At 45.8% G+C, this 65,000-nt stretch overlaps 3 protein-coding genes and 1 long non-coding RNA gene across 6 annotated transcripts in view; 1 reads left to right on the forward strand and 3 right to left on the reverse strand.

Annotated features, from left to right (window-relative positions):
* Nucleotides 1–5,821, forward strand: part of si:ch211-225h24.2 — a 17,882-nt gene extending 12,061 nt beyond the window's left edge. The window contains exons 3-4 of the mRNA XM_042709923.1: nucleotides 1,162–1,265; nucleotides 3,805–5,821. Of these exons, the coding sequence (XP_042565857.1) occupies nucleotides 1,162–1,265; nucleotides 3,805–4,342 (642 nt within the window). The 3' untranslated portion in view covers nucleotides 4,343–5,821. The remainder of the gene's footprint in view (nucleotides 1–1,161; nucleotides 1,266–3,804) is intronic.
* A 1,225-nt stretch (nucleotides 5,822–7,046) lies between these two features.
* On the reverse strand, nucleotides 7,047–23,116 carry fbxo25 (F-box protein 25). 3 transcript variants are annotated; one of them, XM_012815759.3, is made up of 11 exons: nucleotides 23,010–23,116; nucleotides 22,401–22,538; nucleotides 14,324–14,427; nucleotides 13,999–14,048; nucleotides 13,469–13,561; nucleotides 13,039–13,132; nucleotides 11,140–11,324; nucleotides 10,721–10,903; nucleotides 9,695–9,838; nucleotides 8,709–8,735; nucleotides 7,047–8,059 (listed from the first exon to the last, which is right to left on the reverse strand). In XM_012815759.3, exons 2-11 carry the CDS (start codon nucleotides 22,529–22,531, stop codon nucleotides 7,970–7,972), a joined length of 1,101 nt encoding a protein of 366 aa, XP_012671213.1. In that variant the 5' UTR covers nucleotides 22,532–22,538; nucleotides 23,010–23,116; the 3' UTR covers nucleotides 7,047–7,969. The 3 variants fall into 3 exon arrangements, with proteins under 3 accessions (XP_012671213.1, XP_031436991.1, XP_012671214.1); XM_031581131.1 differs by lacking the exon at nucleotides 23,010–23,116 and adding an exon at nucleotides 22,750–22,774; XM_012815760.3 differs by lacking the exon at nucleotides 8,709–8,735.
* A 2,386-nt stretch (nucleotides 23,117–25,502) lies between these two features.
* On the reverse strand, nucleotides 25,503–45,019 carry rnf144ab (ring finger protein 144ab). Its single transcript, XM_012815732.3, has 8 exons — nucleotides 44,494–45,019; nucleotides 32,382–32,561; nucleotides 31,237–31,341; nucleotides 30,756–30,816; nucleotides 29,167–29,386; nucleotides 28,673–28,820; nucleotides 28,396–28,485; nucleotides 25,503–27,683 (listed from the first exon to the last, which is right to left on the reverse strand). The coding sequence occupies exons 2-8, from the start codon at nucleotides 32,544–32,546 to the stop codon at nucleotides 27,552–27,554; spliced, it is 921 nt and encodes a 306-aa protein (XP_012671186.1). The 5' UTR covers nucleotides 32,547–32,561; nucleotides 44,494–45,019; the 3' UTR covers nucleotides 25,503–27,551.
* A 6,283-nt stretch (nucleotides 45,020–51,302) lies between these two features.
* Nucleotides 51,303–52,768, reverse strand: LOC116223784. Its single transcript, XR_004165268.2, has 3 exons — nucleotides 52,584–52,768; nucleotides 52,442–52,505; nucleotides 51,303–52,361 (listed from the first exon to the last, which is right to left on the reverse strand). It is a non-coding gene; the product is annotated as an uncharacterized LOC116223784 (long non-coding RNA).
* Between the last annotated feature and the right edge of the window lie 12,232 nt (nucleotides 52,769–65,000).

Raw genomic sequence — 65,000 nt, forward strand, 5'->3', positions numbered from 1 at the left:
GAGAGCTAGAGAGAGAGAGAGAGAGAGAGCGCTAGAGAGAGAGGTAAAGAAAGAGAGAGAGAGAGAGCTAAAGAGAGAGAGAGAGAGAGAGAGAGAGAAAGAGAGACTCCTCACACTTGGCTGTCTGATGGGCATTCTAGGGAGGTTCCTCTGTGGAATGTTTTGCGCTGAACTGCCAGTGCCAATGAAGAACATGGTGCCAGTCTGTCCGCTGTTGTGTGTTGTGCCTCATGCCAACGTTGGTGCCCGACTAATCTTGGTAATCAGAATCAGATTCCCAGGTGTGTGTGTGTGTGTATGTGTGTGTGTGTGTGTGTGTGTGTGTGTGTCTTGAGTCCTGTGATCTGGGTGTGGACAGCTCTCTTAAAAAAGACCTGCAGTCTGAGCACTTACAGTTGATAAGTTCACCGAGCCTAAAATGGTTCTGTTTGGCACAAGGCTGTGGGTAGAACTGGGGGCCATGCAGAAAGCTGCATAGGCCACTGTGTTTCTTCCGTCATGGGCATCAAGGGCAGCTCCTAGAACCGTATGGTAAAAAGTTGTGAAATTTGGCACACTTACTGGGGGCAGTCCCCTGATTTTTTTTCATGTAATTTCATGTCTGCGTCTTGAGCGCTCTAGCGCCACCAATGGGTCATAGTTGGAGGCTCATTTACGTTCTGAACTTTTTAACCATATGCACAGTTTTCAAAAATGATTCCTTGGATCAAGCTGAGTTCAATCACCCTGTGGCATCAATTTCCGCCATATTCAATTTTATGGAAAAGTTTTTTCACAGGCCACAAATTTATTTCAATCTTCACCAGAATTGGCAAACACTATCTTCAGAAGCCTCGGAAGAAGCCTCACAAAAGTTATCATGGATTTTTTATTTTCAAAAGCGTTCATCCATCACAGTCAAAATCCGTGATGAATCCGCCAAACAGGAAGGGAGGTCATATCTCATGTATCAAAAACAAACTTGGTGTACGGACTTGGGACCCCTTCCTGAAAGCTCATTTGATCAGTGGGGCGCACTGTAATAAGCAAAAAACACATTTTTCCTATGACCCTTTGATGTGGGCCTTATACAAGTGGTTGTTATGTCTGGTGATTGTAGTGTCTGTTTGCTTGTTTGATATTCGTTGATAGTTTACTTATTTTTTATATTTTGACCAACAGGAAACGAAGGTGAAGAAGATCAAGTCAAAGAAAGAAAAGAAAGACAAGAAGCTGGACGATGAGCACTTTCTACTGACAGGAGCCACACTCCCAGATAAAAAAGGGTAAAAGCCAACTCTAACCCTGTGTATCTGTGTCTGTGTGTCTGTGTCTGTGTGTCTGTGTGTGTGTGTCTGTGTGTCTGTGTGTGTGTGTGTGTGTGTGTGTGTCTGTGTGTGTGTGTGTGTGTGTGTGTGTGTGTGTGTGTGTGTGTGTGTGTGTGTGTCTGTGTGTCTCTCTGTGTGTGTGTGTGTGTGTGTTTGAGGTGGGAATAGCAGGATATCATCTCACACATTCTCTGTCGGACACTAAGTGCATACTTCCACTGAAATGCTGCATACATTGCTATGTGTTTATTTGGGGAAATGTGCACAGTGCAATCCAGAAGTATTTTTATAGTGACACAGCTTTCTGTTGTTACTATGATTACTATAATTACTATGAGGTTAAACATGTAACCATTTTATTTTAGATTGTTCATATATACGTTGGGTTAACTGTGCAGGGTTTTTTATGCCCTTTTTAAACATCCCAGAAATGTGACATTGTCCTGGAATGCACCATATATGCACATTCCTGCAGACACACTCATTCTTGAAGACACTTACAGTACATACACACACACACACACCCACACACACACACATTCAGATATACACTTTCTTCTTAGGTACTCTGCTGTGATAAACAGTCTGTGTCCTGACTCACTTAACTAACGTCACGACGTTCGATGGCTAGGCATTTAGCGAGAAGAGCTGGCACTTGTTTGGCTGAGAGGTTTCGACTGGCCGACTGTGACTGAGAGACAGCAGTGGGATTAGGCAGCGGGCCTCGGACAAAGGGCCAAGATGACATAAGCCCAGGAACGCCGGCCTTTAAAACAACTCAGCTAAGGGGGAAGGAAGAAAACAGAGAAGTGACAGGTACAGTCAGACAGACAGACAGACAGAGAAGAGAGAAGTGACAGGTATAGTCAGACAGACAGACAGACAGAAAAGAGAGAAGTGACAGGTATAGTCAGACAGACAGACAGACAGACAGACAGACTGAAAAGAGGGCAGGTGATTGGAGGGTTCCTGTAGCACAATGGTTTGAGTAAGGTGGCAGGTGATTGGAGGGTTCCTGTAGCACAATGGTTTGAGTAAGGTGGCAGGTGATTGGAGGGTTCCTGTAGCACAATGGTTTGAGTAAGGTGGCAGGTGATTGGAGGGTTCCTGTAGCACAATGGTTTGAAGCAGGTAGAAGCATACTGACAAAAAAAGTATACTTTAACTGTACTGCACTTTACTTCACTTTGGATAAACGCTAAATGAAGAAATGAAGACAAAAGTAAGTGAGAAAGAGAGACACCAAAAAAGAATTGAGAGAGAAAGACACCAAGAAAGAATTGAGAGAGAGAAAGAGAAAGCAAGAGAGCGAGCATTGTATGCTTGTGTAAGGCTCAGTGTTTTCCTGTTTTTGATAGGCGGCTGGAACAAGCATGCCCACACACACACACACACACACACGCACGCACACACACACACACACACACACACACACACACACACACACACACACACACACACACACACACACACACACACACACACAAGCATCTCCAGCAACAGGAGCGGTGAAGGGTTTGTGTGTGTTAACCTCTTCCTGACAGCAACAATACATGTGTCATTAACCTGGACAGGGTGGATGGGATGGAAACCCCTACTTTCCTCTCCTACTCCCCCCCCCCCCCCCCCCCACATACACACACACACACACACACACTCACACACACACACTCACAAATACACACACACACACACACGCACACACAAATGCACAGTTCAGTAGTTCTTGACATGGTTCCCATTGTTAATTAACCCATATACAATGGCTGTGGTATTTTGTGTGATGTCAATATTTGTTTCGAGTTTCCCCTTTCCATGAAATGATCCTGTTTGTCCTTCATGCTGATTTGATGCATATGTTGTTATGTGACTGCCAGTAGGTAACCCAGGCTTTCTCCTATACTTATGACATGATTCAGTTATGACCTCTGGATGTATGACCTCTATTGTTTCTATGTACTTCATATGTCTGGGAATGATGAAGTCGTTGAGTTCTTACGTCTGTTGGGTCTGAGTTATAGTCTGGGTCTTCGTTAATGTTTACTAATGTTTGAGATCTGATTTTCCGCTAACGATATGGACACCTGATCTGTTTGACTGATGATGCCTGACATCTATGCATTCTGATAACTGTAAACTCTGATGTTCATTGGTTGAGATCTGACATTTCTTCCTTTTTTCCATCTATGATTTCTGGTGTCTTTGAGTTGTGACCCTTTAATGTGCCGGACTTGATGTACTGTATGTGTTTTGTTCTTATGTTCTGGACCTGATGTATGTGTTTTGTTCTTATGTTCTGGACTTGATGTATGTGTTTTGTTCTTATGTTCTGGACCTGATGTATGTGTTTTGTTCTTATATTCTGGACTTGATGTATGTGTTTTTGTTCTTATGTTCTGGACTTGATGTATGTGTTTTTGTTCTTATGTTCTGGACCTGATGTATGTGTTTTGTTCTTATGTTCTGGACTTGATGTATGTGTTTTTGTTCTGCGCAGGAAGAACAAGGAGGAGGAGCGTAGTGCCAAGCCACAGGACCGGGAGAAGGACAAACGCTTCTGGGATAGCATCACCATGACGATGCGGCAGATCACCCCGACCCGCAAAATGGACAAGATGGAGGGCTGGGAGCCGCCACGACTGCCCAGCGAACCGGGAGACGAGAACGAACCGCAGAAGGAGGAAATAAAGAAAGACGTCCCCACTTCTCCCTCCCCTCCCCTCCCTCTCTCTTCCCCTCTCTCTTCCCCTCTCTCCTCCTCTCCTCTCTCCTCCCCTCTCTCCTCTCCTCTCTCCTCTCCTCTTTCCTCCCCGCTGTCTCTCTCTCTGCCCTCCTGGAGAGCAGGGGTGACGCTGGAGGACTGGCGCTATGCCAGCCTGGCAGACTGCACTGCCCAGCGGGAGGGCTCTGGAGCCGGTCTGGGAGCGGGCAGCGCCATCCGGTGGGCCGCTCGTGCCAGGGGCAAGCTAGCGGCGGGCATCAGGAGGAGGAGCCACGGCAGCGTGTCAGAGAACATGTGGGAAGGGCTTAAATGAATGGACAGGACGCCCCCTACCACCCCCCCACCCACCCCTCCTGACACAGCAGCCCTCTGCTTGTTCTGTAGCAGGATATGTGTGTCTGAACTTGAAGTTGAAAAGGTTTGCCTCTGGCAGAGCAGACATCACAGAGGCTTACACAGACAGCTCCAGATCGTGGTGGGGCCCCTTTTGCACGGAGCTTTTTTGCCAAATACATTCCTGATGCCTTGGTGGTGGTGGTGAGAAGTGCCTTAGCTGAAGCAGCTCCACCAGTGTTGTCTGAGGCCAGAGGAGAGATTTAGTGGGACTCTTTGGAAAAGGGGCCTCCCAAGACCAGGACCCAAGTGTTGCTGGTTGTAGGAGTTTTAGGAGTTGAGACTGGGTGGGCGAGTGAGAGTGTGTGTGTGTGTGTGTGTGTGTGTGTGTGTGTGTGTGTGTGTGTGTGCATGTGTGTGTGTGTGTGTGCGTGTGCGTACGTGTGTGCATGGGGGTGGGGTTGGGGGGTATTATAAAACACTGAAGTAATCTTTACATATTCTTTTGTTATTCTACATAAATGACCTGAAGTAAACCTGCGTGTACACTGGACCCAATGTCATGGCCAAAGAAGAGGGGATGAACAATACAAATAAACAACCAAAACAAACAAACAAACAAACAACTCCCTACAGTCTATAAAACGACTTTCCTAAAGGAAATGTCTTTAACTGGCTCTGAAATCGCCATGGATTAGAACGACATAAGTAGCGAAAGAATGAATGTGAGAGTATTAGCTAAGCTAAATTTGTGTCATATATGCTATATTTCCAGATTATTTTAATGACATTCTTTAGCTCAATCTGACTGTTCGGGCAGGTACATTCTCCTGTTCTAGTCATTGTCTGCTTTATCAAGCTTGTGATGGTATTATTTAGAAGTGTTGGAGACTGATAGTGTTGGCCTTAAAGCAGTGTCTGGGCTGTGTTGGCCTGGCCATGGTCAGCAATTTTGTTAAATACTTATTTCTAAAAAATAATTAAGAAAGTACCTTTCAGCGACTTTAATGATCCTCACTGTTTTATGACAATAATGAAACTTAAATGTATGATGTGCATAGTGTTTGAGAATGAGCTATTTTATGATGCCTAAAATGTATGATAGAGAGAGGGAATAAACGTCACTGGATTGCTGGTGATGTGTAATATGAAATGAGAACAAAACAACTGTCAGTGCTTTCCGGTTGTTCTATGTCTGTAAAAGTCTTAAACTCTGACCCTCATTCCGAGGTTTTTTTCCCCCCAAACTGTTACACTTTATTTTCCTCTTTGGTTTGGTTTGCCTGTTCTGATTTTTTTCCTCCTTTCATTCAGTTTCTCTTGGCACTGGTTTTCTCGAGGGCTGTTTAGGAGCTTCAACTCCTCTGGCAAGTTGTGTCTTAGCAAGGCTACTGAGTTTTAAGTCTGAGAGTGTCTGTACGGCAAAATCAGGGTTGTCAAATAAAAGTCCAACTCTTTAGTCTTGCTCAATGTCATCCTTCACACCGTCAACCACACACTGCTAAAGCACAGCTTCACCTGTCCAGCCCTCAATCATCACCTGTCCCCTCACACACACATGTAGGGTGGCGACAACCTGCCTGAGCAGAGGTGAGGGTGCAGGTGAGATCGGAATCTGATCTAGAATCAGCTGTCTAGTCATCCACATCCTTGCCTGTAGCCTTGTGATCCTACAGGTGTACACACACACACACACACACACACACACACAGCAGTGTAGTAGTGTCATTGTGATCCTACAAGTGTACACACACACACACACACACACACAAACACACACACAGCAGTGTAGTAGTGTCATTGTGATCCTACAAGTGTACACACACACACACACACACACACACACACACACACACACAAACACACACACAGCCGTGTAGTAGTGTCATTGTGATCCTACAAGTGTACACACACACACACACACACACACACACACACACACACACACACACACACACACACACACACACACACACACACACACACACAGCAGTGTAGTAGTGTCATTGTGATCCTACACGTTGAACTGTCCAGGAGCCAGTGGGCACAGTGGAGGCTCTTAAACTAACTCGAGTTGGCAACCTGCGGAGGCCACTGCTGAGTTCCAGTAATTACACACAGGGGGGGGGGGGCATGAAATTATAGGCACTTCGTGCTAAGCAGTTGGCGAAGCTTGATGGGGCCATTTCCAGGTGTCAAGCTGGTAGCATGATTACATATTTCACGTGTGTTCAACCACCATTTTCATTCCATTTCATTCACCTATTCACCCTGCAGAAAACGTCCTGCCCAAACGTTTATGTCGTTGGTTGACTGGAAGTTGACAGGAGCGCTACGCCCCCTCGTGCTTACACTTCAGCTGAGCCTCTGACCTACAGCTTGAGAACATAGGACGAGTATGTCTCCAGACGTACCAGAAGTCAATGTAGAAAGTCCAACGAGCTTTGCTTACAAAATCAAGCGTGATATCAGGTAGATCACATTGTCATGTTTTCTACATTACTCCATTCACAAAACCCCACTGGATGGCACCCTTTGCTTTCGTATACAGTTCAGTTCAGGGGTGTCCACAACCAGACACCAACATCATTTTACAACAACAACAGGTTTGATTCCCTGGTGAAGGACCACTTTAGTTATGAAAGGGAATATCCACTTGTCTGTATCAATACAACTGAGTCTGCTCAGCAATCAGGTTTTTTATTACTATAGTAAACCATGTTCCTGCAAATGCATGACATTACCAACATTTTCCGTCATGTTTTTTTCCCCATACAGATAAGCATCAATATTTGGAATGATAATTACATTACAAAACCCAGAACAAGGATATAAAATACTCACTTTCATAAATAGTGCTGTTTCAGTTCGTTTTCTCTATCTTCACAACGGATATGAAAAAAAGTGTATGAAATTTTCAGCATTGTGGCTATTTTTATATGGCAAATGCACAAACCTTTTCAGTTTTGTTTTTAGTGTTGACGGCTTTTTGCACAGCACAGCTACAGAAGAACGAACGTAAACATAGACCTACCAGCTACCCTTTCACGTGCATCCAATAACTAATGGAAACACAAAAAATTGTCATAATAACAATAATTATAATAAGTAGAATAACAATTAAAATAGTCAATGTCAGCAAGGTGACACTGACGGTCAGGACCTCCTGCCGTACGAGATCATGAAAGAGTCATCTCTCCCAAATGAGACTCCTCATTATAAGTCCAGCTGTTGCCTTGGCGATATCCCTCCAGTCGTATTCATACTGAAGTCCTTCTCCTCTATTTTTTTGTCTCTCACATCCTTTCTTCCTTGCTCAATGTCAGGTTACATGATGTGGTGTGTAACAAACACAATCGAATCAATGATCCCAAATGACATCATTCTAGTAAGCCCTTAAAAGTTTGGGTGAAATAGAAATGCAAATTGCGCACACACACACACACACACACACCACGCACGGACACATACATTCTACACAGAGAAAGGCTTTTTCTCCCCTGTCCATGGACAAATGTAGCAAGAGGTGAGAGAAGGTTCCAGAAGGGAGATCAGAACAGTCCTAGGCAGTTTCTTTGTTTTCTTTTGGAGCGCATTCTGGACGCCTCTAGAACTTGAAGAGGTCTATGAAGTGCTGAGGTGACACCGGTATGAGGCAGTTGTCTGGGTCGTTGGCCGTGCAGGGATGTCCGGAGTCCTGGTGAAGAGAGACGCTTTGTTACATTCGCAAAATCTGTCTCTCTGTGTGTGTGTCTCTTCTCTGAGATCTTCCATTCATACATTGTGTGTGTGTGTGTGTGTGTGTGTGTGTGTGTGTGTGCGTGTGTGTGTAAACATATACCAAAAGTGTGCGTTATCTATCTATCCATTGAGTGTAATGATGATATTAATTATTATGGTGATGATATTGATTATTGAGTGGATAATTTATGAGCAAGTTCAGTGTACACATAGGGCACACCTGACCAGAGTAGGAGTTTGAGTGGGGGACAGAACAGATGCATCAGTGAAGGACAGGACGGATGAGCGATTAGGTGTCATACATGGAGGACAGGACGGATGAGCGATTAGGTGTCATACATGGAGGACAGGACGGATGAGCGATTAGGTGTTATATATCCATACAGTGGCTGAATGTTCTCATGTGGACCAAAGAGCCAAGATACTACATGCCTAATCAAACTATTGGATGGATTGACCTGATGAGACCTGGATGGGTAATCATGAAAATGAGGTCGCCGGTCTGAGAGAGAAAGGGTGAAGCGACATCGACGGAGAGGAAAAAAGCGATAGACAGACACAAAAATCCCCCCCCCAAAAAGGGAAAGAAAGGACTGAGAGAGTACCTTGAAAAGCAAAGCCAGGTTCCGGTCCTGATCGGACATCAGGGGAGGAACAGGAAGGAAGGAAGTAACATGGGTGGGAGAGTTCAAAGGTCAAAGGTTACAAAAAAAAAAAAAAAGGGAGGTAGGTCTTTCAGCAGGAGGGGAATTCAACAACAACAAAAAAAAAATCATGAACACAATGCATCAATATTCATAAGCCTGATTCATGAATGGACTGCTAATGTGTCAATAATGGCCAACCAGTGATTGATCAGCCTTTATTACTCATGTAATGTCTAAAATAAATCCTGTGTTTTGGTGGCAAAATGTGGCTCAGGCCATACTGTAGGCAGCACTTCCAGGCAGAATAATCACTATGAGGGACATGACCCATTGCCTTCTCTGGCTGGAGAGGGACAGAAGTAGAAAAAAAGAGAAGGAAAGTGTAAGAGAGAGAGAGAGAGAGAGAGATGGAAAGAGAAAGAGAGAGAGCGTGAGGGCTCTGATCTGCTAGTGTTTGCCCCTTCCCTTAATCCTTGGCTGGGCATGAGGAATTTCATTAAGGTTGTTAGAACACAATCATTAGCCGTAGCTTTAGCAGGTAATCCACCACGTGCGTCATGAGCGCTAGCCCACAGTCCTCCACACATAAGGAACGCATTGTGAAGAGACTTAGCTTGAGCGCTAACAAAGACATGGATATAAAAGGGGAGTGGTACAGGAGAGCCGAGCTGGAAGGAAGGAAACAAAGGGACTAAAGTGAGAGAGAAACTGGGGGGGGGGTAAGGGGAGTAGGAAGGAGAGGTGAGGAAGGAGGTAAGTGGGGAGCTGAGGAGGCCATAAGAGGGACCAGGAGAGGAGGAAAGGGGTAAGAAGAGAAAGAGAAAGAAGGGAGAGAGAGAGAGAGAGAGAGAGAGAGAGAGAGAGAGAGAGAGAGAGAGAGGGAGTAAAGTGAGACGGACAATGAGATAGATAATGAGAGGAGAGAAAACAAGAGGTGAGAGTACCTTCCAGAAGAGGATGCTGCAGTGTTTGCAGAAGTGGAGGGTGTCGCCGTACTGCTCTTTCTTGGGGTAATACTTCTGCAGTGTGAAGTACATGAGCTTCCAGTCCACGTGCCCCTTCTCAGACAGTACCAGGTGTCTGCAAAACTACACCACAACACAGGGTACTCCAGTCAACACAGTTGGCCTTAAGACAAAACACACCATGAGTAAATATTTCCTACTCAACCTCAATGACCAAGCTTTTTTCCAAGGAGGCTTGAACTAGTTCAATTAAGCCTAAATCTGTATAATCTAACTGGCCTAAATGCTCACGTCTGGGTCAGATCGCATTGTTTATCCCAGGGGGGGGAGGGGGGGGGGGATAAGGCTGAGGAAGGTGTGAGGAAACGAATCATACCAACTTAAAGGTATTACATGAAATTAATTAAATTCCTCAATCTTCGATGTTTCAAACAGAGCAACCACAGTACACAAAGTGGCCACAACCAGTCCTTCCCCCAAACAGGCATTCCGCTCCCTCTGCTTTCGGCCTATCAGGCTCGGGAGAGGCTTCAAACGGCTGATCACACTTCAACACCTCAGGCTGAAAATAAATCCTGTGTGCATGTAGAGCTCCCTGGTGGTCAAACTGAGTAGGACCATTTCTCTAGTAATGCCTGGAGGTCAGCCCGTGGTAGACATACAGGTTGCTGCACTGGTGAGTGTGGTGGTGCCGATACAAGACTTCTTAACTCACTATGGAGTTCAGCATGAAACAACATGCAACACAGACATGATCCACGCCACACCAGTATTTCTACAGAGAAACCACAAGTAACAAAAAGCCCTTGATCATCTTCTAGACTACATCCAGTGTGGATGTACACACATGCGCACGTTAGGCTGTTGTTCTGGGCAAGCAAATCCTATTTTGGACTTGTGAAACAGGCATATGTCTCCTTATAATGATAGATAATGATAGTGATAGTGAGCGCAAGGAGACTAAGACAAGCCTTGTCGAAGCTGATGGAGGCTGTAGATACCTACCTGTTTCTCAGCGAAGTGAAACTTGCACAGCTTTTTCCACAGATGCCGGTCCTCACTGAGCATGTGCAAAGTGGGTGTGGCCTGGCCCAGGTTGATGATGTCAGAGGCATCTGAGAACTTGTACAAAATGTTGTTCTGCATGTGCAGTGGTAAGTCACTGATGGTCATCCCACTTGTCAGTTGCTGAAAAACCAGAGAGAACGTGGTGATGTGGACACAGAGTTACTGATCACACCTAACAGTCAAAACACCAAGATTCATATAAGCATACATCAACATATAAATACATAAGTATGAAAATACGTGTGAAAAGAAGTGCGAAAATACCTACAAACGCAAGAAAATGGATAGATGGATGGACATTTAAATGTCGTTTGACAAACAGACAGATACTGTCGAGTAGATTAACCCGGTGTTACCTTTGGAATCTGCAGGTTGCTAAGCTGCTGTTGCCAGATGAGAATGGTCTCCAGGCGACAGACCCAGATGTTGATGTTCCCAACCAGCACTGATTTTCCAACCTCCCTGATGAGTGTGCACAGCGTGGAGCTGAGGTCCTGCAGCAGGTCCTTAATCAGCCGCGGGTTCTGCTGGTCGTCCAACACTGCGCCCGATCAGAAAACAAAACCTCCATTCAGCTTGCAATTTGAGTCATCTGAATTGTGCAGCAATTTTGCTGTCAAGCTATACGGTCTTAAAATAGTGCCATCATACAAAACCAGCAGTAAAGCTGATGTCTAGCTGTCCCTTTTGGCTTTCTACTGCATGAGCTCAAGTACCCAGGCAGAGTTAAGTGGGGAGTGCCATTACTGGTGGGTTTGAGTTTCATGGTTTTGGTGGTTTAAGTTTCCTGGCTTTAAGACTTTGAGTTGTTTAATGGTTTGTCTCATGTTTTAAAATGATACAGATGAATACATCTAGAGTCATGGCTGTATGAATCTAAAAAAATGTTTTTGTTTGATCAGTGAAGGTCAAATCGGAAGAAGAAAGGTCCAGATCAGAGGTAAGGCACGAATGAGACTGGCTGAGACGGGTTCGTCGCTTTGATCTGCCCAGTATTCAGAACCCAGTAATCACAGACAGCCCATAATGCTCTGGTCTGAAGCCTCTGCGGCCGGAGGGGTAAGGAGAGATCCAGTGACACTGTCAAGCATGACCCAAGAGCCTCGAATTTACACAATCACTTTTCTAGTCTGAGGTGAGGGAAAGAGGAAGGAAGATAAGACAGAAACAAAAACGGTAAAAGAAGACACAGAGAACCGGAAGGAAGGAAGGAAGGAAGGAAGGAACACCCACACCCTGCATGTTATTGCACGAGTAAACCTGCATGCAGTATGGGTTGACCTAAAGGCAGCACATAAAAAGACACAAGCACAGAGAGATAGAGAAGGAGAAACTGAGCGAGAGAGAGAGAGAGAGAGAGAACAGAGAAGAGTAGGAAGATGGAGGGAGCTTGAGTGGAATGGTGTGGGGCGACCGGCGGTGGAGCAGCATTAATCCTGAGGCACCTCTGGTCTGACGCCGTGCCCATAAGCCCCCGCCTCAATCATGGGCACGGCGTCAGACCAGAGGTGCCTCAGGATTAATGCTGCTCCACCGCCGGCCAACAACAACAACACTCACCCAGCTACAGTCCCCCAGCTACCATCATCTTCCTAATATTTATTTTTTCTCTCTCTCTCTCTCTCTCTCTCTCTCTCCCCAACTTTTTAATGCGAATTTTGACCATTCGAATAACAAATCTTGCCTGGAAAAGCTTAAAATTCACAATAAGAAATGTATTCGCTAGAGGAGGGTGGATTAACTCCTGATTCGCACAGGGTATAATGCGACAAGGTTGATGGAAATGGGTTTGTTCGCATCAAATTACATTTGTTGAGATTTTATTACATGCTTCTGTTAAAGTTGCCTCCTCCCTTGATTAGGATAGTATCCATTTTGAATTCGCAAAACACAGCAGATGGAAATGTACACAGACTCGCTTTTCCTAAAACACAAAATCAGTTGGATGGAAAGCTACTGACTTTCTTCCTGACCTTCTCTGGAAGGCTACTGCATTTGTCATCACCTGATTGGATCAGAGATATTTATTGCACATGTATTCTATCATCTACGTTTACTCTTATTATTATTGCTATTATTGCTATTATTATTATTATTATTATTATTATTATTAATAATAAAACAAAGCAGTAGTGTTAGCTGTGGTAAATCTCATGACATCAAACATATCCACAGTGCCAGACAGGCTAACCTTTCTTGATGATCTTCCCAGCACACACGCACACGCACAAGCACACGCACACACAGTCTCTTACCTTTCTTGATGATCTTTTCCAGCACGTTGAAGTAGTTCTTCTGGGCTGCGCCACTCAGGCACGTCAGCTGGGAACGAGCGATCAGCTGCAGGAGCTGAGACAGAGAGGAAGAGAGAAAAAGAGAGAGAGAGAGAGAGAGAAAGGAAGAAAGAATGAAAGGATGAAAGAAAGAGAGATAGAGATATTTGATGCTCCACTCTAATTAAAAACTCTTATGAAACAAACCTCTTATGTCAGCGTAGCAATTCAGATCATTTGGAGATCAAAGCACACATCTTAACAGCGTTTACATTTATGACAACTTGATAGAACGAGAGCTACAAAGGCCCTGCAGAGCGGATACTGGAAGGGGACCTAGACACTAAGAGGAAGCAGAAAGCCCACAGAGGAAGAGGAGGGAGGGTAATTGTGTGCGGGTGCGGGTACCTACCTTTACCACATAGTTGAAGCGTTGCACGTCCTGGATGGCGCTGGAGAAGTCTAAACGGTTGAAGGCCTCTCCCAACGTACAGTAGCCATGTCTCTGTGGGAACGGGAGGCAAAACAAACACAGCAATTACCCTTCAAGAAAGAGAAGTCCAGAGCACAACTAGGAGTGAGGAAATCAAATAGTGGGTGGTTATGGCGATCGTTCGAATCACGTCGGGGCTGAATTAAATGACCCTTTCTGAGAAATCATCCCGTTCGAATCACGTCGGGGCTGAATTAAATGACCCTTTCTGAGAAATCATCCTGTTCGAATCACGTCGGGGCTGAATTAAATGACCCTTTCTGAGAAATCATCCCTCTCCACCCAAACCAGAACTTCATAACAATACTCCTCTAACTGTCATGCAAATCCAGTGACCTTAACCAACTGCATTCTCAAGCGAAGACCATGTCAAACCTCTGCCCCACACACACACCCACACACACACACACACCCTAGTAATCATATGAACAGGATGTTCATCAACTCACCTCTCTCGTACTCTCCTTCTGCACGTAGATCCACTTCTCTTGGTAGAAGACTGAGAAGAGGAGAGAAAGAGAGAGAGAGGGGGAGAGAGAGAGAGAGAGAGAGAGAGAGGGAGGAGTAATGTGATCAATACGCTTCCAGACCACTAAAACACACACACACCACAAAAAATAACAGGCAGACCCAACTGGGACCCAACTGTGTGTTTGCTCTGGTGAAATTTCCAGGCCTTGAACCAAAGCCCCTGGCCCGAGGGAGAGGCCGTGGAAATCCCCTCCAAAGTACAGAGGCATGATGGGAAAGCAAGATGGCCGAAGGTGCACTCACACTGCGTCTTTGTGTTGTTGTTGACAAAGTCCTTCTTCCTCTTCTTGGCGGCCACTTCACAGACGTTTCCCACATACACGTTTTCTTTGTTTTCATCACACAGCCTGATGGAGAGAGAGAAAAGAGAGGGATGGAAAAAGGGGGATGGACAATGTTTTAAGAGTGATGCAGACCAAAAACAAAACACACACACACACACACACACACACACACACACCCACACCCACAGCCACACACACACACCACAAACACACTCACACAAATGAATCCATCATTTAGTCCCAACTCCGCTCAAGCACACAGCGGTCATCAGTCATCAGTGACAATCCATTACTAAGACATACACATATTCAGAGGTGTTTAAGTCTACTGGTAGAGTGCTACTGGCCTGTCCAGCATGAAAAGGTATGGATTACTCACAGCAGAATCAAATGACTTGTGTTGATTATAACTGCAGTCCGCACCACGCGACCAGTGACACAGTAGCAGTCACATGGCATGCAGTCTGAAGGAGCCTATTTTTACTGTCTTGCATGAGAGTCTGAAGTCATCACACTGACAATACTTGAAAGAACACCTGAGCTGCTAAATGTGTGTGTGTGTGTGTGTGTGTGTGTGTGTGTGTGTATGTGCGTGTATGTGCGTGTGTGTATGTGTGTGTGTACGTGTGTGTGTGTACATGGTAAAGATGGTATAAAGGGTGTGGGCTAGCAGGTAGAGCATTAGCTGAATGAGCTTATGTAACTCAGTTAGGTCACAGCCCTGGAGAAGTGTGTGTGCGTGTGTGCGTGTGCGTGTGTGTGTGTGTGTGACAGACCCACGCGGGAGTGTTTAAGACGGAACAGAGAAGTTCATTTACAGCTGTCCAAATCCCACCTCGTCACACACCAATGTGCCGCCACTCACAAGACCAGGGCATCACACTCAACACAAATAGAGTTCTCACACACACCACTAACACACACACACCACTCACAACACACACCACTTTCACACACATCACTCACAAGACCAGGGCATCACACTCAATGCGAATAGAGTTCTCTCACACACACACACCACTAACACACGCACACAGCAGTAACACACACACGCCACTCACAAGACCAGGGCATCAAACTCAACGCGAAGAGAGTTATTTTTGTCCTGAGAGTGCAAGGCTGAAACTAAAGATCTTCAAGTCCAGGTGAGGGCCTTCAAACAGGGATAAGCATTAAGATGCATTCTCACCGAAGACTTTTAATTTTGTATCAAAACCCAGAGTAACCTACTCAATTGCAAAAACCTCTCATGAAACTTTGAAACAGGCCAGCATGTTCTCCTGATGAGCTAGCCGTCTCTCATTCTGATCAGCACATGCTTAGTCAAGAACACAGAATGAAATAATGTAATAGATTCCATGGAGTTCTTTGACTCTTAAAGCAGCAAGAACCCGGAACACATAACTACATAGTGCATGTCCTGGATGGCTAGTGGGAAAAACACAGGGGTTTATCTGTCCTTCACATGACCATATGCTATCAAAATCAATTTGAGGATGGTACCAAAACTAATTGCCAATAAAACCATACCTCAAAAAGTGTCAAATCGGTGCATAGTGTTACTTTAAAAATGTAGAAGCAAACTTCAAATATAGACATGCAAGATACGTTTGTGTTGATTTTGACGACCAAAAATGAGGACAAAACTGGGTGGAGATCCCAGCCGAATTGTGCTTTTAGTAATGAGGGCCCCCCGACTTTGCATTAATCTATTGAGACAAATGCATCCAACAGCTGGGGACAGTGCTTACGCATTTGTGGGACCACATGTGCAGACCAGGATTAATCTCACTTGTGAGTGAAGCCGGAATAGAGATTCAGTCCTTGATCCTCCACAGCACTCCATCACTGACATGAACGGGTTCTCAAGTTCAAAGAGTCTCCCTTTCTGCCCACATTCCAGTGGCATAAACATAGCATGGATTCCTTTGATCAAACGGCCCTTATTATATCACATCACTCTCCTAATGGCTACACAGCACATGACTCCACCGGTTAACTCTCGCGTTGATGTTTATAGACACCCAATGTTTAGTCCAGTTGAAGACGGCTTGATTTTACTGACACCTAGAACCAGCACGCAATCAAAGCAAGTTAACGACGAGTTGAAAACAACCTGTGATTGGTGGAGGTGAAGTTGTCCTCCACCGATCAAGGTTGTTTTTTTTTGTTTGGGGATAGGCTTCTCTGTAGACTAGGCCCTGAGTTGGTGTCCTCTGGATGCATTGGGGATTGTTTCCATGACTCACAGAGGATCCATCCCAAAACCCTGATCTCCATCCGAGCACGTGCATCCCGCCGAGGCCAAGCGGCCTGCAGGCAGGCTGGCTGAGGGGGCACCGGAGCCAGAGACTAGAGATTATGGGCAAGGGCTTTTTCAAATTTGGCAGGGGATTGAGTAGGGGATTTGAACTGAACTCCCTCAAGCTGAGGGAGTTATGTTGCCTTTCACATCCACGCAAGCAGACAATTTGTACCCACCAATGAATACATTCCAAACTTGAATGTGCTGTCTGTCTGTGTCTGTGTGTGTGTGTGTGTGTGTGTGTGTGTGTGTGTGTGTGTGTGTGTGTGTCCATGTGGGTGGGACCCTTGAGATGTGAGCATGACAAGTGCTTATTAGGCATAATTAGTGACGCAGCGCCACATTGGTCATCGGCTGAGCACGATCGTCTTGTTTTCCTGCTGAAGGGCTATAGCCTCCACAGCACCGGCTCATCTCGGTGAAGACAAGAAAATAAAAATGGTTGGCTGGAGGGAATCTAAATGTGTCTCTCGGTCAACATTACAGGGGAGACGGGGGAGATACAGAGACAGAGTTAGAGAGAGACAGACTCTCAAACTCGCACACACACACACACACACACACACACACACACACACACACACACACACACACACACACACACACACACACACACACACACACACACACACACACACACACACACACACACACATATTGATGCTGATGCCTCCACTGTGGAATGCAATAAGAGAGCGTTTGACGGTACGATCTGGGAGGTGATTCCCCAGACTAAATAAAAGCAGGTGGGCGGCTGTCAGCAGTCCCCTGAAGCCACACGCCATCGCCCTCCCCACCAGCACACACACACACACACACCATCGCCCTCCCCACCAGCACACACACACACACGCAATCGCCCTCCCCACCAGCACAGCAAAAGAACAGACACTGTCTACTGCATCCACACAGAGGAATCATTCAAACACACACACAGACACACACACACATAAATAGAACATTCCTATCTGTCTGGATTTTGGGCTCTATTCAAAATGTAATGGATTCAGTGCATGCTTTTGAACTGACTGGAAGTCAGGGCGCCAGGTAAGTCAACCCAGCACATCCTTCTTAAAACAAATCATTACCAATTAAGGAGGTGGATTTGAGATCACACCTCTCACCTGACTGGCTGTAATTCAAAGAGGAGCCCACCGCTGCCACATTAGAAGTTAGTAAGCTGTTTTTTTCCCTGTCATACTTTTTTCCAATAAGGCCTCAGAGACGATGTGGACCTCCACATCCACTCCAGTTTGAGCACAGGTGCAGGGCGATAAACAGCATCTTAAGGAGGGTTCTCGCAGTCTTTAATGGCCGCCTAACTTACACTTCAAGGCTGCAACATGTCGATGTGTGCGGGCAAATCACAGAAGCTTCACGAACACTTAATTGACAGAAATGCAGCAGCATACAACATGAACGATCAGGTCATGATCAAGTCATCAGTGTATCTTATTTCCTCTTGCACAGGATGTCAGGTGAGACAAAGTATGTGAACACCTTCTGCCTACTCACGGTTCCACGGGGGGGGGGGGGGGGGGGGGGGGATGGGGAGAGCAACAAATGTGTCATTTCGATCTCTTTCAGTACGCCAGAAACAGCTACACACACACACACACACACACACACACACACACCTCGATCTCTTTCAGTACGCCAGAAACAGCTGCACACACACACACACACACACACACACACACACACACACACACACACACACACACACACACACACACACACACACACACACACACACACACACACACACACACACACACACACACACACACACACACACACACACACACACAAATCTCGATCTCTTTCAGTACGCTAGAAACAGCTGCACGTGGGCACAGCAGCCATTGTGAAACCCAGCATGAGGTCATACAGCCACACCAGCTAGGCGAGGGCACGACCTGATTGGCCTTTGTTTGGACATGATGTCACCCACGATGGACTGAAATGATGTCACTGGTCATTGTGGTTACTGACACACGAGAATGGCATTGTGTAGTAGTGTAATAGAGTTAGTAATTGTCAGTGATGTTCTCATTGGAGCAAATACACCAAGAACACATGGTATGTTTAACAAATGATATAATCATATACTGTATATTAAAAATGTGGACCAATACCCAAAGATCTTGCAAAATAAACAGATTCCAGACCATTCTTGTGTTTGACAGGGCACTCTGGCTTCAGCAAAAAGCCCAAGGAAACACATCTCGACCAGGCAGCTAGTACAGGGAGGGTCTGTCCCAAGAAAACACACCTCGACCAGGCAGCTAGTACAGGGTGGGTCTGTCCCCAATGGCCTCTGAGAGGCATCTTTGTGATGGCCTCTTTGCTGAGGAAATGCAGCAGACAAGCTAAATTGAATCTGGACAACAAAACCAGGATCTCTGCAGACAGTTGAAATAACTTCAAGAAGACCAGCACGCCCCTCTGAACCTCTTTATAAGTCCATGTACAGTGGGCTCTCTGTGGTCAGTGGATTCCCAGCTCCCGCAGTTGTTTGAGTTTAGGAAAGTAAAAAAAAACAACAACAAAAAAACATCACATCTCATTCCGACAGAGATGGAAAATTCCAGAGTGCTTTACTAAACTGATGCGGGCGAATAAATAAATAAGGAAGGAGGGGGATTTAAGTTGAAACATATGAGGGAACAAACAGTTAGTGATGAGGGCAGATAAGGGCACAGTCTAACATTAGAGAGAGCGAGAGAGAGAGAGGAGGCAGGAAGGTAGAAAGAGAGAGGGAAAGAGGTGGGGGGGAATAAAGGGGGATGAGGACAAAGAAGAAAGAAGAAAACAGAAGAGAGGACTAGAAAAGATGATGATTTGAGAAGAGAGAAGAGAGCAGAAGAGAGGACTAGGAAAGATGATGATTTGAGAAGAGAGAAGACAGTATTGAGAAAGTTCTGGTGTTAGCTGAAAATGGTTAAAGTTTGTGTGTGTGTGTGTGTGTGTGTCATCTGTATGCCCTTAGGCCTTTCTGTAGGTATGTGGTAAATGGTCCAGTGCTGTGTGCTGTGTGTACTACCTATGGTCTATATACGACAGCACCTCCCCTGTGTGTGTGTGTGTGTGTGTGTGTGTGTGTGTGTGTGTGTGTGTGTGTGTGTGTGTGTGCGTGCGTGCGTATGTGTGTCTGATCTTTTGGGAAAAAATCTCTTTCTCATATAGATATGATCTCATCATATATCTGTCAAGCTTTTGAGCTTTCTCTTTACCCTCTCTCACTCACGCACTCACGCACACACGCGCACACGCACACGCACACGCACACGCACACGCACACGCACACCTCATACCTGCACCTCACTCATGTCTCACTCCCCCTCCCTTTCCCTCTTCACTTCTCGTCTCGTCTCCTCTCCGTTTCATACACCTAGCCCCCTGAGCTGTTTTCCACTCAAGCACAGGGCCTTTCAGTCTCCATTCTCTGTTTCCATGACGCCACAGCAAGCAGCAGACAGTAATTATGGCGTAGACTGCCCTCACGCCTCTGGAGTTAAACAAAAAAGGAATTCATTTTGTCAGGAAGAAAGCACTTCTATGACCTTTGACATGAATGTGGCCAAAGGTGACGGGTTGAATATATGTGTGCATGTGTGTGAGTGTGTGTGAGTGTGTGTGTGAGTATGTAAGTGTGTTAGCATTATGTTATCAGACTGACCTGGTTCCTCTCCTGCACCATTGACTCTAAAATCACTTCCTGTTGTCTCTTCCACAAACTTCCTGTTCCACTCCCCTCCTGACCAGGACTTCCTTCTGAGGCCGCTGCCATAGCTTTGCTCTCCTTACTCTCTAGGACAGGACAGCCTCCCACGACATAAATATAACATCCACACTGTCTGTCAGTGGTGTGATTACACCAGAGCACGCTAACCGTTAGCACCCACACTGCGTTTATACCAGAGCACGCTAACCGTTAGCACCCACACTGTGTTTTGTCCCCGCCATGTTGTCCTTCATTGTTCCCTTACTTATAATTCCAAAATCGTTTTCTCTTCTTCCTCTCCTCCCTCTTTCATCACATCCCTATTCTGTTTCTCTTTCTTTTCATCTCCATTGCTCCCCTCCCATATCTCTCTTTCCACACAGGTGTTCTTCCTTAATGAGCATGACCCAGAGCAGCGGTTCCGACCCGTGGCGGTTTGGCTAAGATCCCATCCCTGAGTGCATCTATGACTTCCCTTGGTGGGGGTGGGGGGGGGGGGGGGGGGGGGGGGGGAGTTCTGCGAGCAAAGCCCATGTCAGCTTTTTCCAGGCGGTTACATCAGAGCTGCTGTCCCAAGACCGATTGTATGCGACTGAAATACCCCCCACTCCCCACAATGACATAATCCATGCTGGCTCGGCTAATCCCGAGATGGGTATAAAAAACAAGTAGGTAGTCGAACTGACGTTGCGCTGCGGGAATGTCATACCGTCAACATTAATCCCGTGGGAGGCGTGTGATTCACGCACATGCAAACACACACACACACACACACACACACACACACACAAACAAACAAAGACTGTGACAACAGCATGTCTTGCTGAAAATAGCAGAAAAGGAGACTCTCTCTCTCTCTCTCTCTCTCTCTCCGTCTCTCCAGGGAGAGGCTGACTGATCCAGAACGGGTCCATAATGATTCCCACCCGTATTCTCATACCCTGAAGACTCTCAGGTAAGACAGACCAGCCAAGCAGAAATCAAATCCAGCTGCTGCTTCTCCAGCCAGAATCCACCCTCATGCCACTTCAAAGGAAGGGTAGACCTGCTGATCCCATCTCACATTCAAACTGCCAATTACATCTAGTTATGTACCAGACTAAAGAATCCTCCAATAACATAATGTCAATCATTTTACAGACATTTAGTGCCCAAGGATATAGCACATTTACTGTATGAACTTGATATTGCTTACAACATGTACCAGGAGTCTGTGATGCACATATCAATGAGAAATGAGTTTTGACCTGAGCCTTGACTGATCCCATGTCAGGTCTCATGGGGGCATTATGAGCCTTCACTCCACACGAGTTCCCATGACTACCGGGCTGACTGCCCCCTGTATGCCACAGGTCAAACAATGATATAACATGATATACAGCATGTGCGCACACACACGGTTCAGATTGTGAGTCAGTCAGATATGTTCAAATTGAATTGTGCCTATACAGTAGCAGTGCTGCTCACACTCTCTCTAGCATCCATACAGGCTTATAAAACCACTTGATCATGAAGACTTAGATTGAGAGAGAGAAAGAAAAAAAAAGACAGCAGCAAAACTATGTCGTGACTACAGTCACCTATTAATCAGTATTGCGTGGATGTTGTGGTCACAGTGTTATGGATAGAGTACAGTAGTCTACACACAACTGCACTGGATAAGTTATAGATGCCCAGAGTAAAAAATTCCAATCAATCAGCAGCACATACTGTCACCAAGAGACTAACAATGAGAACGTTTTTTAGAACGTTTTAACGCGGACCTAGCTGGTCTGCTGGCTGTGGCAAGCAAGGAAATGTCCTCGATAAGAACTATCAAATAGCCTAAATTCGACAGCCTAACCTGTGTTTGCACTGACATCATCCATTTGAGTAATTAAAGGTACACTGGTGTGCCAGGGCGTCGTGTGTTTTATAGGTTAATGAGGCTCGGTGTGAATTATTAACGCAGGAAGAGAGCAGATATTTGTGTGTCAGACTGTGATAGTAAGGAAGCCTACTCACTCTTCCAAATCGAGCTCGTTGTTGTTGTCATCTCCCAAATCGTGGCCGAAATATTCGAAGCGTTTCCAGCCGTCCTCGGTTTTGATCCAGCTCCATCCCGGAGATCTCCAGTCCTGCCCCAAGAACGGCATTCTCCACCTGGTTAGTTCCAGGAATAAACACGTCAATGAATCTTTCACGGCGTGTGTATGCCTATCACATCGCGTTATTTACAACAACAAACTACACAAAGTACACACTGTCACGCCATATTTTGACGATAAATTAAGGTTAATCAGGGATTGAACAAAGCATCATGTTAACGGAAGGTCTAGCGGATAAATGTTGAAAACCTGTCGCGTTTTAGTACCCAGTGTAACATTGACAACTACATCGACGACAGTCACAGATGTTTCTTTACTAAATATGCTCTTGATTGACACTGTGCAACACGTGAAAGCTTTATTATTGGGGGAAAATGCTATCCACCGTTATCGTGAACGTTCAGACTACAAAACCACTTCCGAAGATAACGTTACATGGAATTGACTGAAAGAGAAACCACATTCAAACATAGCATTTAGGACATTCAGATAAGTTTCGGACCAGACATCAAAAGTGTAACCTTACCAGCAGCGAGTCCTTTGTTACAAAAAAATTCAGCTTTGCTCAGAATATTGACGGAAGTAAACAGCCCGTAGAGTGGAATGTGTACCGCCTCTTCGTGTGCGGTGATTGGAGAGTTTGTTTTTATTTATCTTGTTGCTACCCGGAATCCCGTCGCTGATTAGTTGAAAGAGCTGCCAATCACAGAAGATTTGATCCGCCGTGTTTTGTCAGGGCATCTTCTTACACGTGACTGAGGGGCTTGCACATGTTCTCGTGTTTTGGTTTGGCGTTGGGGGAGGGCGGTCGCAGAAGCTCCGAGCTACTAGGCAGGAAGTATGAATGTCTACTATTCATGCGAATAATCGTCGTATGCAGTTGCCTAACTGGTGAATAGATCACCACCATATACTGTTAACAGTAAGCTAACAGTAACACAAGGAAGACTGGGGAAGCTAACAGTAACTCAAGTATGACTGGGGACTGCAGGCCTTGCATTATCCTCACATATCTGAGAACTATAATATTCCCAATGTGTCATAATCTCATATAGTATCCCAAGATGTCCATCGTGGACAGGCCTTTGTGTTTGTAGCCACTGTGTCAGTGAAGCAAAAGACAACTATTGTGCAACCTGAAACAAAGCACACTGCGTGGCACATCGGTCAGACCTTACCGACTTACAGTACTGTTCCATAGGCAACACACACTGGTAGCCTGCTATTACTGTGTGTTACTGTACAGCATAACCCATTATTGTGCAGTATTTTGGACAGATCATGTGACATGACAGCTATGGTGACAGCTAAGAATAGCCTTCACTTTTCTTAGGATTGTCTTGCTTTTACACCCTCATAAGTGCATCAGTAATAATGATTTTTTTATGCACTTTGTCTTCTTTGAACGTCACTCTTCATTTAGTGGATATCTGACATATTGCAGGCTCCATTCACATTTTCCAGATACGCTTAGCGGATGTACCTTTGTCACGAAATAACTGTTAACAGCTCGCCTGGGTATATTTTTAACTCGGGTCAGATAACTCTTTGGCGTGCCTAATGCTCTTTAGTCAGAGACCCCTAAAGGCACGATACGTGCCAAATGAGCTGCTGGTGAGAATAGCAGGTATGAAGTGGCCATGTGTGTGCCACTAATTACCAATGGGCTCCCTGTCACCTGTAAGGACAGTGCGTCTCTGTTTGGAGGATGGGGTTTCATCAGTGAGATTGGACTTGTGTTGGTGACATGAAATGAGTGAAGGTGCACTCAGTAGTACTTTAATAATGAATTACAATAATTTAATAATGAAGTAATTTAATAGTAGCTTCTACAGTACATCAATAGCAGATGCACACAATTACTTTGTTCTCAGCTGCTGCTGCTGATTTGTCCTGAGAACGTTTTTCAGACGAGCTACGACTGACGTAACTGACATATAAACACTCCTTTTACCAGATGTCTTGTATTTATCCCATTATTATCATTAACCTAAAGGCCACAAAAGGCATTCCGAGATATTCACATAGATACATCTTGAGTGCATTCATACGGGAGCAACTCAAACCATGCTGCCTGTGCCTTGTGTATCTAATATGGCAACTCAAACCATGCTGCCTGTGCCTTGTGCATCTAATATGGCAGAGGTTCTGAGGGCCTCCAGAGTTTCATCAAATACATTTCAGCATGACGGAACCACGAGACCCCCCCCCCCCCTTATGTTTCAGGTTGAGGCCCACTCTGATACAGCTTTTTGAGAGTATGTTTGAATGAGGGGTCACCTACACAAGCTGACACGAGGCAGAGGAAAGCGTGCGACTCTGGCATCGATGTAGCATACAGCACATTCAGTCTTAAACAGCGCTGAATACCTCAAGCAGCTCCTGCTCATAATAACTCGTATAGACACTTGACTGTGCTGCTGGGGGCCACACCGTCACCAACTCCTGAGGAAGTGAGTTCTGGCCCAGGTGATTACTTCAGGACCAGAGCCATATAGAGAGAGAGTCGCGTCAACAGCAGTCCAAATGCTTGACTATTCTTGACTATAGTCAACTACTGAGAGGCTCCATGATCCGTCATTGTTGTCAAAAAAGAAAATGGAACATTGGAGCGACTCTCTGTCCGGGATCAGTTTGCAATGGCTTTCCTGTCTACGGTGGCCTCAATGGGTCAAAAATAACCTCTGTAAATTCACCTCTCCACAGGGTTCACGCCCACATTCAGGAGGGGAAGCTGTGCTCTCTGTACTGCTTTTGAAGGGTAACGCTGCAAAGCTCTGACCACCATCATTTATTTCTAGCTGTGGCAAACAGTTTTTTTAATCCACCATAATTCATTTCCAGCTGTGGCAAACACAGTTGTTTTAATCCATTTCTCTTCAAGTGAAGCACCACAAGCTCAACCACAGCAAAACAAACACAAGCTCAAAAAAGATAATGTACAAATAACCGCTGAGTATTTGTGTTCATCACATTTTCTTGAGGTAAAACTCCTGAAACAAAAGGAAAGCCAGAGGGGGATGCTTGACATTTTTATTCTACAAACAGAAGGAACCTTACAAGACAAAAACCCTCTGAAAGAGTACATCAGTATTATGTACCAGCCATCCAGACCATTCATATATCTTAGCTGGGACAAGGATACAGTCATATAAATTACAAAATAGAAAACAGGCCGGTATGTGTGACATAATACAAATACAGAAACATTATACAAATACAGAGGTTCAACTCAGTGAGTAATAGTATTCCCCTGTTCAAAGGAAACAAAAAGAAAGAGAATCTCTGAGAGCTGCACAACTTGGCCATGACCTCAGATTTGGCAATGATATGACCTATGACCCTAACCATACTGGTGAAGCTGAAAAAGAAGCTTGTTAGGCACCTCTTGGACAGATTATAGTGACATACTATTCAGTACTAAAAAAGTACTTCTATTTGATATTGAACATTCCAGTCCTACCTGGCATTTTACTGATATTGTAACCTAAATAAGCTTTATATTAATTCAAAGTGATGTTTTTTTTTTTAAAGCTGTCCTTGGTAATGCATCACATCTTAAAGCAAATCTACTGGCTTGAGAAACTACAAAATCTGGTTTACTTGCTACAGTAAGACCAAGTCAAGTAACATAACCTAATGATTTGTAATGTGGGCTATTGGACCAGACGTTGGTAAAATAACAAAATTACTATTTGACCTACCGGCTGTCATCAGTTACATTGATATTCTTAAATTAAACTTTACTGGGCAGAGTCTAGGGTGCTACCTGGTCAATCATCATGACTTATGATGACCATCACGACCATGAAATCATGACCTTGACATTTACCTAACTGCAACATCCAATTCCTTGTCTGACGGGGAACATAGCTTAGGAAGATAGCTCAGTGTTTTGCCAGGATCTGGTTCAATAGCCACTTCCCTTTACATTACTGGTCTGATGCATGCTACTAACGTTCAGTCCCATCACCACTGATGAACACAACCAGGCATCAGGTCAGAGAGCTACAAGCCTGACCCCTAGTGGACAAGCATCACACTGCTTAGCTGTTTGAGCGAGCCAGGTAGGATCGTGTGATTTGCCACCTTGATCTCATTGAGGAGCGCTATCATTAATTAAAGACTAAAGATAAGTGGTGAGGACATACAGGCCTTTTTGTCGGCCATCTTGAGAAGCCAGTCAGATTGCTACTGGAAAGTATTTTAAAGGACCTCTGCTCCACCACTCCCGACCAGCAAAGTTTGACGTAGATAAAATGAAAGAGCAAACGTGATTGGTCACTGCAGCAGACTGGAGATGTGTTGGGTTGTGGCCTGCGTGCAGACCTGGAGGTAAGTTCCGCTTTGGCATTTGGAAACATATTGCCTGCCACCCACTGCTTCACAGAAACCTCACCTCACATTAAAGGAACGTGCTTCTCTGAAACCTCACCTTACATTTAAGGAATGTGCTTCTCTGAAACCTCACGTCACATTAAAGGAACGTGTCGGCTGTGTGGAAAATACAAAGCACAAAATCATCTGTAGAGATGTTGGAATAATCATAACGAGGACGGTGTTGGGGTGACAGTAATTCCACAAAAAAGAGAAAACTCCGACTCACCAAACACTCACATGATAAGAAGACAAATGACACACAAGCTTTGCTCCGTCTTTAGCTGGAGCGCATACCATACACATCCCTTAGCACACGTAGAACAGAATAACAGAAAAGAGAATTTAACAGAGTTGAAGCAAAACTCCCCTTTACAAGGACATCATTCTTTGCTACATGCTTTCTTCCCTTACTACCCTCTCTCTCTTTATCGTTCTCTCCCTCCCCCTCTCTCTCTCTCTGGTCCCTCCTTTCGTCAAAGACCAAGGCAGCTTCTATAAGGGAGAGACAGGACAGTTGCTCCTTGACGGACAGTAGACGGTAACTACGGTAACCACCAAGCTGCACAGGAGTTTGGCTTCCTGCTTCCTGTTCGCAGTCTGCTCGCTGCGGAGCTCAGATCCTGCGGTGTCAAGATGTGATAAGGTGGTCCCGATGTGACCTTGACCTAAAAGGGTGACCTTTGACCCTTTAAGTGGGCAGCGGGTCATCATCGCCACGGCGGCACCTGCACTTGCAACACAGCACGAAGGGCGTGGCCAAGAGCAGGAAGGGGGAGGCGACCAGCAGCAGCAAGCCAAAGCCAGCAAATATCCCCACCACCTGCACACAGAGAGTGGGAGAGAGAGAGAATGAGAGAGAGAGAGAGAGAGAGAGAGAGAGACAGATAGAGAGGGAGAGAGAAATAGTGAGAGGGAGAGAGGGAGCGAGAGAGGGAGCGAGAGAGAGACAGAGTTAGATAGAGAGAGTGAGATAGATAGATAGAGAGAGAGAGATAGACAGAGAGAGAGAGTGAGATAGGAGGAAACAGAGAAACAGAGGAGCAGTGACAGAGAGACCAGTGAATAAGAGAAAAAGAGAAAGGAAGGAGAGATAACAAGAGCGTGAGGGAGGAGCAGATAGAGGAAGTGATGAAGCAAAAAAGGAAGATGAGAAAGACAGAGAGAAGAAAAGTAAGGGTGAAGAGAGATGAAGAAGGAGATACAGAAATGAAAGGAAGCATAACATACATTCAGTAAGTGTGTGTTACAGCGCAAACCAACAGATGGATCAGAATCAGCTCATTCAGACTTGTCAGCAAATTCATAAATCCCATAGGTTATTGCAAACAGTCTTTCACTTGAAGGGATCAATATAAACAGATGAATACTGGGTACTAGCCACAAACTTTTTTCTTTATTACCACAAGGGGGCAGCATTTACCACAAAATATTAGTAATATTGTCTCCCTTTGAGCATTGCTCAGACTTTTACAGTCACTGGCAATAACAGTATATAAACATATGGGTATGCATATGAATGTTGGCATGTGTACCTGAGTGCGATGCCAGATCACAGAAGCTCTGGAATGGCCCAGCTTGTTCCGGCATGGTCCTTTGTCATAATGGATCAGGAGGAAGTCATCCTGAACACACACACACACACACACACACACACACCATTACATGTCTGTTTCTGGCAGATGCGTTGAAAAATGTCATGAAAGGAAGATATAATGCAGATGAATGGGTGTACAGACAGATGCTATGTTCTGAGCATGTTTGACACACACTTCCACTTTCTACAGCAAAAGGCCTATTGAGAATGCTCACATCCAGCGACTCCAGGCAGTACCAGCAGAAGGCGTGCTTGCAGCTCTTGCACATCATCTGCGCGCAGCCCTCGTCCCTCTCGATGTACACCTTACACCTCGGGCAGCGCTTGATGGGCGCGTCCTCGTCCTCACTCTTACAGTAGGGGCTGGGGGGACGCACACAACACATTTACATTTAGCAGACGCTTTTGTCCAAAGAGAGGTAACAATCAAGCTACGAGCAATAGAGACCTAGTGTAACAATAAATACTTTTTTACATAAGAAATAGAAGAAAGTGCAGGAATATTAAGTTAAGTACTAGTAGAAGTGCAAGTTAGGAAGGGAGGTGCTCTCGAAGGTCGTCTTAACCGTTTGGGGAAGGATTAAGATTTCAATAAAAACCCTTTTGCAGGGGTCGGGGATCTATTTTAAGGAATGATGTACTGCTGATGCTTTGAATGTGTATTTCATTTAAGTTTTATTTATTCCTGACCTAACCACGGTTGGTTTACCTGATATCGCCGGGGAGGAGGCTGGTGATGGTGCCGCTCTCCTGGCACGGCTGGTCCTGGTGCCAGTGGGCCCGGCAGGCGGAGCAGAACTCGCTGCTGCAGGCGGGGCACCGGACCTGCTGCGGGGAGAGCACGTCCTGCTCCCCATCCTCCGGAAGCTGGCACACGGCCTGGCACGAGGAGGACGGGCACCACGTGCGCCAGGGATCCAGCAGCACCTCTGCGTGGTGGAAACAAGAGGGATGAAGAGAGGAGAGATGAAGAGAAAGTGTGTAAAACAGATGATTCAGCGTGCGGTGGCGTGTTCCGTCTCTGATCAACCAAAGAAGACACGTGTAACTCCTCTGTTACTCTCCCTTCACCGGCTCCCTGTAGCTGCTAGAATTACATTTAAAACTCTCACTCTCGCCTAGAGGACAGCCACTGGATTGGCTCCTACTTCTTATGGATGTCTAAGCCTAGATCATGGGAAAGGATAGCATTACTTTTTAACATTATCTTTTAACAGTTCCCTGCGAATTACATCAATACATTTATGAGATGAGCAATCAATATAATGAAAACCTCTCTCTCTTACTCTTACTCTATCCCTCTCTCTCTATCGCTCTCTCCACACTCTCTCTCTCTATCGCACTCTCCACACTCTCTGTATCGCTCTCTCCACACTCTCTCTCTCTATCGCTCTCTCCACACTCTCTCTCTCTATCGCACTCTCCACACTCTCTGTATCGCTCTCTCCACACTCTCTCTCTTTTTCTATCACCTTCTCCACACTCTCTCTCTCTCTCTATCGCTCTCTCCACTCTCTCTCTCTCTCTCTCACTCACTCTCTCACTCACTCTCTCACTCACTCTTTCACTCTTTCACTCTTTCACTCTTTCACTCTCTCTCTCTATATCGCTCTCTCCAGACTCTCTCTCTCTTTCTATCTCTCTTTCTATCGCTCTCTCCCTCTATCGCTCTCTCCACACTCTCTCTCTCTCTCTCTCTCTTCCCTCTCAACTCTATTTTAAGACGCTCTGTGATTCAGCTCAGCTAATTATAGCTCTCTTGACCCTTGTGCATGAGGAGACTGGCTGCAGCGCCTCCGCTTCACTGACAGCTCATCCGTGGGAGCCTGAGAGGCACCACACATCCTTCAGTAGACCAAACGCCTCATCTTCCAGCGTGTTGATGACGTTTCTCTCCGCAGAAAGATGTCACCAATACACGCAGAGATCTTTCTAGAAAGCCTGCACTGGAGAGAGGGGTCTGACGTTCTGTTCTGACGTGCTGTCAGCAGCGTCCCTCTGGTGCTGTGGCTATTTTTAGGACCACTGGGCCAAGGACAGAAGAAAGAGAGCAGAGAGATGGGGGCGAACGAGGATTAAGAAACTCAGCACTCATGGACTTGAGTGACCCCAGGGCCTCTTTGACTAATGTGTGTGTGTGTGTGTGTGTGTGTGTTAGCCTCCTGGAGTGTGTGCTAGCTTAAGTTCCGTGTCGTGTGCTTGTGTGGACGTGCGTCTTCTGTGTTCACGGCTCACGTGTGTTGACGTTCGTGTACTTGTGAGGATGGCTCCTGGGACCTGCTTGCATGGTCCACTCACCTCTTTCAAAGCGAAGCCGCTGATACCGCTGCAGGACTTCTGTAGGTACCAGAAACTTCACCTAGAGAGGCAGAGCAGAGGGTACGCTTTAGTACTGCCACCTTCTGGTAGGGAGGTTGAATTAACAAACAAACTGCCAGCTTATGAAAGATTCATTGACCAATAACATTAAATCATTGCAACATGCAACTTAATTTGACTATAGGTCTGAAAAATATAATAAAACTTCGTTCAGGAGACCACATACAAAAATACATTTTTAGTGCTTAAACATCCCCACTTTACCTCACTGCTGTTATAACCTATACATTAACATGTAAATACCCTCAGTGAAGGTTTTTACCTCATCCGTTTACTTGACATAGTTTACTTAAATGGTATTGTTGTGCTTTGTAATGATTGACAGTGTACATGACATTTGTAGAGGATGGTAAAGCATTCAGAAGTGCCACACTGCTTCATGTGAAATAAGGGTCTGCACCTCGCTCTCTTGCAGGAGTCCCTGCTGTGGACAGGCGGAGTCGGGGCAGCCTATGTCCGTCTGCAGGCCCTCTTTAACCAAGAGCTCCACATACTGCTTCAGACACTGGAGAGGACAACATAGAGGAAGAAGGTGAATCAAATACAACACATATCTGTGTGTTGTCTGATAACTGTAGAGTGAGTATCTTGCTTACTAAATGACAACAAAAACATACAGACTTTGAAACCAAATACTTTAGAGTGAGTAGAAAGAAAACACCAGGTTTAAGTAGATGAAGCAAATATGACTTTTTTGAGAGAGAGGGAGAGAGAGAGAGAGAGAGGGAGAGAAAGAGAGAGGGAGAGAGAGAGAAAACAAGGATATATAAAGATATAAGAATCTGCCATGACCCTTCAACACTGGAAAACTCATACTGTCCATTTACACAGAACCAGAACCGCCCGCTAGCAGAACCCTGCCCTCCGTTCACTCCCGGACCCACACCCGGACCCACGCCCCCAGTGGTGAAAGGGGCAGCCCCTCAACATCATCCACTCCCAATTAGCCAGGAGGAGACCAGTGAAGAAGAGGATTCACTAAAATGTCAGCCTCTCCACATCTGTGTTGAATTGTGTGTGTGAATGACATAAGCTTGCTGCGTTAGCCTGTTGCATAGTGTAAGCGTAGCATAGCTTAGAGCGTAGCATAGAGTGATGTAAGCTTTTGGGTGTGCCTCTGATTACCATCAAGTTCTGATTTCACTTCAAGTGGATGTAAACGTTTACGTACGAACGCAGCATTACATCAGACTGTGTAATGGTATGACAAAAACTCTAGGGAGATATTGTATGCCATTGGCTCTGTACACGGGGAGACTCAACTGGGGGATTTAATGGAACTTGGAACATAGAGCACGGAACACCCACACATATTAAGAAGTTTGAAAGCATGCCATGCAGAAGATGGAGTGGCAGCTCCTGTGAGCCTGTATTCTCACCAGCTAATAATAAAGCAAGAGTAAGCTCAACACTGTGGGTATGTGTGTGTGGGTATGTGTGTGTGTGTGTGTCTTTGTGTGTGTGTCTCTGCACATGTGTGTGTGTGTGTGTGTGTGTGTGGGTGTGTGTGTGTGTGTGTGTGTGTGTGTGGGTGGGTGTGCTCACCACCGTGCAGAAGGCGCAGTGGCAGTGTGTGAGGGCGGTCATGTGGTCGGGGGTGAACTCTCCCAGGCACAGCTTGCAGGACTGCAGAGGAACCAGCACCAGCTCTGTGGGCCTGACGTGCGCTTCCGTCGTCGTGGGCTCCTTCGCCATGGCATCTGTCGTCATGGTGCCCAGTCTCTCCTGTGGATAACAACATTGGTCGGTCAAACACTCAAGTGGGAGAGGTCCGGGGCCACTTGGGCGAATGTTATTTACATCTTCATTCTGCTAGACCTACTGCTTGAGTGAAGTTCAGTCAGAGACTGGAGAAATAACCCTTTCACCAAATCACAGATTTTGAATATAGTTAGATCAGGAGGCTCAAGCACTCTGAGAAGATTCAGAAGGGACTATCTGACAATGCAGTCCAGGCTATTCATTGACAGTCAGAGAACAGAGAGGCCTTTGGGAAATGCATGTCCACATTATCATAAGCTTTTGAGCTCATTTCAGACAGAAAAATGACATAATGCAACAGTGTTAATTTTGGCAGCTATTTTAGATTTAGTCTTAGTCTTAGTCTTTAGACGAAAATGCATATTAGTTTTAGTCACTTTTAGTCATTTTTATCCTGCTTAGTTTTAGTCTAGTTTTCGTCGACGAAAACTCAGAACATTTTAGTCTAGTTTTAGTCGACGAAGTCTCATTACATTTTAGTCTAGTTTTAGTCACATTAAACTAAAAATTAAGTCCATCTTATAGTCACATTAAACTCCTTTCCATCCCTTCTCAGGCCCGGGGACCCCTTGTGTTGTGTCTACAACTGCATAATAGTCAAGCTTGCAGTACGTAAACTGTGGATGCAATTAGTCTCTAAGATACAGATCTCCTATGCCTACAGCTGAATTCCAATGAATTCAATGTAAATAATAATTTTAAGGCAATACTTAATTAACAGTATTATCATTAAAATATAAGAGAATATCAAGTCTAGATTTTGAAGATTCAAATGATCTGATAACACAATACAACTACTATGCCTACCTGGCCTTAGTTAAATCAACCACATATCCTCCATATGAATTGCTGTGCAATCTGATAACCAACATACAGTATTTAGCTAGACGGATAGTTTGAGAGTTGAAAGTAGTGCTAATAACAATTGCATAAATAGACAAGGATATGTAAACCAATCACATATTCATTTATTTTTTCTTGATTAATGTCATGCGTGGCCTGTCCTATAGTCCATTCTGCAATGTGTTTACTAGCTAGTTATCGATAGCTAGTATAACTTAGCTATGCTACCTCATAGTTAGCCAACGTTAGCTAGCTAAAAGTTTTGGAACTCATTTGCCAAGCCAAACGGGAGGTTTCAATCGAAAATGACTCGCTAGTTATCCAAGCTGACACAACCTATACACTCGACTGCCCCTTTGAAGTTAACTTAACGTTGGCTAATATATTCGAATAACTAGTTAACATTAGCTAATTATCATTGACAGTTACTAGCTAATTTACCTTGGCATAAATGGCAGGGTTGTCTTGTGCGCTTTCAGGTGCCTCTTGTTGTGTTCTTCCCATCTATTTTGAAGCCACACGGTTTCTCTCCGGTTATTGCGGTGCATTGTGTTTTATTTTCTGTCAAGTTATAATTTAAGACTGTCCAGATATCTATTCTTATTTGTCTTCCAGTACCGAGTGCTTGAACTTCAGCCATCATAACGTTAAGCCATAGGGCGTCACTTGCATGTCTGGCCATCTCAGGGAGTGGAGGAGGGATAGATACAGGACCGGGCAACATTCAACCAATTATGTGCATACAAGTTTAGAAAAAAAAACCAATTGTGACTTAGTCAACCACCAACATTTTCGTCTCGTCTCGTCTCGTCAACGAAAGTTAAAATAGATTTAGTCATAGTTTTTATTTATAAAGATCCGTTTTCGTCACGTCTTAGTCTCGTCTTAGTCACGGGAAAAAGGTCGTTAACGAATATTTTTCGTCATAGTTTTCGTCAACGAAATTAACACTGTAATGCAAATGTCAGTAAGATTCGTTTTACATCTCAACACACAGCACCGTGTTGAGACGTGACGTGAAAACTTTCACCCATTCTGAAATATAACCACAAGGGGGCGGAGGACTCATAGGTTGAGAGAAACACGTCCTTTCTTTATATAGAGAGGTAGGGTCAATACATCAATTACTCAAATAGATGATATATATATATATATACGAATATATATTGAGGCCAGTTGCATCTGATTCCTCAAACTTTGGTACTCTACAGTAAATTGCATAGAAAGATGTATGATAGGGGATTTTGTGTTTGTAGTTATGGCATTGTGAATTGATACGCAAGTCTGTGAGAGAGATAGAGTTTGTGACTGCTGTGTGAGTGGTGTTAGCACAGATAAATCCCATTACACTGGTGGTAGACACACGCACACACACACACACACACACACACACACACACACACACACACACACACACACACACACACACACACACACACACACACACACACACACACACACACACACACACACACACACACGATCTGTTCTGAACAAGCAAAGGATTTTATCCACGGAGGCATATGAATTGCGTGAGTTAAAAATAGAAAACAGAGCTCCGAATTACCACCAGATGCACAAACAGTCTGTCCTGATACTCCGGCGTGGGCTATTAAATAATGATGTAAGAAACTGCCTTTGTGCTGCTTTAACAGCAGAGATTGGCCATCCCAGCTGCATCCTCTGAGACACATAGAGCTCTTTTCAAAGACATCCCCCCCCCCCCCCCCCCACTAACACACACACACACAAGTGGGTCCACACACACACACACACACACACACTAGCACACACACAGACACACACACACACACACACACAGACACAGACACACGCCTGAGTAGAAACAATAAACAAGCCAGAATTGATGAATCAAAACACACAAACAGTGACAGCTCCCTACCTGCCTCTCTCCCTCACTAGCTCAGAAGAGGCTAAAACAAAGCCCAACTGGTCTCTGCTGAATTCCCTCACTATACGGAAGGACAGAGCGACATGATGAGTGACATTGTTACACTAAACCACAACACTGTCTGCTCAGGAAACTACATCTAGACCATCCTCCAATGCGTGAGAGAGACTGCACAACAAAACAAAGAACAAATGAATAAGGGTGAATAGGGTGTGAGTGAGTGAGTGAGGGAGTCAGAGAGAGAGAGATAGATTGATATATAGATAGATAGATAGATAGAGAGCTGTGGAAGAGGAAGTAAGTAGTTTCTCATTCTCTCTCTCTCTCTCTCTCTCTCTCGCACACGCACACGCACACGCACACGCACACGCACACACACACACACACACCTGGATGCCCTGGAGGTTGCTTAAATTAGTACCGGAGAGAGCGTCACCATGCACCAGCACGTCACTGCAGACAGCAGTGGTTCATTATGCACACATCACACCATCTCACCCCAGCAAACAGCGCTCTCAATTTAGCTTCAAATGAGCTTTACTGGCATGACAATGTGTTTGCATTGCCAAAGCATAACATTTCAACACAAGGTTTACATACAGAATACAAAGACATGGCAAAAATAGATATATGCATAGATATATGATATCTCTCTCTTTCTCTCTCCCTCCCTCTCTCTCTCCCTCTCTCTCACCCTCTCTCTCACCCTCTCTCTCACCCTCTCTCTCTCCATCTCCCTCTCCCTCTGACGTACTAAGGCCAGGAGACCTACAGAGTCTCCACAGCCCTTTCCCCTGTGCTTCCATTTCAATAACATCAAATATAAATAGACGGCAGAAACGTTGCATAAGGCCATACCACATCTTACGTGATCTCTATTTATACTCTATGTAGGCTAAGGCCAACTAGATTGTCACTTATAACTATGCTACCCCAGTGTGAGTGTGTGTGTGTGTGTGTGTGTGTGTGTGTGTGTGTGTGTGTGTGTGTGTGTGTGTGTGTGTGTGTGTGTGTGTGTCTGTGTGTGTGTGTGAGAGGGGGAGGGGGATGGGGATGGGGGGTAGAAAAAGATTGAGTTTAGCAGTGCTGTGAGCACTAGAGCTGAGCAGGTGTCACTGGTGCAGGCTGTGTCAGATTTTGAATGGACTCTTGAATCAGCACTCAGGCTTCTGGGTGATTATCACTGAGGGATTCATCAGCACTTAACAGGATAAGAAGCCATGAGAGGGAAACGCCAAATCTGCCTTCTCGTCACACACACACACACACACACACACACACACACACAAGTACACGGTATCTACATATAAACTAAGCCTTCTCTGTACTCTTATGCAGGGCTGGGGAGAAGCTAGCTGTGATTCTCATCAGGTAATCGGGACGTGCCTTTTATGAGATTAGACCAGAGAAAGCACACACACACGCACACACACACACACACACACACACACACACACACACACACTTCACCAACAGCATACACACACACACAGGACTGAGGGTTCCCTGAATGAGAAAGGGAGGGTGCGGCATTAAGGAAGGCTTGGGGATGCAGTGGAGATTCCATTAAGAGGATAACATCACAGATGATCACAGATCTCCAGCACATAGACACACAGACACACACAGACACAGACACTCACACACACACACACACACACTGGCAGTAGCCCAAGACAATTAAGAAGCAGAGTTGGACACGTTAAACAGTCTGCAGATGTTGAAACTGAGGGGACCAGGGTTGTGTGTTCCCTTACCCCTCCATTGGGTGTGAAGGCTGAAGAGGTGATCCCATCACCCTCCACCATGTTCCCCACCCTACCCCTACCCCACCTCCACTACCTCACCCTTAGTAAGGGTATCTAAGGACGCCAAACTATGTGCTTCTGTGCTCAGGTGGGTGGAGAAGACTATTAATGATGTCTCAACACACACACACACACACACACACACACACACACTCACTCACTCACTCACTCACTCACTCACTCACTCACTCACTCACTCACTCACTCACTCACTCACTCACTCACTCACTCACTCACTCACTCACACTCACACTCACACTCACACTCACACTCACACTCACACTCACACTCACACTCACTCACACTCACACTCACTCACACTCACTCACTCACTCACTCACTCACTCACTCACTCACTCACTCACTCACTCTCACACACCCTCTAGTTATTGTGACAGGGTCTGGATTATTGCATATTCTTGCAGATTTATCATCGAGTTCTTTCTGGTCTGGGAACCGTCAAGGAGACCAGGGTTTATACATCATGTCTACCACCTTCACCCTCACCACTGCCTTACCAGCGGGTGGCACGCCAGGATTAGAGGGACGAGACAGGGTGGTGCCCATCCCATCTGAGGGACTCTTCACAAGGAGTCTGGACTTGTCTGCTTTGAAGCAAGACCATAGCTCACAACTCATCTGACGAGTTTGTCTCAAAGCTCTGTCATCTCTCTCCTCCTCCTCCAATGGATGTGCAGATAAAAGGAGAGAAGGAAAACCCAGTTGACAAAACAGTTTGGGAGCAAGATAGAGAGAGGAAGTGTTTGACACAAGAGGGAAAAGAGAGGGAAAAAATCAGTTCTCTCAAGTCCACAGAAAGCTGATCTTTTCCCACGACACTGCCGGTTGCGTAACCGAAACCTCAGAGGGTGATATTTAATGTGATGAGGTCAAAGGTCATCGGGTAGGAAAAGTAAACGGAGAGGAAAAATGGAGGGAGTGAGTGAGTGAATGGAAGGAAGGAAGGAGAGAGAGAGAGAGAGAGAGAGAGAGAGAGAGAGAGAGAGGGAGGGAGGGAGAGAGAGAGAGAGAAAGAGAGAGAGAGAAAGAGGGAGACAGAAAGAGGGAGAGAGAGAGAGACAGAAATAGAGAGAGAGAGAAGGAGAAAGAGAGACTATGTACTCTGCAGAACCTCAGCCCTTTCCAGTGTGGGAGTTGTGGTAAGGAGAAAGGACATTGGCATTGAGACCTCAACCACTAAGTCTAAGGTTGAGATGACCCTGAAGTGAATGACTTACACGGCCATATTCAAATACAGCCTTAGCGTCTGTGGTACAGCCTGCTCACACACTCCATGACTTTCACGGCCATATTCAAATACAGCCTTAGCGTCTGTGGTACAGCCTGCTCACACACTCCATGACTTACACGGCCATATTCAAATACAGCCTTAGCGTCTGTGGTACAGCCTGCTCACACACTCCATGACTTACACGGCCATATTCAAATACAGCCTTAGCGTCTGTGGTACAGCCTGCTCACACACTCCATGACTTACACGGCCATATTCAAATACAGCCTTAGCGTCTGTGGTACAGCCTGCTCACACACTCCATGACTTACACGGCCATATTCAAATACAGCCTTAGCGTCTGTGGTACAGCCTGCTCACACACTCCATGACTTACACGGCCATATTCAAATACAGCCTTAGCGTCTGTGGTACAGCCTGCTCACACACTCCATGACTTTCACGGCCATATTCAAATACAGCCTTAGCGTCTGTGGTACAGCCTGCTCACACACTCCATGACTTACACGGCCATATTCAAATACAGCCTTAGCGTCTGTGGTACAGCCTGCTCACACACTCCATGACTTACACGGCCATATTCAAATACAGCCTTAGCGTCTGTGGTACAGCCTGCTCACACACTCCATGACTTACACGGCCATATTCAAATACAGCCTTAGCGTCTGTGGTACAGCCTGTTCACACACTCCATGACTTTCACGGCCATATTCAAATACAGCCTTAGCGTCTGTGGTACAGCCTGCTCACACACTCCATGACTTACACGGCCATATTCAAATACAGCCTTAGCGTCTGTGGTACAGCCTGCTCACACACTCCATGACTTACACGGCCATATTCAAATACAGCCTTAGCGTCTGTGGTACAGCCTGCTCACACAAGCTAACACCCAAATGTTTTGGCCTATGTGCCTATGTGTGCATCAGGGAAAATATAAACAAGAGTTAGTCACTACCCTTGAAGCTCTCACGCAGCATTAGGGCAAGGCCTTCCTTTACATCACAGTTTTGATCTCATTTTTGGCCAAAATGCAGAAAGTTAGTCCACCCTTTACGCTTTTCTACCACTTCTGCCTGTGCCTGAAGAGGAGGTCTCACTACAGAAGAGCATGATGTGCCTGTCAGTGCAAGAGGGAAAGATCTAGCACACGGCTTTTATGACACACTGGTGCTTATCACATCACCTTTTCCACCACGTATTTCAAACATTACTCCGCCCTGCCCAGCCTCTGCAAACGGCAGCATCAGGAACAAACAAGCAGAGCCTGAGACTTGACCTGCACACACACACACACACACACACACACACACACACACACACACACACACACACACACACACACACCTCCACAAACACACTGTGTGTCTCCACACGCCACAGAGTCACACACACAGGAAGTGAGATCACAAGAGGCACCGCTGTTTCCTGCTGATGGACTCAACTCAACTCAACTCAGTCAGCCTCTAGTGAAGTCAATTATGGAGGCTAAAAGAGCTCATGTAGCTGATCCCTCTAGAGCCCTTTACCAGCAGTATGTCGCTTTTCACAACAATTTCATCAGGGGCCAAGGAAGTCAAAGAGACAACGTTTAGGAGACTTCCTGTGCAGAACCCTGGGCTGTAAAACACGCCCACTGAGCACAGTGCTACAAAAGAAAAGAAAGAAAAAGAAAAAACACCCACATCACACAACAATGTAGAGGGAGGTTTCTGCGATTCAAACAAAAACAATTTTATATTTCCTTTCAGGCCAGGAATTCCAATAATTGTAGCGTTTGCAATGACTGAAATCCCAATAGATGATAGAGCTGCAGTCAGACCACTGGGGGGGGTTAAGTCTGATGGTTTCTGGCCAACCTCGGGGGGGGGGTTGTCCTGTCCCATTCCATCTCATCTCATCTCATCTCATCTGAGCGATGATCCAATGAGCACAGATTACACCCACAGGACCAATGAGGGGATTTGCAGAGGGACCTGGTTTCTATTCAGGAGGCAAAGAGTGGCTCTCCGTGAGTAAGCAGATGGATGTCAGATGAGGACCTGAACTGATGGACATTAGTGGACATTACCTTGACATTACCATCTCCATCTCCATCGGCCTCGGGGCTTTCAGGTCAAGCCTATCCTGGACTTGCTCCAGTCTCCGTTCACTAGCCGTAGGCCATGCTGGTCAAGAAAGGCCGGCCTTTCAGGGCAGAGTTCAGCAATCTCTTATTTTTCGCATGTGTGTTGCATTCGCCAGTGGAAAAATCTTCATGTGATTTCCATTTGATTTGGAATCTGTTTCTGCAACTGGTTTGTTGATGCAAGTGTAACCTGATTTACTGCCGTACATAAAAACTGAAGTGCTGGCCGGCTAATGGGTGTTCCCATTCTAATGGTAAGATAAGTGAGTGTCTCTCTCACGCAGTCTGAGACACTCTCTGACTCACTCACTTATTTATTATCACATATAAACAGATCCAACCTCAAGGTTTCCTAAGGATTCATTTTATAATGGAGTTATACACTGGACTTTCAGCACATATTTGTTAAACAAAGCTCGCCTGGTTTGATACCAGCTCACAGCAACGCTAAACTCCTTTAACCAACTTTGAAATGTGCCAGATTTACCATCCATGGTGTTAGCGTGCACTATGTCTTAGCACAGGTGATTGCCCTGGAGCGTTAGGACGGTTGCTACTCAGGATTACTGGTAGAAGGGATGTCTTTGATTGAACAGTAACAATATTACTTCATCCCAAGCATCCCCTATGTTATGGTACGTTATGTCCAAAATATACCAAAAGTTCAATGAATGAATTCAGCTAATTCAGCTAATTATGTGACTAGCACCTGGGATTGAGAAGTACTGCCTAAGTGCCTGCTCAGGCCTACTTCCCATAGATGCTACAGAACAACTATTACTGGTAAATGTGGAATCTATATGAAACTCTTTGGCCCTTAAAAGGATATGACGGACTCAACATGTTAGGAGCCCATTTTTCCCTTGTTTTGTTTATTTATGGCATTGGGGTCACAGACGTCCTAAACTGCTTAACCTAACCGTGTTCCACTGTTCACGGGCGGCCAGCAAGTCCAAATGTAAGCTTCCCACTGCATACACCAGCATAAAGCCACAAGTGCTGATCTCACTCTAGCATCAGTCTGAATCTAATGCTGATCTCACTCTAGCATCAGTCTGAATCTAATGCTGATCTCACTCTAGCATCAGTCTGAATTGAATGCTGGTCTCACTCTATCAAGTAAGGTAGATCATTCCCAGTTACCCAGTTATTTTACTCACTACGGTAATTAAATAAAACTGGTGCAACAACACCATTCAGACCTTCATGGCCAAGTCTGAAAAATCACTCGTCACTCTTCCAGACCAGTCATCAAGCTGATACCTAATTGGAAGACAGGCCGTCAGAGATCTCAGAGAGATGGCCCTCAGTGTCTCCTGCAACAGACCTCTAATCCTCAGTCTAGGTTGGCCTGTATTCCACAGTAAGGTAACAGTTTTCAGGAACATGGCCTCTACAAATTCTCCAAATCCAGACTAAAAAACAGTGGAAGGTAGACACTAAAAGAAGAGGCTTACGTATAAAAAAAAATAATGTTTCTGTCGGCCTAATGTTTGTTTACTGAGTGGATGGCTGTCCCTGAGATGCTAAGCTAAGCTAAGAAGCTAAGTGTCAGGAAGAGCCAGATATCCCCAAGTGCTGTTGCTACTTATCTCACCTGCTCTGGCAAACTGTGTGTGTGTGTGTGAAATAGAGAGATAGAAAGAGAAAATTAATGAGAAAGAGGAAGAGAGAGGAAGAAGAGTAAATAATAGAAAGAGACCTGGGGACGGCGTAAGAAAAAGAAGACAGAGAAAGGGAAAGAAAGAAATGGGTGGAAAAAGAGAGAGGTGTGAAGAAATGAGAGGAGAGGAGGGAGTGTGTGTGTAAGATAGAGGGAGGGATAGAGGGAGAAGGAGAGGCACAGGAAGAAGGGGAGTTGGCAGGCACAGAATGTTCCGGACGCTGGACGATCCCGGCAACACTCATGAAAGAAACACTCTCCTCCATTTAGCTCCATTTAGCCACATTCAGCTGCACAGCAATAGGCTCTAAGGCACGTGTGTGTGTGAGTGTGAGTGTGTGTGTGTGTGTGTGTGTCTCAATGTGGTCTTCTGCTTGACTGTACATAAAAACTCTATTTCTCTCATCTAAAACACGCGCTGCACGTGTGCAAAAGTGAGCATATCTTTCTCTTTCTCTTTATCTTTTGACATTGTTCTTAAAAGACCCACAGAAAGGTGACAGACACTGGCTAGAGGCTTTAGAGAAGTGGACGGTCTCCATGGCACCCACTCACTTTCGCACATGCTCAGATCAGGCCAGATGCTTGAGCAGTGAAGTCCATAACAAGGAAATAGAAAAAAAACATTCAAGCCTGCTGATAGTTGCAAGTCAAACAGCTAACCTCAATGAAATATCTGCAATCTAAGTTCGACATGGCTTTGTCACTGAGTCCTCCATTTTGACTGTGCATTTCAAGAAAGAAAGAAAGAAATGGAGAGAGAAAGAAAAAGCAAAAGAAAGAGAGAGAGAGAGAACTTTTGTCTTTTGCGGGTCAGAGGTCAGAGGTGAACTCACCAGGCCCAACACACAGTCTAGGTCACCTTAGCTGTTGACCAATCAGGTTCCCTCTTTGACAGACCTGCCTTGCAGTGGAATCTCTGAGGAGGGTCTCTCAGCCAATGGGCTTTCCTGTTCTTGTGTCTGAATGTAGGTGGGGTGGAGGTGAAAGGCCCACACATTACCATCCAACGAGCTCTTCCGTATTCCCCAAAACTACTTGACTAATATCCCTGAAACCTGAACACAGTCATACTACGGGGAATATACACATAGATGTAGGTTGGGAATGGGTTCCACTCGGCCTTGACGCCTGTTTGGCTTGTCAGCGCAGGAAGATGCTCATGGAGTGAGACGAAAGCCCTGGCAAAGCGCTGTCAAATTTAGACCCATATGAAGACAAGAAAGAAAACCATCTATAGGGTTCTAGATAGAACAAGTTCTAAGGAGAGCTTGTACGGGTCCTCAAATGAGGACAAGGTAAAGAACCCTTGGGCTGTATGTAACACTTGTTTTTTTCTTTCAGTGATCCAGCCCAAAAACTGAATGACCCACACAGTTCAGAATAGTCCAAGCGAATGCTATTTATTATGCCGAGACAGAAAAGCAAACCTCAACAATTCCCAGGCAAGGAGAGAACTATAGATGAGTTGGCTATGACCTAAGAGGTTACATAATTTGCTATGCCAAGGACCCTTTTAGCTGATCTCACAGTCTTTCATTCTGTGTAATGAAACCACTCATGTGTAAGCAGCTGCAGTCATTTCAGTGCATCTACCTCCCTTGAGGAGGCTATTCAGTGTCAACAAACCAATACATCATAATGACTTAATCATTAGTAGTTGAAGCGCTTTTGTGCAATGTTTCAGGATGACGCTACGTTACAATGTGATACTTGTATTAACCTGACAGTGCAAGAACTGCAGTAGGTTACAGACCAGTGTTATAGGCAACAAACGACTCAGACCATACGTTTTCACATCAGCCATCTTAATCTTAGATGATCGACATAATATTAGACCACGTATAAAAACGACTGTAAAGATCACTGTTATTCTGAATACCGACGACAGTAAATGGGGGCCAGGCCATTGATGCAGAGCAGCATTTTAATGTGAAACTCGGCTCCAGCTCGGTTAGGCTAAACGGAGATAAAGGACACTGAATCCGATTACAATATGCACTATGCTGAGAACTGACTAGTGAACGTTCAGTGCTGTCACACGTTGATATTTCTATTACAATAACATTACTACGCTGCCAAACTGCCAGTCATCAATGCCGTATACATAGAGACAAAAACGGCATTCTATCCTTCCTCATAAACAACACATTGCATTCACTAGCTTTGTTTACCAGCCCTTTAAGACGATAAAACATCGCTACGTCGACACAGTAAACAAAATCCAGATGCTCTCATCTATTTTTACAAAGGCACGGAGAACGGGTGTAGACTTAACAAGCAGTCTTACCTTGAAATGAAGGTTTCGGTAGTCACCCTGTTATGACTCCAACATGAGTGTTCCCTCTCTGTATACTACAGCAAGGCGCAGTTGCGCGGTGACATGACTAGTTATCCCTGGGTGTCCTGAGCGCGTAACAAAAATCACAGACCCTCCGTGCACTTCCTAAAATCGACCGCTCGGCGTTAAACACTGGAACGTCGCCATTAGATTGCGCTGGATCTGAGGAACTCAAGAGACGCGACCGATTTTTGTTTTTCATCAGATGTCAGTGAACGCCCCCTGCTGGCTAATGTCACAGCGTAAACGTGAAGTTCATTATGTGGGCTACAATACACCTCCACGGCCTGACCTCATGTGGCCAGGAGATCAAACAGCACCGTCAGAGGAAGCGACGGTGCTGCCACCTCCTGGTATATCTGATAACGACACTAAAGACCTGGGAAAGGACTTCCATCGCTGATAAAAACTAAAGTTGGTTACTTTTTCTTTCTTTATTTCTTTCTTTCTTCCTTTTTTTCTAGGACATGCTACAGTACCTCATGTAGCTTACTATCTACTCAGATAAAATCAATGTCTATCCGTGTCTCGTAGGCACTCTTCTTGTCTATAATCACGTATTCCTCTCACACTGAACCTCAAAGTCTGAAAAAGCTGCGGAGGGCCGTGTTTAATATTTATGACTTCTATTCACTGCAGTGTTTGTGCACGGCCTGTGTGACCTCTGTCAAGGTGTCAGCAGAACAGGTGTGTGTTCGCCACGGCGTTGATGGATGACCTCCACTGTTTGTCTTCCCCTTCCTGTCGGCCTGAAACTAAGTAGCATTGATTCCCCTCATCACCAGAGGCAAGCCTTTCAGAGCTGACAGGAGAGGCTGATAAATCAGGGAGAGGGGGTGGAGGGCTCTCTCTCTCTCTCTCTCTCTCTCTCTCTCTCTCTCCCCTCCCCTTAAAGCCCTCACACAACCTGTACAAGCCCACTGGGGATACAACCTGCGCGCTCAGCCTGGACCCAGCCAGTGTTTGTTCTGATTTAGACAGAGAGAGAGAGAGAGAGACACAGACAGAGAGACAGACAGACAGAGAGACAGAGAGAGAGAGAGAGAGAGAGAGAGAGAAAGAAATCCCAGTGGAGATCTATGTCAGTAACTTAAGCTGCACACATCCACTGTTGCCTTAGAGACACAAAACCCTGTACAGCATAGACAACAATCAATAAGCTGCAGACATGAGGAAACCAAACAGATTTGAAATGGCGCATAATGAATAGTTTCACTGGGCCAGGTCTTTTGAGGGCAGATTTTAATCAAGATCTTGTGAGGGTTGTGTTATTTCATGCAACCAACCACTAGAGGGCAGCACAATACAAGTTCACAGACAGACACACACACATGCACAGTGGAAAAACCTCCCCACACGTACACAGAAGTTTGCAAATGTTTACACACACACACACACACACACATGCACTCACACACACACACACACAAACACACACACGCATCATGTCACACTGGGTTTAGAGCTGTCATGTTCTCAGTCATGGTTGCGTGCAGTGACACGCTGTGTGCTGTGTGTCATTAAGTGGAAGAGAAGAAAAAAAGACAGAGAGAGAAAGAAAGAGAAAAAGAGAGAGAGAAAGAGAGAGGGGTAAACTTCCTCAACGCCATCACTCTCCTCACTCAGGCAAAGCCATTAGCACATCTCAGGCTGCAGCTGTGTGCCTGTCACCTCCCCTCAAAGCTCAAGTGACAGGGCCTGTCTCTCTGGAGCTGCCCAAGGTCCTCAAGGAGAGAGGGAGAAAGACAGAGAGAGAGAGAGAGAGAGACAGAGAGAGACAGAGAGACAGAGAGAGAGCAGGGCCTGTCTCTCTGGAGCTGCCCAAAGTCAAGGAGAGAGGGAGAGAGACAGAGAGAGAGAGAGAGAGAGAGAGAGAGAGAGAGAGAGAGAGAGATCAGGGCCTGTCTCTCTGGAGCTGCCCAAGGTCAAGGAGAGAGGGAGAGACACAGAGAGAGAGAGAGAGAGATGGGAAGTCATTGGTCTACCTTGGGGGTGTAGGTTTCACCCTGGCCTCTGTGTGGTAATCCAACCCCAAGTAAGACTCAGTCTTAGAAGTGATACTTGTCGTTGCACTGATGTAAATGTGGCTGTTTCGTCTCATCTGCTTGACAGAGATGGAAAATCTTTTTGGTTGTTAAGTTCAAGGCAGCTGCTGCGGAGTTCAACAAGAGCCAGTCCTGGGTCTCAATGGTACCCTGTGTAATTGGAGCACAGCACGGTGCCCAAACTCACTAACTTCCTGTTATTTCCTGCGGCAGTCCAGGACGCAGACAGATTCTGGGTTATTGATTTTCACCTAGGCGACATTCCACTGAGATAAGGAAGACACAACAAACACACAAAAAAATGTCTCCGTTTGGGGACTTTGGAGAAGACATCTGAATATTCTTGGAACTCAATCATCGGTTCTGTAGAAGCTTCCAGATCTCTGGAGAGCCCCATGTAGCCTCGTGATTCCCGAGCAGAGCCATTCTGTGGGAGTTTTATTTTTATTTGATGGTTCAATAATATTGCTGAAAGGACCCGAGAAATATTGCGCCGTGCTTGTTTATTGCCTCTGGAGTGTGTGGGTACGGCTTTGCAACAGGAGTGTTTATTTGTTGTGCCAAAAGAGCAGTCTGGCTGTAAATGAATCCGTGAGGAGCAGAGCGGAGAGAAACGGAGAGATGCTTTTTTAGCACAACACAACTCCACACGGAAATGGCTTTCTGCTGTTTGCACACAGGAGGAGGAATGTGGATAGTTTCAGTCGAATATAAAAAAGAAAGACCAAGCTTAAAAGAATGAGAAATAAGTAAAGAATAAAAGGAAAGAAAGAAAGAAAGGAAAAAAAAGAGAGGAGAAGAGAAGCACAAAAAGAATCCATTCGGAAAACATTCAGAAGAGGGCATGATTTGACCCCTTTGACCTCCTCTTGTTAGTCCAAGAGTGTCAAGCAAAAGACTTGAAGATCGTCTATGGCCACAACGCACTCACTGCAAACCAAATCAGCTTGAAGGCCTCAAACACACAAAAGTCTAAGGCCACTCAAAAAAACCCTATCTGCTGAAAAGATCCCAGTGGCTTTGAGCACAAACAACACAAAGTTACTCCCACCACTCCACCAAGTTACAACAACTTCACAACAAAGTGATCAGACTGTCGCGCCAAAGGGGAAGCATCTGTACAAACTCTGAATGGCTAATGTTGGACTGCAGGTCACTGAGCAGGGAATCTGGACTTCTTGGAATGAGGTCAAGAAGTGATGGATGAGTGTTTATTTTTGCAGCGCTGCCATCTGGAGTGAGGGAGTCACTCGGTTTAACACTCAGACCCGTCGGCGAGGATGCAGTATAGGCCTGCGGTAGAGGCCTGCGGTAGAGGTCTGCGCGGGATGGATTACTCAGTCCCACTTCTGCAAGATCCTGGCCCACTCCCACGAAACAATGTAGTATTTTGTTCCGCTCCCAACTCTGACTTTCACATTGTATCCCGCTCCAACCGGCAAAATTCCGCAAGTGGATGTTTACACGGGATGGGAATCTTTCAGTCCCGCTCCTGCCTGCTCCCATGAAAATGCACCACGTGTAAAAAACACCAATCTTGCACCTGTTTATGTAAAACATGGGTTATTTCTTGCTGCTCTCGTAAAAATATGATACTCGTTCTGTAGTTTAAGAACAAAAAACATCTACTTTAAGTTGATCTTATACATATATTTATATTTTGCAAGTCATGCCTCCCATACAGGCATCAATTTCTTCCTGCCCAGACCCACACCCACACCCACACTCACACCCACACCCCACAATGAAAATGAGTCTAGCCCTGCACTGCACTCTTTAGCGCTGGAGAGAGAACGAAAGAGAAACAGAGAGAGAGAGAGAGAGAGAGAGAGAGAGAGAGAGAGAGAGAGAGAAGGAGAGTGAGAAGGAGAGAGAATGGGTGAGAGAGAGACACAGCAGGGAAAAAAAGATAGATTAAAAGTGATCATAAGAGAGAGCAAAAATGACTAGCAGAAAGAGAGAAAGTGGGAAAGAGAGAGAGGGAGCACAAGAGACGGGAAAAAGGAAAGAGAGGAGAAAAGAGAAATAGATCTTTGAAAAAAAAGGAACGCACTTTCACAAGCTTGAAGGTCTGCAGGAGTCAGAGGCCCATCACAGAGGCCCTTGTTGCCGGGCCACCATCTGCCCCACACAGCCCCCTGCCCCCGATCTGCCCCACACAGCCCCCTGCCCCCCATCCCCACCCCCACCTCGCCGAGCTCCATTCCCCATCCAGCCCCTCATCTCTCCATCTGTCAGGGTCGTGGACGAGTGCGTCCACCCAGCTCAAGGGTCAAGAGTGAGCCTGGGGTCAGGCCTGTCAGCCGGAGAGTGTCCAGACACGTCCACTGGCCTGCTTCCGTCACCTGAAGCCACGGATGCGGAAGGATATGTGTGTGTGTATGAGTGAGTCAGTGGGTGTGTGTGTGTATGTGTGTGTGTGTGTGTGTGTGTATGAGTGAGTCAGTGAGTGTGTGTGTGTGTGTGTGTGTGTGTGTGTGTGTGTGTATGTGTTACTTTCTTGCTTCTTCACTTCAGTCTTCAGGATGTGGTGCTTGCTTTTTACGTGTCCTGATTCTGACCAGTAAACCAAAATCGGTACAAACCTGTACTCTTAAAATAAAACATACCAATGTTCAATCAATCAAATTCAGGTCACCCTATCATGCTCATTCACTCCATGGGAAAGACCTCGGTGTGGGATTGAGAGTGATCCAGAATAGCATGCTGAATCATAACGGTGTGACAATGGTGAGATTTTGGCAGTGGTGCGGTATCGGGCTTTCAGCATTAGTTAGTACGATCACTTCAGATGTTCCTTTTGTTTTTTCAGCAGTTTGCTTGAGTCGTGTCTCTGATAATGGTGGCCTTTGGGGGTCTCAGAGACACACTTTGGCCTCTGAAGGGTCCTGAAAGCTAATCTGGCTCCTACATGGCACCACATCTGGCAATGTTCAATGTGAAACAAACAGGAAGGTGAGGGAACTACTACCAGGCCTCTAATGAAAAGGAGCACCATCAATAATATATCCAATAATACATAATATATCCATATTATAACATATCCATATATATATATATATATATATATATATATATATATAATATATCCAATATCAAATATTGAGTACTGAGGTTCACCTTGTGTTTTTTTTTTTTTAAACTTCACTTGGCCAAATCTCGAGCTCCAACAGTAACACTGCAGTTTTTTGAAGTATGCCATTCAGAAGCCAAACGTATCAATATCCACCATTCACCATTTTTTTAAAACAGCCATACCAAAAATGTAATAAAAACAAATCTCTTTTTTAATGTTCCGTCTCCTAACGGTGAGATCTGGTATTCGGTGACTTTATTTCAGTTCATATGAGTAAAACTACCACTACATCACATCTCTGTGAAAGGATGGAATAAGCCATTGCTTACCCAGCACTGAGCACGTCCATAAAATGCAAACAGAGCATTGTCAGAGATAGCGAGTGGTGAAGTACACTCACTTGAATGGATAATGACGCTTCTGAGTGAGGGTGATTGCGGTGTTCAAGGACTCTAAATCAGATTGCCGTTGCTCCTGTTGACATGCATAGACCACGGCGCTGCCTAGCTCATCATACTCAGCCTGATAAACCCAGACCGCTTTCAAGAAGGGCCAGGCACAAAAACCAGATAACGCAAAGCAAAGTCCCTCACGCACATAAACGCTCACGGCACCCGAGCTGTCCTGACGCATGACTCGAACTGTCTTGCGCCTCTCCTTGAGACTGCAGGGCGGGTTTACAACGAGGTCTTTGCAGCCACGCATGTTTAAAGGGGGTCACACAACCTGTCTCGTAAATGTCTCCTCCAAACAGTTTTTTTGTGAGGTCTGTTGTGATGGTAACTGACATCCAATCAGAGCTGATTTAGTAGAGAGAGGAATTACTGTATAGAGGCAATACCACCCTGCCACAATACATCAGCACTAAGCAGTGGTGTGTGTATATCAATCAATCAATCAATTCAATTTTATATAGCGCTTCTCTATATACCCAAAGTCGCTTTACAGAGTCCAGTAGGTGGTGGTAAGCTACCTCAGTAGCCACAGCTGCCCTGGGGCAGACTGACAGAAGCGTGGCTGCCAATCAGCGCCAACGGCCCCTCCGACCACCACCAACACTCATTCATATTCACACAATGCAATGCATGTCTTTATGATGGTGGGGGAAACCGGAGTAAAACCACGGGGAGAACATGCAAACTCCACACAGAAAGGACCTGGAACGACCTGGAAGGACCGGGATGCAAACCCAGGGCCTTCTTGCTGTGAGGCGACAGTGCTAACCACTGAGCCACCGTGCTGCCCACGTATAGCAGTGGTGTGTGTATAGCAGTGGTGTGTGTATATCTCTGGACTCTAAAGGGCTATAGCAACAAAGCAAACAAACATGCTGATGACCTTGGCGCTGGAGCACATACTGAGGCTGTGGGTTACTTACACATAAAACACACAACAAATCTCTCTGACCAACAAAGACGTCTCGTTCTGTGTGTTTGAGTGAAGCTGTGGGTTACTTACACATAAAACACACAACAAACCTCTCTCTGACCAACAGAGACGTCTCGTTCTGTGTGTTTGAGTGAGGCTGTTGGTTAGTTACACATAAAACACACAACAAACCTCTTTCTGACCAACAGAGACGTCTCGTTCTGTGTGTTTCAGTGAGGCTGTGGGTTACTTATGTAGTGAGGGCAGTAGAGGGGAAGATGGTTATACCCCAAATTAGTCCGACTACGCCACCCCAGGGAAAACTTACACCAGTAAGCCCCAGGGAATACTTCAAAGTAATTGTCAGTATGCTGTTTATTATACTAGTAATTTCAGTTTATACACCAAGGCAAAAACAGGTTCGAAATGCACGAAGCGACAGACGGGATTCCAGTTCAAGAATGTTTATTAATAACTGAGGGAAGGGAGAGTGGGAGTGAAGAGGTGGATCATGAAATAACCTGCAACGAGACTGACAAGTTAGCAAGATACAAACATATATTTATTGAATATCATTTGTCAGTAAGGCTAAAACAGGGAAACTAGTAGACTAGAGTCTAGGCAGTGCTAAGTAGGACTTACCTGAGGGAGGCAGACTAGCAGACGGCGTGCTCTTGGATCCACACCGCTCACACGTGCACACACACTCAAAGAAGTGGTTATAAGGTGAACTATGACACGGCAAGCAACCCACAGCACACTGCACACACAGCACAATCACGGCACACCCACAGCACACTAACCAGCTTGATACACCCGCATGCAGTGACAGGGGCCCACCACCAGGTGCCTAGCCTCCCTCTGGAAGCACCTAGCAACTGCTTAACAAATAAAATGAACAATTATTGCACCAGGGGATATCAACAGTCCATCCTAATCACGAATCACTCAGACAGTAATAGCAATCATGCATAGGGACTAACTACAGACCAGAACAAACAACAAGCATGCACCAGGACAGCTACAGCGCCACCAGCCTTATCCCCAGTCACATGCAGACAGAAAACACACTAGACAGAAGCATTACTCCATTGGAGTTGACAAGATGGTACAATGCCCAGACAAAAAGAACACGACAAAGAAAACGAAAACCCAGGTCAGATATAGGTCAGACCAACATGCACAACAACAGTTTAGCAGAGTCACGAGCATGCTGAATCATACACGCATTGTCAGGTTTAAACAAAACAGCAGCACCTTTGTGATCAGGCAGTTATCAGACAGTTATCACAGGAACGACGAGGTCAGCGGCGAATTACGGTTCCTCACTGTAAAACATATGCGCTAATTAGAGCCAGTGTGAAAAGAGGCTACTCCTCCAGCGTTAATGAAAATAGGAAAGGCATACCTGAACATGCAGGGACAAGGACATACCGAAGGCGAGCGTCAGAGGGAAGGCTAGGAATACAGGGCTACAAAACAAACACGAGAAGGTAAGCCCCAAAGTAATGGGTAAAAGTTGTACCACTCGCCAGCAAACAAACACCTACCCGGCAAATCAGGAAAGCACCTCAACAGGAGACGGGGTGTGGTTACAGACACCGTAATGCACGCACACAACGTCTGGTCCTTTTATCTCCATCTAAGTGGAGGTTATCAGTGACTAGGCTGACGATAGTTGGGCTGATTGAATGTGAATGTAAAAGCAGGGAGTGTAGGTGTAACAACACCACCCTACCACACTTACACATAAAACACACAACAAACCTCTCTCTGACCAACAAAGACGTCTAGTTCTTTCTGACAGCCACCATGTTGATTTTTAAAAGGAAGTTCGCAGTACAGTAGGCAGTGAGTCAAAACTGGACCTAGAGAAACATTATATAAAGCACATCCTGTGCCACTGGCTATCTTGAATCAATATACCCAGCTAAAAGTTTGTTTGGTTGGTGAAACAGTGAACCCCTTGGATCCTTGATCATTAGCAGCCATGTCTGCAAGAGTCTGCCTACTATGGCTACAGCCACAGCCAAGACCTGCCAGACTTGCTCTGACAGAGGGAACTTGACCCAGCTTATGACACACCTCGTCCGTTTTCTCCGACTTGCATCAGTCTGTGCCCCCGGCCGCATGTCTGCCCATGTGTGCCAGTGGCGCTGTCCAACCAGCCCTCAGAACATCCAGTAACCAGCACCCTCTGGGACCTGCTGTCAAGGCCCGTCCACCTGCTGGGGCTAAGGCTGGCTCTCTCTCTCTCTCTGCAGATTACATTAGTGAATTCCACCAGAATACACAGATTTCAACTCAAGTGCCAGCTGTAGTCATTGGAGCAGTCAGAATGACTGAATACAGGAACAGAACAAGTAATTACCATGTATTTACCGGTAGAATGACGTTAAAAGGAACAATTGAAAAGAAAACTGAAGGCTTTTAGACAGGACAGCATGGGTGCCCCGGGTTTGTTTTCTCTCTCCTTTATGACACCACCCAGCTCTGTTACCCCAGTACGGTGCAGTTGGACTGGGCAGGTGAGCGGATGAATCGGATCTCCCTTTTCCCTTGCCTCTGCGGGCGAGGGAGAGGTCCGGGCCTTTCTTGCCCTGGGCCCGGGAAGCAGGAAGTGGGCCATTGTCAGGGCTTCTCTTCTCCTTTATCCCCCTGACAGGCTCCCTTGGCAGCGCCGGGGCTTTGAGACGGCTGCAGCAGCACTTCAAAGAGCCAGCCGGATCCGGTTGCACAGCTGGAGCGAGGAGGGGGACCAGGTGCTCAGAAAGAGAGGGGGGGGGGGGGGGGGGGGGGTCTGGGGAGAGGGCTAAAGACTTAATACCTGCTGAATTAAATCACCACAAGAAGGGGAAAAGAAAGGAGGAAAGAGAAAACAGGGAGGAGTGAAACAATGACAAAAAAGAACTAGACAGGAGAGGAGTGAGAAAGTGACAGAGAGAAATGGACGGAGGTAAAGGGACGGGAGTAAATGGACAGAGAGAGCTGTAGTTAAACATCCATTGCGGTGGGTGATCAAACGCCAGTTTGCCACACAAATAACTAACTTCATAGCCTCAGTTGTTTTTGATATAAGCACACAATTAACCACAAATATTCGCACGGTCCGTGTCAAACTCATTGCTGCCAGTCTGTCTCGTTATTCAGTCGATAATATGAATGACTAAATTCACCTCCACAGTTGGCTGTGTCCTGTGAGGATTCCACACTGTCAGTCCTCATCATCTGTCAGCGTGAGAGACGCTCATTGCAATGACACTCACCCAGGAGTATCTCCTACACGCGCAGGTCAATAGCTGCCATGTTTACATACTGCCGCGATGCCATCACTTCAGTGACACTCTCGTACTGACAATATGTTTTTAGGGTAAATGTTGTGTGTGGCCCAAATATAGACCGGTTTTCACTCTCAGGGCACTCCGAGACTGCGCTGCACCCTGCAGGTGTGGAGGTGCCAGGAAGGAAGGCGGGCAGCAAGGCAGGCAGGCCAGCTGTGTTCCCTTGGGGCCTGTGTGGGCTGAGGTGGAGAGGGTACAAAACAAAAAAAACACAACTGACAAAAGTAAACAAACAAACAACAACAACAACAAACAGACACCTACCATGTCAGTTCAGTCAAAAGACAGAACTGAATTGAACAGGCAGATATCTTCTCCTCCTAACTGGACCTGGGTAAATTAGTCAGGCACATCTGGGGTATAGGGTCCTTCAGCTACAGGGCACTCACATTCATTAGACAAATAGGGTGACAAATACAGGAAACCTAAAGCCTTATTTCTTACCTGACATGTGATGAGAATAGCTGGAGTATGTTACTGCAGTCTTTATTCATCTGTTGCACATCTATAATTAGTAATCACAGTCCTGTAAATGAATACGCTAGAAGTTTATGAAGACTTTCAGGGCTTCGAGCTGTTAGTCGATCTTAATTATCTTTTCACAGCTAATGATTTGATTCCTTTTGAAACATCAATAACAAACGTGAGGTCTTGCCAGTGGAGAGTATTAGATGAGAGACAGAGGGGGAGGAGGGACACATAGACATGAAGAGGGGCACAAAAAGGGGCCTAGCACCTGCGTGCTGCGTATGTGTGTGTGTGTGTGTGTGTGTGTGTGTGTGTGTGTGTGTCGTATGTGTGTGTCACTTTCAGATCTGTGAGCACGGAATCCAGTCTGAGAGCTTGCCCTCCCTACCCTCAGGCAGATGCCAGACTGATGCGTTCAACAACACACAAACGCACGCATGCATCCTACGCACAAACACACACAAACACACACGCATGCACACACACAGACATACACAAACAGATGCAGAGACACACACACCTAGGCTCACAAAAGCGTGCCCACATGCACAAGACAAAACCACACACACACCCACAAAGACACGTAAACAAACACATATACTGTACAGGCTATACGTGCTTCTACCAGGAGATGAACACTTACTCACACATACACACACACACACACACACACAGGCACACATGCACACACAAACACACAGACACACACACACACACAGACACACACACAGACACACACACACACACATAAGCTCGTCCATCATGACAGAGATGCCAGAGGGAAGAAGGGAAGAGATGAGAAGAGAGGAGAAGGCTAGAGGAGGGGGCTAACATGGACAGCCATCGACTCGAGCAGACAGGCCGCTGTCTCAGGGGATTGTGTCGTGCCTCGCGAGACGACTCCCCCGATCTGCGCCTGGGCCATTTTCATCAGTGCTGTAAGCAGCTGGCAATTGAACTGGATCAGAGACCCCCCCTCCCCCCACCTCCACTTACCCACACCCCATCCCTCACAGTCCTTCATGCCCCCCCCGTCCCCACCCCTCCACAAGACCCCCTGCCCTCACCCATCACATCAGGGCGGTGGGAGCTGGGCCCTGCAGTTACAGCTTGTGACAGTTAACCTACATTATTCATACACGGCCCCTGCTGATGGCCTATGCGTGACCCTGCCTTGAAGGGGTCGCGTGTCCCTCGCCCCTGCAGCCAGCGGGGATTTGAGGGAGAGCGGGGGAGGGGGAGGGGCGGGGGGCGGGGGGGGCAGGGCACCACACCCCCTCAGGTGAGACATGGTCTGCGAGTCCACTGGCACGCATATGCATACAGATGTAAACACACACACACACACACACACACACACACACACACACACACACACACACACAGCCGTCTGACAACAGACATCAGGGCCAGTGGTCTCAGGGTGTCACTGAGAATCCAGAGCGCCTGACGAGAGACTTAGGCTTTGCGTGCCGTGTAAAGGTGGATGCACTGTATGTATGTGTATGTGTGTGTGTGTGTGTGTGTGTGTGTGTGTGTGTTTGTGTAAAGCTGGTTGTTGGGTGCTGCAGGGCTACAGGCCTCTGTTGTCACGGAGACCGCCTCCAGGTGATGGGATGTCCAGGGATGCTGGCGCCTGTCTCGGTGCTGTAATATTAATGCGGGGGGCCGAGTGCTCCATTAGAGACGCCACGCCTCAGGGAGCAGACAGCAGCCTTTAGATCAGGGGCCCTTCACCCAAATACCACAGACACACACACACTCACACACACAGACACACACACACACACACTCACACACACACACACACACACACACACACACACACACACACTCACACACACAGACACACACACACACACACTCACACACACACACACACACACACACACTCACACTCACACTCACACACACACACACACACACGCACACGCACACGCACACGCACACTTAATCACACACACACACTCACACTCACACACTCACACTCACACTCACACTCACACTCACACACTCACACACTCACACTCACACTCACACTCACACTCACACACTCACACACACACTCACACACATGCTTACAAAAACACACATCTATGCACACCTGCATTTTGTATGTATGTCTACTCGACAGCCATAGCTAGATGTAGATCAGGGGCACCAAACACCATAGACAACTACACACACACACACACACTCACACACACACACATCTGTACATACCTGCACAGTCTCTGTACAGCATATTTCCTCTGCACAGCTAGATGTTTTGACCTCAAGCCACCGGCAGCCCTGTTGTTGCATGCGTGTACCTCAGTCAGTTTGTCCCAAGCGATAACCTTTGACCTTTGTGCTGCAAATGGCACGCTCCACCACCTGAGCTTCTGGGAAGACCAGAAGGACACGATCCACGACCGGGGGCAGGGAAAATGCATTCAGACCGGCCATGACCTCCCTCATGACAGCTGAGTCTGTTCCACATCCAGCCCAGTTCAGGTCTGCAGTCAGTTCAGTCGCTAGCTAAGCTAAGCTAAACAGATCTCCACCTCCGCGCTGTGGTTAGACCCGCAACGGCCCAAAATGTCTGCGCACGTCTGCGCACTGCTTAGAGTGATAGTGAGAATCAGGGTTATTATCGTCAACTAAGATGAAGACTAATGTTTTTGAGACATTTACCCAAAGAAAACTAACTAAATTAAACTCATCATCATCATCATCATCATCATCCTTTATGCCTATGTAGCGTGTAGGGCCAACAAATGAAACTAATAATGATTACTAAAAAATGGATACAAATAAAATAAGAAAAGAAAAGACTAAAAATAATTTCAGGACAATGGCCGTTGGTGTAACACTCTCAAAATTGAGTGACAAATGTAACGTTTTTTAACAAGCTTTACATATGAGTTCTTTAGGAATTTATGGTGAATTATGCTGGACTGTGTTTCCCGAAAGCATCGTTGACCAACCACCATGGTAATTTAGTAGACACTATCATTTAATCATGGTTGTTGTTTAACGTCGCTTTCAGGAAACACACCCCGGGTAGGGTTGATCCTGAAAACTTATATCATATTGTTTCCCTGAAGTAAATGGTTGAAACATTTAATCATGTTCTTGACTTTTATGAATTTGAAAACAGAAAACTATTATAACCTTGGTGAGAGCATGCTCAATGTACCTCAGTGTTCAAGAACTATTTCCTTCTCTGCACGTAAGATTTCAAGGAATTCTGGAGCATGCTAGAAATATATCTACTGGCAAAAGAATCCTGCCCTACAATTTCAAACTGCTCTGATTCATATTAACATTTTAGAGAAAGTTAAGTGGAAAACTCTAACCTGAGCATGACTGAACAGCATCAGCTGTGGAGATCCTTACGCCTGTATAGGGATAAAGCATATGGATCAGTGGGCACATAATGATATAGATTTGACTTCCATCCCAGTTGCATTAACACAATTCAGGAAGTGAATAATTAATAGACCCTATTTCCAGATTGTAGGGAGAGGGTTTGCGTGTGCAAGGTGGTCAGGGAATTCTGGGATGGAGATGGTGACACAACAGGGAAAGACATGAAGACACACACACACACACACACACAAAAACACACACACTCACACGCACCCAGGCCCCATATATAAACCACCCGAAGACATGCTATAGGAAGGACTTAGCAACCCTGTTTTGACATCATGTTTGGAAATGCACAGCTCTACACAGATGTACATAAATTGTTCCATCAAAACATATCAAGGTCTAGAACCTCCACTGTAGCATGTCCTGTCATTCTGATGCTTTTTTGAAAGAAAAGCTATTTCAGGTTTTATGCACTAAGGACAAATCACAGCACATGCAAACAGTTTTTTAGAGACATCAACATTAGAGTAAAGAAAACACATACATATACTACAAATGCATTTATTACAAATATACAGATATTACAAGACAAACATTTATTGCAAAACAAAAACCTTCAGTGGTTCTGTGGCTGCGCTTGGGATAGCAATGTATCAATTATGATTAGGAAATGTGTAAGTATATTATAGGTATCTTATAAATACTTACTTACTCGCTATAACAAAGTGTTTATTGAAAGTATTTGGGATAACTATGTGTTTTAACCTGTTAAATTATTACAGTGAATACAGGTGTCTGTGCGCTCATGCTCTTAAGTCACCTGTCACTTGCCATGGCAACCTCCCGTGGCAACCTCCCTCGGGTCTGAGGACCTCCGGCAATACCAGACACAAACATAAATATAAACAACGACAAAAAAAACAACAAACAAACATACGCAAACCCTTAAACACATACAGAAAATAAACAATGAATGTAGGGAAAATAAACAGACAAACAAACAAACAAACAAACAAATAACATGCTACAGATTTTCAACACGACGAGCATGAGACTGCGGAGCCTGGGCTGCCGGCCAAACTCTGGTCCGTTTGAATGGCATCATTAGATTGTGTGGAAACAGTAGGTCCTGCACAACCCACACACAATTGGTGTCTGAGCCACAACCCACACACCCTCGCTGCAGTCACGCATCCCAGTATTCACACACGTCAGCCTCATGAATGGTAACGCCATGTGGGGTGACACATGGACATGCGAGCTCACACACCGAAGTGACACACACACACACACACACACACACACAGACACACACAAGAATTGCAACACGACAAAGCAATTACCCTCACACAGAAAAACAGGCATGCAGTCACGCAAGCAAACTAAACACAAACAAGTTGATGTCCATGCTTATGGAGCAGAACAGGTCCTCTGGTATGCTTCTCAAGACAACATGTTCATAAAAGTGGACCAAAACTCTGTGGAAATCTCGAGTGTAAATTCCAAGTGCCATATCCATGTTTTCTTTGGACTGACTCCTCTCTAAAGGTTACTAAATATCTCTTTTCGGCTAAAGGAGGTCACAGCCCAGACATGGATTCTCCTCTCGCCCTCAGTCAAGATCGTGCCTCTGTGTGAGTGACCGCCCGCAGCTGGGGGTCTCTCTGTGTGAGTGACCGCTCGCAGCTGGGGGTCTCTCTCACACCCTTCAGCTGACAACCTGTGAAAAGTCTCCAGGGGTGGGACGTGTTTTGAAGAACGGACGGCAGGCAGCCTGGCAGCACAGTATGGAGACAGTAGAGGTCTCTGCTGTCCTCTTCCCACTCTCCCTCCTGTTTCTCCCAGTGGGGCTGAGCTTTACTCCATTACATTGCTTTTGCACATTCAATTGACAGACATTGTGCGAATGAAGAGAGGACATAATTTAGTATCTGGGGTTCTGTCCAAGGCCACAATAAAGGTATCAGGTTGTGATGTATGTGAATACTGCATACAGCATGGCAATGTATAGGCTGGGGAACTGAGCCCATGCTAATGTAACTCTTTACCTACTATGTGAAAAGCTGTGTGTCAAACCTGTGCTTGTTTGTATCATTGACTCTCCTGTTTGGTATTGCTCATGAGATCGACCATTGAAAAGGCTTCATTAAAGTATAATCTTTTTATCAGCTAGTGGACTCAAACATTACCTCTTCAAAATGACACATAAAGATTGCTTTGATTTGCTACTGTGCTATTGCACAACGTGACCTGCTCAGGGGGAAAAGAAGGATGCTTTTACAGTTTGCGTACACCAGATGGCGACGTGTTGAGCGATTCCGTCCCGTGCTCATGGGCGAGATGGCCTGCGCTTGCAATCATTCAGCGACGGAGAGTGTGGGGTTTTGACAGACTGGAAAGTAACCTGCTTGTATCACACTACCTTCACTTCAACTCTTTTCTTGGTCTGCCCACATTTTCAATCCTGCTGCTGCCCACTGTCACCGACTCACTACTTTACCCCTGGTTTACTCGGAGCTGGTGCTGTTATCTCAAGACTGCAATCTCAGGATCACTCCTCCAGTCTGCTCAGGCTTCAGACTTCAAAAACTACAAAATCTGTTAAGCCAGAGGAACAATCTTACTGTGGATCAGGTTTCCCCAGGGCCTGCTGTGTTTTTGTAAACAAAGCCGACAGTTGTGAAATAAGGTGGTGCCTACTGAGGTGGTGATCTTGGTCATTTGTTTCTCAGATTGGGTCCTGTTCATCATGGCTATGAAATGGCACAGGGACAGCTCAGGTCATCAGAAGTTCAAGGAAGAGGAAGCTGAAATGGTAGTAAAGATGAAAGCCTGCGGTGTGCGGTAGGTAGATAGAAATGAAATCCACGGATATAAATATCCTAAATAATCTGTCCACACAAAGTAGCAGGAACTTTCACATATGGGAATATTTGGAGTCCCAGAGGTTTTCCAGACACTAACTGAGGCAGCATGAATGTTTAAGTATACTCCAAAGTGTCTGTGTTCGTGCAACGTGGATGTGTACGTGCACATTTGTGTCTCCAAAGTATACTAGTGTTGCTGTTGCAGATACGTCACTCAGAATGCAAGCTCAGTCTCTTAATCGCAGAATTGAAATAATATCTCTAAGTGTGAATCTACAGCAAAGAATGTTAAAATACACAAATCTCTAATTTTATCAGCAGGTCTTCACTGGTTTTGTTCCCAGGGCGCGAACCTATTTTTGCGCAGCAAGTCCACCCTGGTGACGAAATTTGCATCAGAACTTAACCCTAAACATAGCCTCATGCGCAGGAGTACACTGAAGACTTCATCCATCTGTAATGGGCTGTTGGGGGGGGGGGGGGGGTGTAGCATTCTTTTTTTAGGCTACTGGCAGCCCCCCATGCTATGACAGCACCACCACTCTGTTTATGTAATGTTATTCCTGCGTTATCAGGTTGCCACGGCGACATGACGACGGCTGGCACTGGGTGTTAAGTAGTCCTCATTTGCATGGCCCACACTGATACAATCGTCACGGTAACAAAGTAGTCAGCACCCGTGGTTGATGCACCATATCTTTGCCTGCGCACTCAGAGGAGATGGGGGGGGGGGTTGGGACAAACAAAACACAATGTCCACGACAGCCCTAGAGGAACAAACACACACACACACACACACACACACACACACACACACACACACACACACACTGTGATGCTATCTCAGGGAAGAGGCCACTGAGGGAGTCTGTGTCCGTATGTGTGTGTGTGTGTCTGTGTGTGTGTGTGTGTGTGTGTGTGTGTGTGTGTGTGTGTGTTTGTTCCTCTAGGGCTGTCGTGGACATTGTGTTTTGTGTATGTGCATCAGGATCAGCAGTAGACCACTGGAACAGGTAACTCCTCTACCACTCTGCCCACACCCTTAGCACCTCTCCCTCTCTCTCCTTCACACAGACAGGCTGGTGTGTGTGTGTGTGTGTGTGTGTGTGTGTGTGTGTGTGTGTGTGTGTGTGTGTGTGTGTGTGTGTGTGTGTGTGTAAGACACCACCTCTCCCTCTCTCTTCTTCACACAGACAGGCTGGTGTGTGTAAGACACCACCTCTCCCTCTCTCTTCTTCACACAGACAGGCTGGTGTGTGTAAGACACTTCATCACCTCAACCCTGTGGAAGAAATGCTATGTTCTATTATGGAACACACAGAGACCGAAACAGAAATGCTTGGTTCTATCATGGAACACACAGAGACCGAAACTAATAGAACTCACATTCTCATGTAACAATGCCATACAAACCCCAAATTATGTAAGTGTACAACACAACTCTCTGAGTTGGCACCAGAAGCAAGCACCACAGCCGGAAAGTTAGCTGCGTTCCCAACCACCAACTGTGCACAGAACCAGGCTGAGCTGAGCCTGTGGGCTGCCTTTGTGCTCTGATGAGAGGTGGGTCGGTGTGGTGCGCTCCCTGGCAGCCGTGTGAGTGTGGGAGAGGCATCGGGAGGATTCTGTGTGCGAGTGTGTGTGTGCGTGTGCATGTGTATGTCTGTGTATGTGTGTGTGTGTGTGTGTGTGTGTGCGTGTGTGCGAGTGTATGTGTGTGTGTGTGTGCGAGTGTATGTCTGTGTATGCGTGTGTGCGAGTGTAGGTCTGTGTTTGTGTGTGTGTGTTTGTGTGTGTGTTTGTCTGTGTGCGAGTGTATGTCTTCAGGAGCTCTGCACCACACACACAGCCCCTCTCTGCTCTGGGCTGTTGCTATTGATCGCCAACTGATCAATGGTGCTGATCAGCTTATTCTTCCTTCCTCTTTTCCCTTCCCTCGTATTCTCTCTCTCTCTCTCTCTCTCTTTCTCTCCTACCCTCCATCCTTTCATCTGTCCGGCTCATTGAGTGTTCCTGCTGAAGCAAGGAGCAGACTGGCCTTTGATCATGTGACGCTCTCAGACATCAATCCATAATGCGCCTTCAGTGGCCTTCAACACCACCCCCCCCTCCAACCCTCCACTCCCCCCCCCCCCGCGCTCGGCTTCCACACCTCCCACTCAGTCTCTCTCTCTCTCTCCCTCTTTCTCTCTCCCTCCTTCTCTCTCTCTCTCCCCCCCTCTCTGTTTCCCAGTCTAATGATGAAGACATGGCTTTCCAACATCTATGAGAAGTCCATGGTGGTTCAGCATTTAACACGGGATATTACTTGGAGCTGAATCTAACTTAATTTACAGGCTGTCTCATTTAATACTGTTGTGATGGGAATACATGAGGAGATCCCAGAGCTCATCAGTTTTATTTCAACATGAACCACACCAAAACTGATGGCCTTATTATTGATTTTATTTGCATATTATTTAGATATTATTGATCGTTTTTGAAAGGGTGGATGCAGAATGTGAAGTTTCTTCGATGTTCTCATATCACGCCAACATGTCATGTGGTGCCAGTGTTCTGACACATCACACAAACATTCTGATCCACCGCGCTAACATAACTTCCTGATAAGCCACAACACGTCACAACACGTCTCACTGTCACTCCGAGGCTCTGACATGTTATCTCACATCACTGTTACATCATACTAACGTTCCGATGAAGTCAACACTCTGCTAGGTTTATGATCCTATCGTGCCTCGTCACAAGTATGCCTACAGAGTGAGAACACACACACACACACACACACACACGCACACACACACACACACACGCCTACAGAGTCTTTCCCCAGAACACATGATCGCACACCAGACAAAGCAAAGTAAACACCCCTCAGGCCTCAAACTGAGAACACACACACACACACACAGAGATACCTGCAGTCAGAGGGAACCTGGAGCTCAAACTGAGAACACACACACACACACACACACACACATACACACACACACACACACACACACACACACACACACACACACACACACACACACACACACACACACAGATACCTGCAGTCAGAAGGAACCTGGAGCTCAAACTGAGAACACACACACACACACACACACACACACACACACAGACAGAGATACCTGCAGTCAGAGGGAACCTGGAGCTCCGACCAGAGCCCCCAACCACTGTGGTCAGCCTAAGTGGTTCCAGTCGCTTCTCTGACTCATGCCGGTGTGGAGATGCTCAGATATGGATGGAGGAGGTTGATTCTGATCGGAAGAAATAACGGCAGGTCGTGGGATTTTGATGCAGGCCGGAGGAGTGACCCAGAACACATTATTAAATGTTATTAAAAACACATTTAGATAGTGCAGTCCAGGATATCAGTGGGCCTTCTCCACCAGGTTGGACGTGCCTTCAATTGCAAAAGCACATTTGTTGAGATACTTTTATGGCACATTTGTTTTACCAAAGTGCTTTCCAGTCGAGGTTAATCAATTTACAATAAAAAAGAACAAGAGGAGACTAAAAACATATTAAATACATAAAACGTATAAAAGGAATACAAGTGAAAGAATAAAAGAAGAGAGATAGATGAGCAAAATCTAAAACTAATATATTTAAAAAGAAAATGGTTAAGACTAATACCAATGATCATAAGCAAGCAAAATGTAAAAGTGATAAAAAGGACAGATAAGAAAAGGAAGAGGATAGATAAAAGAAAAATAAATAGAAACATAAAACTGTAAATATGAGTAAAAGAACAGAATAAAACCACAAAACAACAAAAAAACAACAGCAGGAAAACATGCCACATTCTGGAGAACTTGTAATTGATGGAGTGCCACTTGGCTTAACTCATTGCAATAGTCCAGTCTGGAAAGTATAAAAGCATGGACCACCCTCTCATAATGGGACTGGAAATTTCTCACTTCAG

This window comes from Clupea harengus, chromosome 15 (genome assembly GCF_900700415.2).
Source record: "Clupea harengus chromosome 15, Ch_v2.0.2, whole genome shotgun sequence".
NCBI lineage: Eukaryota > Metazoa > Chordata > Actinopteri > Clupeiformes > Clupeidae > Clupea > Clupea harengus.

Excerpts from the sequence above, each read along its gene's own strand:
- rnf144ab (XM_012815732.3), bottom strand. The coding sequence starts at position 32,546 with ATGACGACAGATGCCATGGCGAAGGAGCCCACGACGACGGAAGCGCAC. Across the intron at positions 30,817-31,236 it reads GACTCCTGCAAGAGAGCGAG|GTGAAGTTTCTGGTACCTAC; the intron begins GTGCAGACCCTT and ends CTGCCTCTCTAG. Across the intron at positions 29,387-30,755 it reads GCGGCTTCGCTTTGAAAGAG|AGGTGCTGCTGGATCCCTGG; the intron begins GTGAGTGGACCA and ends TCCACCACGCAG.
- fbxo25 (XM_012815759.3), bottom strand. The coding sequence starts at position 22,531 with ATGCCGTTCTTGGGGCAGGACTGGAGATCTCCGGGATGGAGCTGGATC. Across the intron at positions 11,325-13,038 it reads GGAAAAGATCATCAAGAAAG|TGTTGGACGACCAGCAGAAC; the intron begins GTAAGAGACTGT and ends GATCGGGCGCAG. Across the intron at positions 10,904-11,139 it reads GCAACCTGCAGATTCCAAAG|CAACTGACAAGTGGGATGAC; the intron begins GTAACACCGGGT and ends CTGGTTTTTCAG.